The sequence below is a fragment of the Medicago sativa genome, chromosome 8 (assembly GCF_051527215.1).
Source record: "Medicago sativa cultivar Bolivia chromosome 8, Bolivia_mono, whole genome shotgun sequence".
Lineage (NCBI taxonomy): Eukaryota > Viridiplantae > Streptophyta > Magnoliopsida > Fabales > Fabaceae > Medicago > Medicago sativa.
Genome location: NC_140756.1, coordinates 12,099,645 through 12,171,733, shown reverse-complemented (window position 1 = coordinate 12,171,733; position 72,089 = coordinate 12,099,645). Strand labels below are relative to the sequence as shown.

The 72,089-nt window shown below is 32.2% G+C and overlaps 5 protein-coding genes across 11 annotated transcripts; 2 read left to right on the top strand and 3 right to left on the bottom strand.

Moving 5' to 3' along the window:
- Positions 1-20,156: 20,156 nt before the first annotated feature.
- LOC146897011 (inorganic pyrophosphatase 2-like) lies at positions 20,157-22,213 on the bottom strand. Its single transcript, XM_085732607.1, has 3 exons — positions 21,952-22,213; positions 21,459-21,782; positions 20,157-20,680 (listed from the first exon to the last, which is right to left on the bottom strand). The coding sequence occupies exons 1-3, from the start codon at positions 22,090-22,092 to the stop codon at positions 20,324-20,326; spliced, it is 822 nt and encodes a 273-aa protein (XP_085588733.1). The 5' UTR covers positions 22,093-22,213; the 3' UTR covers positions 20,157-20,323.
- A 9,857-nt stretch (positions 22,214-32,070) lies between these two features.
- LOC146897010 (serine/threonine protein phosphatase 2A 55 kDa regulatory subunit B beta isoform-like) lies at positions 32,071-40,881 on the top strand. Of its 4 annotated transcripts, none has more exons than XM_085735652.1 (14): positions 32,071-32,492; positions 34,729-34,832; positions 34,958-35,053; positions 35,144-35,263; positions 35,412-35,618; positions 36,256-36,347; positions 36,539-36,657; positions 37,788-37,911; positions 38,374-38,497; positions 39,178-39,246; positions 39,343-39,434; positions 39,513-39,590; positions 39,675-39,745; positions 40,130-40,881. In XM_085735652.1, the coding sequence occupies exons 1-14, from the start codon at positions 32,381-32,383 to the stop codon at positions 40,264-40,266; spliced, it is 1,545 nt and encodes a 514-aa protein (XP_085591778.1). In that variant the 5' UTR covers positions 32,071-32,380; the 3' UTR covers positions 40,267-40,881. The 4 variants fall into 4 exon arrangements, with proteins under 4 accessions (XP_085591778.1, XP_085591776.1, XP_085591777.1 ...); XM_085735650.1 differs by having other exon boundaries at positions 35,412-35,621; XM_085735651.1 differs by having other exon boundaries at positions 34,955-35,053.
- A 16,858-nt stretch (positions 40,882-57,739) lies between these two features.
- LOC146897009 (dof zinc finger protein DOF1.7-like) lies at positions 57,740-58,753 on the top strand. The gene has a single exon (XM_085739269.1). It carries the CDS (start codon positions 57,906-57,908, stop codon positions 58,551-58,553), a length of 648 nt encoding a protein of 215 aa, XP_085595395.1. The 5' UTR covers positions 57,740-57,905; the 3' UTR covers positions 58,554-58,753.
- Positions 58,754-62,064: 3,311 nt separating this feature from the next.
- Positions 62,065-67,291, bottom strand: LOC146897008 (FBD-associated F-box protein At4g10400-like). 4 transcript variants are annotated; one of them, XM_085739267.1, is made up of 5 exons: positions 67,158-67,291; positions 64,622-64,755; positions 63,490-64,535; positions 63,219-63,407; positions 62,065-62,584 (listed from the first exon to the last, which is right to left on the bottom strand). In XM_085739267.1, the coding sequence occupies exons 3-5, from the start codon at positions 64,528-64,530 to the stop codon at positions 62,390-62,392; spliced, it is 1,425 nt and encodes a 474-aa protein (XP_085595393.1). In that variant the 5' UTR covers positions 64,531-64,535; positions 64,622-64,755; positions 67,158-67,291; the 3' UTR covers positions 62,065-62,389. The 4 variants fall into 4 exon arrangements, with proteins under 4 accessions (XP_085595393.1, XP_085595392.1, XP_085595391.1 ...); XM_085739266.1 differs by lacking the exon at positions 67,158-67,291 and adding an exon at positions 65,021-65,188; XM_085739265.1 differs by having other exon boundaries at positions 63,490-64,755.
- LOC146897007 (uncharacterized) lies at positions 67,208-71,820 on the bottom strand. The gene is made up of 4 exons (XM_085739263.1): positions 71,716-71,820; positions 70,255-71,535; positions 69,977-70,165; positions 67,208-67,577 (listed from the first exon to the last, which is right to left on the bottom strand). Exons 2-4 carry the CDS (start codon positions 71,527-71,529, stop codon positions 67,383-67,385), a joined length of 1,659 nt encoding a protein of 552 aa, XP_085595389.1. The 5' UTR covers positions 71,530-71,535; positions 71,716-71,820; the 3' UTR covers positions 67,208-67,382.
- Between the last annotated feature and the right edge of the window lie 269 nt (positions 71,821-72,089).

Genomic DNA, 72,089 nt, shown 5'->3' with positions numbered 1-72,089 from the left:
AAAAAAAAAATTAACATTTTAAAACTTTTTCAAGATCACATAAATTGTATTATGATTCAAGCTCAATTTTTTTTTGTTTGCAAATCAATCAATTTTGTTCAATCCAATAGTGTTTATTTGTCTAAGAGGCGTTAGCTTGGTGGTTAGAGCTTACTTTGCAACCTCAAGTCTATTTGTTTAATCCACTATGGACAATTATTAATAAATTTTCCCTTCCCCGATTATATTGTTAAAAAATGGTGTTTATTTGTTCACTTAATTAAGCTATCATATGAATGTCATACTTTATTATTTTTTCCATGATATATTTTTTTTGTGGTGTATTTTTCCCATGATATATCTACTAGTAAATGGTGTTACTATTATTTTTCCTGTCCTATTAATGGTGTTTATTTGCTTTGCTTGACTAATCTCCATCGATGCATTAATGGAACACACAAGATGAATTTGCCCATCTCTACTGAATTTTGTTCATACCAAAAAGTCAATGTTTGAATCCACAACACATGCTTAAGGCAGGTCCGGTCCTAGGCATAGGCCAGGGGTGCGACGGCCTAGGGCCCTTGTCGGTAGGGTGCCCTAAAAAAAATTATGATAGGGGGTGTATATAGAAATATTTTATTTGTGGGGGTGTGTATAGTAAAGTTTACTGAAAGGCCCAAACATGTTAAAAGGCTGTGCTGATTCCTGTTAGTTTATGGCCCTTTTGTCTCAATTTGCTATATATAGCCCCTTATATACAAAGATTTCTATATACACCCTCCCTATAAATTTTTTAGTTTAAAAAATTATTATCGAATAAATTTGTGATATTTTTTTGGGTCCTTTGATTCTAATAATGTGCCTCATTAATATTAAATATATTGGTCATATTTATTATTCAAGAAATTGGGAATTTTATAATAAAACAAATTATATTTTAGTTGAAAATAAGCCTACTAGAGAAATTAATCTCAATGTTGTCTTTCAAATGTTCCAACAAATTAAATTATATCATTTTGCTAAATCATGTTAGAATAATTTAGGATCATGTGGCCCACTCATCTTTTTTTTGTTTTTTTGTTCTTTTCTGGTAATAAAAAGCGGGGAAGAAAATGAAAAGAAGACCTGATAAAATCACAACAATGAGCTAAAAAAAAATATGATGTATTATGTAAAGGGCCTCTTTTCTCATATTATGCCTAAGGCCTGTAAAACTCTAGGAACGGCCCTGGCTTAAGGAAATTAAATTTCTTACTATTTGGATTTGTCTATTGTTGATATTTGCATGTCATAATATTTATCTCTCAATCCCAAATAGATGATTGCATTAAAAATTTAATTCTTTTCAACGACTTTATAAAATTACCGTTCTATAGTATGCAAAAGAAAAATTAGAAGAGGGTAATAAATGATTATAGATATAATAGGAAAAACAAAATCAATACTTCAATAATATTGCAAAAAGACGTCAAATAAGTTTTTTTCGCTAAAATAATTTTCTTTTTTGATTCATTTCAATAATATATATACATTTAAACGGTTGATAAAACAGACATTATATTTCCTTAAAAAAAAAATAGACATTATATTGTAAAAAGACGTATTAAATTATATTTCTTAGATGTTTTTTGTCACAGTAATAAGCTGCTAGAATAATTGATCAGCATGATGATAGATTACAAATCCATCTTGGATCAATTCTAGGGTTAGCAACATTAGCAAAGGTTGATTAAAATTAATCAAAGCACAAAAGAAGTACCTCTTAAGATTAATCAAAACTAAAAATCTATGGTGCAACTGAGAGAGCTTTAGGCATGGTTTCATGCAAAGAAATTGATTGAGTTTGTAGCTTCCAATCAGAGGAAATGAATTGAGCATTTTTCTCTATGATTATCATGTTAATCAACTTCATCAAAACTTGTTCCAACTCTCCTCCATCACTCCATTCATGGATTTCAGCCTTAACAAGTGAAGGGTCTTTGCATATCAAATCCCACACTGGAAAGTTCTTCCTTGGCATCATAAAGTCAGTCTCAAGCTAGGGCAATAGGGTGGGATTTAGTATGGGAAAGGAGAGTTGTTTCCCACCATGGGAAAGTTGATTTTGACTATTGGATCAAATGAAGAACATGGTATTATCATGGACTATTAACACTAGATATTTTTCACACTCTCTCCTACCACTCTTCTTTCTCCTCCATCCCCACTCTCCTCTCCACCACCGTCTCAAATATGCCTCTTTTCACTCACTACCACCAGCAACCTTCAAGAAATTCAGCTCACGAGATTAGAAACACACTTGTATACATTTATTGGAGTTTAATTGGCCCTTTTGAGTTTTTGGAATGTAGCACTTTCTAATTCATTTATTAATAATTGAAGAAGAGTAATCGACAACTATATGATTTCTAGATCTGGGAAAAAAAGTTGGTGTTCATGGGATTCAACATAGTATTAAAGAGAAGGAAAAATATATAATATAGGAGGAAGTCCAGTTGATAATCCTTCTATTTTCTTAAGGACTGCATGCCAAACCATCCTTTTGGAGCTTTGGAATCGAAGTAAGAATCTGCCACTGCACCTCTCGACGTCGCCGCCGCACCTCTCGACGTCGGTATTTAGATCCGCACATTTCCTTTCCTTGTTTTCATTTTTGAGTGAGTGAGCAGAACATGGAGGCGAGAGAACTGTGAAATTTGATGGAGTAATAGATTATTTTGAGTGAGTGAGCAGAACATCAAGTGAGTGAACATAAAATAGATTATTAACTCGTTTGAAGGATTTTACAGTGAAATTTGATGATCTATTTTATGTTTTTTCAAGTTACTCTTCAAACATCTTGCTTAAAGCACATAGGTGAGCAAAGAGAAGTCAGTTTGAAGAGATAAGACTGCTGTCAATTTGGTAAAGTAACACAATTAAAAAAAATTCCCAAATAAAATATGTGAAGAATTTGGCTTGAAGAAATTGACATGAAGGATGTTCTTTTAATTTAATTGTGCCGAGAGAACAAAGAAGAGGTTTCCACCTGATGCATTTTGGGTGAAAATCTAGGTCTGGAAGTTCAAGAAAATGTGAAAGAGAAAGGAAAAAATATGGTGATGACAGACCATGATAAAGTCGATGTTCCTCACTAATCTAATGGTAAATATCAACTTTCCCATGGTGGGAAACAACTCTCCTTTCCCATACTAAATCCCACCGGGCAATAGTCCCCAGCACCATCACCAAGGTAGATAAACCTTTTGTTATCCACGTCAGAAATTGAATTTTGTATTCTATCTTTTAAACCCTGTAATATGCATTGTTCAAAAAAACCCTGTAATATGCAAAAACAAATAAGTTATAATTATATTTAATGTAAAATTTAAAAATTAAGAAAGAGAGACAGATATACCAAAATTCTTCTTTATATAGAAAACTGGTGGTTGTACATAAAAAATGTACTTTATTTTATATTTGGTCTCAATCTAATGATAACATTCCAGTCTTGTTCAAAAAAAAAATGATAACATTCCAGTCTTATAGGATCAGGATCACTACTGTAAACAGACTGAGAGTCTGTGGGATTTAGCATGGGAAAGAGAAGTTTTTTCCCACCATGGGAAAGTTATTCTTGACCATTAGATCAAATAGAGAACATGATTTTATTATAAACACTCAACACAAGATTTTTTTCACTCTCCTCCATGTCTCTCTCACAAACCACCTGCAGCAATCTCAGATCTGGAATTGCAGTTACTTTACCACACTCCTCGTCATCCTTCAAGGGTAGTGATTCAAATGGTATTGACTCAGAACAATGACAAAACTCTTAGAAATTGGTTTAGACATTCATGATAAAACCTTTCAAAACCTTCAACCTGCCCACATGTATAAAGCCTTTCAAAAGCTTCAACCATCCTAGTTTAAGACTTTCAGCAACCAAATCCAAATACAACACTAACCAAAAGCACTTTTCTTCTGAATCTACCTAATTTTAAATTTGCAAAAGAGTTAAATTTTGAATCCAGAAAACACAATAGTCAATGTTCACGAATTTCATGTATTTTGGAATTTTTGAAAAAGAGCTTCAATTCCTTGTATTTTATATTTTGAATTTCATGTTCTGGAAAAAAAAAAACGAAAATAAGAAATCTATAGCTGCAGATTTGCATTCTCAAGGTTGAAGATGATGTGGGGAAAATATATAGTGTTGACAGACCATCATAAAATCTGTGCACCTCTTTAATTTAATGGTCTAAGAATAACTTTCCCATGGTGGGAAAAAACTTCCCTTTCCCATACTAAATCCCACCGACTGAGTCACGTAAACATCCATCTAAATTATTATTTTTTTTTAGTAAAACATCCATCTTAATTTCAATGACACAGAAAAAAACTCACAAGGAATAGTAACTAAATTGGTTCTTGGTTTGGATTTGAAACACAGAGAGAGAAAGGTATTTATAAGGCATTTTTAGGAGTAAAAAGATAGATAAAGAAAATATATTTTTTTTGGAAGAAAGATAAAGAAAATATTTGATTCCAAAGGAATATTACGTAACTTCTAAAAACTCGAAATCTAAATTACATATGAGCCGTTGGATATATATGAAGATGGGTTAGTTACAAAATTGAAGGGTGTGACATAATTAGATCATGAGTACTAAACGGGGGGATTAAATTAAATTAAGGCTCTGTTTGGTAAGCCCACCAAATGAGCTTATAGCTTATAAGCTCGTTTGACAAAATAAGCTCTGTTTGGTAACATTTTTTTACAACGAGCTTATAGCTTATTTCACGAATTTCCACGAGCTTATAAGCTATTTTTCAGAAGCTATTCCAAGTAGCGTTTGAGCTTATAGCTTATTATCATTTATTCCATTTTTACCCTTATTATTTTAACTAAAATCCATATTTACCCTTTATAATTTATTGTTTATTATACTTTTAGCTTATAGCTCAATTTATTGTTTATTATACAAATATCTATTGTTTATTATACTTTGAAAGTATGCATGCTTTTATTTAGCACTCTTTCAATGTATTACAATGCAAATGACACCATTTCGTTTCATGTAATGACACATGCAATTTTTTATATTTCCCAACTAATAAAAAAAAGTTTAATTTTCCTGGGTATATACTGACTACCAATTTTATTTTATTTTTTTGTGTTATTCTTTTAACACTTTTTTCTTCTAATCTTATCGATGATTATTTTTAACTTTGTTTATAGGATAAAATTTTATACTTTAATCATTCATAAAGTATAAAAATTGAATGAAATAAACTTAAAATAATTTCTTAATGAAAAATATATGTTGATTATATTAATAAATTTAAATGACTAAACATCTTAAATATTAATTGGTATAGATTGTATTATAAACTCTTAAAAACATTATTATGAATAAAACATGTCCTTTTATGTCAATTTACAACTATCAGCTAGTTGAACCGCTAATTTTACCAAACACTTTAATTAGCTTATCAGCTATAAGCTATCAGCTAGCTTATCAGCTAGCTTATAAGCTATCCGCTATTTTTACCAAACAGAGCCTAAGACGAGGATGCAGGAGTGAGTTGTTTTCTGACTGTATAATCATAATGCATATATCCACCCACAAGAATAGAATATTCTTGGTGTAGTTCCAGTCCATTCGTGGTTACAAAATCGTGTTTAATTTCTCTACACTTGGTTAATAAAAACTATTTATTGGGTAAAAGACTCGTGCAACAAGTAACTTTACGATAATTATATAAAAAATAATTAGATTGTTAATATATTGTAAAATGTTTATAGATATTAAAAAAAGATTATGAGTATTAATGTAATTGTTAAATAGTTGAATGACATCAGTTATGAATTTTATATGATATGAGCCTAAATTGCCAAACTCATTGGCTACCTGTCATTAATAGTTATAGTAGTATCTAGAAGTAACATAAGATTTACTACGGGCGACTAATGTTTGAAATCAAGAAACACAACTAAAGGTAGTTATGTTCCTTCCTTTTTTTTTTGTGGTGGTTGGGATTTGAAACCCGGACCTTGCATATATATTATGCATTGTCCTTTCCTCTGATTTAGTGAAAACACATTGCAAAAGTTTACCTTATTCATCACTCGCAAATTTTTATGGTGCGTTTAGACTTTTACGGTGGATAACGATCAGACACATGTTGGATCTTGTTCACTAACAACGGCGGTCATGACTTCAAAAACAAAATCATTAATAAGGTAAGATTCCTCTGCCGACTACGATGATGCATAATCCTCAATAAAATTGTCAAGAAGGTGAGACTTTTCCGCCTACTGGGATGATTCAAAATCCACCTTTCTTTCATCTAATATCAGTAAAAGATGTCAATATTCAGGCTTGAAATGTCATAAAAGAGGAGCCATGTTATTCACAACGAAAGAAAACGTCCCGAACTATCACGAATAATTATAATAAGCGTTACATTTTGGATTAAGTGGAAAACATGGGTGGTTAAAGATTGAAGTGGCTAAATGCATGCATTGATGAACTATCATCGTGATCTTGTTGTGGTTTGAGTTTTCGGGAAAACTAGCATTTCCTCGTAAAAAGAGTTTTTGTAAAGGATTCCAATCAGAGTTTGGGTGACGATGAGACCACCATAACCGTCATTGGAGAGCACGGCCTCGCATAGTCAAGGTAACCACCGTCATCTTTGCCAACTTGGATTTTCATGCCGACCTGAACTAACGTTCAGTACAAATGATCCACTAGTAGGCATCTCCGTTTCCATCGAAAAGTGAAAACTTCATCATTAACCTTAATTATCACGAATGAAATCAAGATTGAAAGAACCAAATAATACGATCTAATTCGAATAGGGATCGCACTCCAGAATTTAGAGAGAGAAGTTAGAAAGGAAACTTAATTATTTTGTCATTCCTTCAAAGCATATGCAGACAATGCTTATATAGTCTTACGCATACTTAATAATAGTTAACTATAACAGCAACGTAAGTAACTAACTAACAAAGATAACTATAACTGCGAGATAATATCACTACTTAGTAACTAACAAATAGAGTATCCTGAAATATCTCTTCTAAAAATTAATTGACTCATTATTCTTTCTTTATTCTTATATATCCTATCTCTCAACCTAAAAGAGAATCACGCATGGTAATGTCATATGGTTTTGATCTGGGCTTGAAAGGAAAATTAATGAACACATAAAGAAACATATGTGTCCTTGTAATGCGGCATGAAGAAACACATTAGTTACATAAAAAGATGAATTTATCCTAATGAAGGTTTCACTTGGTAAGGCAAAGATATTTGTATCTTGAGATATAGAGAAATTATAAAGAACGAAATAAATTAGGGGAAAAAAAGAAAGATATGGTAGGATCAATTAACCCAAGTATTGAGTATATGGTATTTATACTTTTTTTAAGAAGCAAAAATGGTATATATATATTCACACTAGCTGAGACGCCTCTCTAGCACAAGACGTACTAAAGAGGACGCTCAAAAACAAAGACAGGCAGTCAGCCGATACCCAAACAAGCTAAGGGGTCCGATCGCCACTACTGACAACCAAAAACAAAAGGGGCATTATTAGCCTTCAACCACCAGTATGAATGAAATTTGACCTTTTCAATAAGCTCTACATTCGGAGTGGGAGAATTATCAAAAAGCCTATTATTACGCTCATTTCACACTAGCCACACAGAAAGTAACCAAAGTAACTGAAGAAATGATCGCCGCGCCCTTGAGGCACCCAAACAATTAGTGAACTGAACAAAATGATCACGAAGCCTGTAATGATCAACACCAGACACACCAATCTAAAATCGGACCTGCTGCCAAACTTTAGCAAAAATATTGCATTGCAAAAACATAGGCTAAACGCTCTCTAACTGTCCGCACTCGGCCACACAATTGCTATCCGTGGCTGAAATGATGCCACGAGTTAGTAAATTGTTTCTTGTCAACAACCTATCGCGAAGTAGACACCAAGCTAAGATGGAGACCTTCAGTGGCACCTGAGGATGGCAAATCTTGTTTTATGTATCGTCCAAGAGAGTATCATCCTGAGTGGTAAGCAACCAATAACCTGTACGCAACGTGTAACCCCCAATGATGTCAGGAAGCCACTGCCAGATATCTGTAACATTAGCCTGCAAAGTAACATTAGATAACAAATGCCTACTCTTCACTACCAAGCCTCCTCCTCCACTGCCACGTCTCACCCCCCTCCTCCCATCCTAGGGAGAACAAAGTTGCAACCGTGATCAACTTGTTCTCCGCTAAATCAAATAGTATAAATGGTATTTATACTATTAAACTCATCAAATGAATTAATGTTGGGGTTATAATAGTTATTAGGTAGATCAAAAGTTTTGGTTAAATACCCAAAAGCACCTAGACCAGTTTAAGTTAAAGCACTTAATTCTCAAAATATATTTTGTGATTACATTTAAGAAGAATCTAACATAAGTCCGACCTAAACACGTTTAACTACCGAATAAATATTTGGTTAGTTTTAATTACTTGGGAGTTATCTGTCAAATCAAACTAATGCCAAGGTTTAATTTATAGGGAAATGTTAATAGGTGCCTCCAGAGCACTGATTAAGTATATTAAAAATGAAATTATATAATAGTTAATGCATTGAAATTGTGTAATTAATTTATAAATAGTCAAAAACAGTTTTCTCTTATGATAATAATTTTCTTTTTTGGTATGTTTAACCAGTGCCCCGGGGACACCGGTTAGCATGACCCTAACTTATATAATGACACTTCCAAAGTCTACTTCAAAATATTAACTTTAAGTTGTATATACGGTAAATTCACCTTAAATATTCTCATCAACCAAATAAATTTGATATTTTTTTATTTATTCTAATTTAATTAGTCTAATTTAATCCGGGCCGTCTTAAAGAATTTAGAGAGTCCGCTCTAAACTTAAAAATTGAGCCCTTAATAGGAAAAACACGAAAAAAGTACATTTTTAAAGTAAATTTTAAATAACATTCAAAAACTTGTAAATAACGTCAAAATGAGACATGTTCTAATCAATAACATCTTAATAAAACTTCATACTATTATCATTCAGGAATACAATGGAGGCAATTATTACAGTGGAGAACCCATGCATGCTTTAGGATTTTTGCTATTTGCATCAATATTCTTACTTTTACAGCTATTTGCATACCCAGATATTTTTGTTTTACACCTCACCACTAGATTGACGTATGATATTGATTTTTAATGCTTAATTTACTTTTAATGCTTAATTTTCCCATAAAAATGACTTTAATGTTGTTATTTTACTCCCATAAAGCGACTTAACTTTGATAGACTTTTATTTTTCCATAAAAGCAACAAAAAACACAGAACACGAGTTTTCAAGGCTAATACTTCAATTACTCATCTACTACACCAAATCAAATGCACATGCTATTACTTGCAAATACTACCTTCGTCCCTAATTATAGGGTCATTTTGGAAAAATAACGGGAATTTAGAAGAAAAAAATTGAAAGTGGTAATAAAGTTTTTTTAATCGCTATTATTTTTACAATTTTATCCTTTAAGAGAGAGAGTTAGTGTATGTTTTTAATATAGTATATAGTATTTAATGTTGATTGAAGAAAAAGATATAAAATAAATAGGGGTGTATTGGTAAAGAATTAATTAATGTAATTGAAAATACCAAAAGGGTCTTATAAAAAGAGACAATTTTTTTCTTCAAAAGGGCCTTATATTTAAGGACGGAGATAGTAAATAATAATGTAAACTACTAAAAAAATATTTTAAGTCTATAATTTCTGATCATATTTTTACTCTTTTTCTTTTGTATATAGTGTAAATGATACTCTCTGATACCCTTTTTATTGCCTATATATATATATATATATATATATATATATATATATATATATATATATATATATATAATTTGAATTAATAATAATAATTAATGAAGTTAAAATTTTAGACCTCGTAATTCAGTGTCTTGAAAACGCCACTGACATATTGTTTAATTGATTATTTAATTGTTGCCTAATAATAATGATTGGTTTAAAGCCAGTTATTTCTAAAACCCAATGTAAATTCATGTGACAAGAAGTCGTTTGTTAAACAATGGTTAAGCAACCAATTTTCAAATCGTATCATATACTACTATTAGACATCTTAAGTTGGTTGCAAACTGGTTTAGAAGGTCTTTGAAAACGATTCAAAATACAGCTTTTGCACTAGTGCCAAGCTTTGTTGTGAAATATGTTTCAAGAATATCGTGTGTTATATATTTTTGCGAGTGATGAAATTATCGTATGAAGAGACTAAACATTTTCATTACACCAATCTCATCATTAGGGAAATTATGGATAAGGATATATTATCTCCATTCATAATAATTTTCGTGGTGTAACCAAAAAAAACATGGATGCGTCCCCTGATGAGAGTTCAAAGCACTACAAGTCTTTGTTGTTGTATTATTAAGTATATTTTTTTGGTAGTGTCAAGTATATGATAATAGCAATTTGATACAGTAATATACTGCTACAAATATTCTAATTATTTCAAAATTTCTAACTACGTGGGTTCTAAAGATCTCAGAATGAGTAAAAAAAATATTTGTGTTATAATGTATACATTCCAACGTATATTGTAACACCTCTAACATAATAATAAATATACATTATTTATTAATTGGAATTTATATGTCTCATTGTTCTTTATTTGGTTTTGTTTTTTACAATAAACTTTATTATTGACAACAATATAAGGGATGAATGAGTAAGTGAATGTGTTTGTGTGTTACATTGTGAAAGACACAATTAATTTATTTATAAATTTAATGTAAGTTGTAACATATGATATAAAGTTTATGTAAAAAAAACATAGAATATAAAGCCAATAAACGTCGTTGTAGTAAAATAAAAAATATAAGAAAAAAACATGAATTTACATAAAAAAAAGTGTAAGGAATGAGTAAACGAATATATTTCAAGCGTGACAAATTAAAAATATTATGACATGACAAAATCATGATTATATGTCTAAATAATGATAACGAGTCAATAATAAATCTATAACTCTATTTTAATAAATTATACAAACAAATTCTATGTTTTTTACGTTTTGCTAAAATTGAAACAAAACACGTATATATCCACCACTAAGTAGTTTTAATTATTCTTATTTTTTTTACAGAAGATTTAAGTATTCTTATATTCATCACCATTATTGTATTACACGAATACAAAAATAATCACAGTGAATTCAAATATTTACATTAACTAGCCATCAGCGTATATAATTTGCCATTTTAGAATGTATATAACTAATCTCATACTCCGCCGAAGTTTCAGGCCATCGAATACCACCGTCAAATCCACCATTGTTCACCCCTAATGGTGGAAACATCGACGCCGCCAATCAGAGGATGGAGGCCATCTTTCGTTTAGGTGTGTTTTCATTTCTCATCTTCTCGGTGAGTTTTTTGGTTCTCATGTCAAAATTAAAGAAACAACATGAATTAAAGATTGCAGAAATCAACCATGTTTTCTGCAATGTACTTTTTGTTATGTTAAATCTAGGGTGGGTTAATATGTTTCCCAGGATATGTTTCAAAAATTTCTATAAGTATCGTGTGTGGATTATGATTATCTTTATCTTCGATATGATTATCAACATGGTCGCAACTTCTTTGATTACTGGGCTCACCAGTATAACGGTGTGTATGATTTGAGTTCTAGCTTATTTGGTATTGTTGTTTGTTAGTCACAAGGACGAAGAGGAAGAAGACATGTTGAATGCCGCATGGGTAAAATTAATATTTCATATGAGCAGATTCTCTTTCCTTAGTTTCATTGCAACTTCTTCAATTCTCACAACAAAATTCAAGGAGAATTACGAAATCAAACTTAATAAAGAAAACATTTATGTACCAAAATATATGTGTTATTTAACCTCATGGTTCTTGTGTTCGTTTATCTGATGTCTGCAAAACATGTGAGTGACTTTCCATTTTAAATATTGTTCATATTGACTTCCCAAACTTAACCATAAAAATTTATACAGATCAATTAATATCAATGAAATTAAATTTGTCAAAAATTAAACTAAAATGAGATCAAGTCCAACACTCTATTGTTGAGAGGACATTTAGGCAAACTTACCAAAAAAAAATTGATAGTAACTTAAATCGAAAATAATTTCATAACAACTCATCATATGAAGTTCAATATTCTCACTCATTAAACATAACATTAAAAAAATTAACATAAAATGGGAAACTAACTTGAAAGAATAATATAATATAATTTTGTTTTAATAAGAAAACAAGTATTTATAATAAAAGGCGGTATAAATTTTTAATCATTATGTATTTTTAAAATATACAATATTTACTCTCACATTTCTTAAAAAAAATATTTAGTCTCGCATGAAATGTATGATTCAAATAATTAATGTTTTTTGTTGTTTGAAACTTTTCAATGTTGTTTGTTTATGTTTGCTCATGGAGCAAGTACTATTTGCATTTTGTTTGTTTATGTTTGCTCAAAGAGTAAGTACTATTGTTGTTATCGTTTGCGAATTAAGTAAGATTTTCGTTAAAAACAAAAAAATCATAATAATTTTTACTTATATGAAATGTTTATAATATAAATTCACCATTTTTATAATACGTAAGAAACATATCTATAATAAATGTAAATGTTTGAATGCAAATCAAGTAATTGTTGAAATATTTTTTCTAAAAAAACACTAGATAAAAACTCTTTTAAGATTTGATTCATAAAATACCACAAATTATCTTAGCCTTTAGAAATAGGGTCGTAGCCTTTCATTGACTTGGCTACCCCAAAAAATGTATTAAAAATATATTATTTTTTAATTGGTTGGGTAAATTTATATTCAGCTACCCCAAGTAGTAAACATTGAGTTACCCCAATTAAATTCAGTTGCCGAAAATTAGCATAAATAAAAAAGTGAAAATATTACTACATTATTGATAGATTTATTGATATTGGTTTGATACTTCCAGTCTCAATAACAATTACATAGAAAACGTTTTCATAGGTAAAAATTATTAAGACAATAGTCATAAACAAATTAAATCTGAAGTGCAAAATGAAGCTAAAATAACTTTGGCTTACAAAAGTCACAACAAACAGTTCTTCTTCTTCCTAGATGCTAATAAAGGTTGATGAGATAGAGTAAACAGGGAACAAACAAACAAACTTAAAATGTAAAAACAACTTAACATAGAAGTGCAAAAAAGTTCGGCTCAAGATCCGAAAGCAACATTTCATTAAACGCTTGTAGGCATTCTTCAACAAAACCCAAGTGACCAAGACCGGTCATGAACCGATTCCAAGTATCTAGATTTTTATCATGTATGGAGTGAAACAGTTTTATTGCGGAGTCTTTGTTGCCGCAAATAAACCACATTCTAATGAGTTTCTTAATTTGACTGTTCGATTATCCAAAGTCTGTTTGATCACCTCACAATGAACATTTTTTGGACATGATAAGCTAGAACCTGAATCGCAAGTAGAAATAAGTTCATTCAAGGGTGACTGGTTTGGAGTTAAACCTCTCAAACGCATAGATTTGTATAAAATCACACTTGAGTCATGATGTCCAGCTATGTTACATGAAGTCATGAAGGAGTTCATGGTGAACATATCCATGTTTTTGTTTGCAGCAAGGAGTAGTTTGGAACGTATTCATCATTCCATCTTTTGCTGATTGAAGAACTTCTTTAATCAACAAAAAATCTTCACTAGCATAGTTCAAACTCTTCTTAACAATTTCAGCCAAAATCACATACATATTTGAAAAATCCTGAGTTCTCACATATGCATACATGACACTTGGGAGAACAGCATAATCAAAAGTAAACCCTTTTTGTTTCTTGTCAACAAAAAGCTTAATTGCATGAGTGGGATTCATTGACAGAGAAAGAGAAACTAAGATTGCATTGAAATCATTGTTTGTTTGTGGTGAGGGTTTGATGGAAGTGGCGGAATGAATAGCAGCAGTGTAGTAGTTTTTTGGTATGGATGATGATGAAGCATTGGAGAGGTGTGATAAAGAGGGGGGAATGAATAGCAGCAGTGTAGTAGTTTCTTGGTATGGATGATGATGAAGCATTGGAGAGGTGTGATAAAGAGGGTTTGATGGAAGTGGCGGAATGAATAGCAGCAATGTAGTAGTTTCTTGGTCATGCGAATGTACTTCATCTACGGGGATATCGATGCAGTAATTCAGCTATTTCATTCTTTGCCGAAGAAGAATCTTGGTTCATGGAACTGGTACCTTATCGGTCTCGTTCATTCGGGTTTCGTCGCCGAATGCGAGAAGACATTCAACGATATGTTACTCGCAAATTTGAAACCAAGCAATGCGACATTTCTTGCTATTTTTATTTCTTGTTGTCATTCAGGTGAGGCTGATATTGGCTACGCTTTTATAAGTTGATGTCTGAATATGATATCACACTAACTTTGAAGCACAAGGGTGTAATTACGGACATGCTTAGTCGAGCAGGGCTCTTTGACACGACACTTGATTTCATCTACAATATGGGCTTTCTGGGTAACGACGTGATCTGGGGTTCTGTGTTTATTGGTGCCAAGTTACGTAATAACCATAAAATTGGTTTATTGGCCTTTCGCAACTTAACTCGGCGTGGAAAGGCTCGATATGAAAGGAGCTAAAAAAAATCTTACACACGCATACATAACAGATGGGAAAACACCATAATCAAAATTAAACCTTCTTTGTTTCTTATCAGAAAACAAGATAACTGCATGAATGTGATACTTTGACAGTGAAAGAGAAATTATCATAGCATTGAAATCCTTGTTTGTTGGTAGTGAGGGTGTGGATGATGAACCCATGTCGATGTGGTTGGCGAGCTATATATAACATTGACTATTTGACGTCAAAAAAAAACATTGGGTTCATCATCATCCACACCCTCACTCATAAAACATAACATTAAAAAAATTGTTAACCTAAAATGGAAAATTAACTTGAAATAATAATTTAATTTTGTTTAAATAAGAAAACAATTACTTATAATAAAAGGAGATATAAATTTTTTATCATTGTGTATTTTTAAAATATATAATATTTACTCTCACGTTTCTTAAAAAAAAAAAAATTAGTCTCGCATGAAATGTATGATTTAAATGGTCAATGTTTTTTTTTTGACGTCAAATAGTCAATGTTATATACATGGAGAATAAAGAAAATATGTATTATTTGCAAGATATATTTATTTATTGTTCGTACATTTAGTTATTGTTGTTGTTTCTAGTTCAAATGCATGACTTTAATATTCATGTATAATACATGAATAATGAGGGCGAATTATATTTTTACATGATATATTATTGTGTGTGATTGATATGTTATGACCATCGACTTATTTGATTCTCTGACATTATCTACATCTAAACTAAATCAACAACAAAACAGAAATTGTAACATTATGTTGTAATGTGTATATTACAATATATATATCATGTAGAATGTATATTATGTTTAAGAGATAGTATAATATACATTAATTGGAATGTGTACATTTCAATATATATATATATATATATATATATATATATATATATATATATATATATATATATAGGGGGCTGCTAACTTACATCAACCTAAAAACACTAAGGTGCAAGTTAGCAAGCTACACCCACTAGTTATTTACCAAAAGACCAATCTTATCCATTAAAAGTATTTTTTAAACAAAGGATTAATTGGTAAATTTCATTCTTAGACAAAACATGAGAAACATGTTTCCTTAAATTTTTCTAAACAATATTGAATGTTAATTTTTTTTCCCTGAAGCTTTCGTTTTCTTTTTTCCTAATGAGACTACTAAAGTTTTGTTTTTGCTTGAACTAGTATTGTTGCAAAATAAAACAATAACCAGTAAAAAAAATAAGCACTTCAGGCTTCTTTTTTTTTTTTTAGGAATTGAAGGTTTTTTTTTATCTAAAAAATTGGCTCAAGAAATAAAAATAAAAATTGAAAACGGAAACAAATGTTTAAGTTCAACGTCAGTGGTGGCTTTGTTTTATTAACAAAAATAAAAAAGCAAGTGTCTTGCAACGCATTGTAAAAAAACCGTAAGCAGCGAAAATATAGGAAACTGTTACATATGTTTTTTTATAAAATTAAATTTACAAAATTATCCTTCAACTTCTAGTGAACTTACAATAGTAGAATTTGGTTTTTTTGTCAAAAGCAAGTAGGTGTAGCTTGCTAAATTGCACCTTAGTGTTTTTAGGTGGGTGTAAGTTAACAACCCCCATATATATATAGGTTAATAGGTCTTTACCCCCTGTAATATAGGTCATTTCCGGTTTTCCCCCTGTAATTTTTTTTTTATTTACCCCCTGTAAAAAAATTTGTTTTGATTAACCCCCCTAATAGGCCAAACAAAAAATGAAAATTTCTTGAAAAATAAATAAAATCGGTTTTTGTTTGGCCTATTAGGGGGTAAATCAAAACAAATTTTTTTTACAAGGGGTAAATCAAAAAAAAAAATACAGGGGGAAAACCGAAAATGACCTATATTACAGGGGGTAAAGACCTATTAACCATATATATATATATATATATATATATATATGATGTTTTGATGTACACATTTTTTTCATTTGAGTTCCTTCAAGTTATAACATAAGTTATTAACTTACTTATGAGTTATAACCTAGAGCTTTATAAATTTAATGTAAGTTCTAACATAGGATATAAAGTTTATGTTAAAAAAAACGGATATAAAGTCAATAAACGTTGTTGTAGTAAATATAAAAAATATAACAAAATAAAACATGAATTACATAAAGAGAGTGTAAGGGATGAGTGAACGAATATATGTTAAGCGTGACAAATCATAAATTTTATGACATGACAAAATTATGACTATATGTCAAAATTATGATGATCTGTCAACAATAAATCTATAACTCTATTTTAATAAATTATACAAATAAATTCTATGTTTTTTACGTTTTGCTAAAATTGAAACAAAACACATATATATCCACCACTTCATAGTTTTAATTATTTTTATTTTTTTACAAATTTTTTAATTATTCTTATATTCATCATCATTACCGTAATATACGAATACAAAAAGAATCTTAATAAATTTAAATATTTACATTAACTAGTCCTCAACGTATATAATTGGTCATTTTAAAATGCAAAACAAAAAAAAAAACACCAAAAAAAGTTCCTTACTAACCCACACATTTCCGATCTCATTGAAATGGATCCTCATTACCTTACCACTGCAACTCCGGCGGAGATCCTGATCGTTGTCGGTGGATTGCTCGAATAGTACATAGTTGATGGAGCTATAGACACTGCTGCCTTTCATGTTCCCGATTATGACATGTCCGAAAAACTCGTCCCCGTGGAAAAATTTGAGTATGTTCCAAAGGCTTCACTTTAAAAATGAGTAGTTGCGCATGAATTTAATGTGAATGCCATCAAGAATGACATAGAGTACGCACATGACATTTCAGACAAGTCTGTGAAACAGTGCGCGACGCAGATTCTTAGGGTCATGCACAAGTGTGGCATGAAAACCTTATATTGGGTTAGGATTGTAGAGGTTTGTGCTCATCTTGTTAGAATTACGGAGCTTCATAATTAGGTTTTGAATCTGCAACAGCGTGCCCCGACAGAAGATGTGGTGAGAGGTCTCTTCGCCAGCGTAAATGGGAGGCTCCATACCACTTTCACCCAACTCTATGTCTTTATTGAATGAGAGACTACCTGGAGGAGGGAAGAGAGTCGCGGGTGCTGCTAATGATAAGGAGATGCTCTTTTAGGTGTTGCCACATTCGTTGTTGGTTTAGCTTTGATTTCGCTTTTGAAATTTTTCAATGTTGCTTGTTTATGTTTGTTCATGGAGCAAGTACTATTTTCATTTTGTATGTTTATGTTTGCTCATAGAGTAAGTACTATTGATGTTATCTGTAACATCCCAGACTGCTTACAAGATTGCCGACTAACCCCACAAACCAACACGAGTCTTTTCAGCATGCTTTGTCCTCACTCACATGTTTACCGGGAAACTTCCCGGTAGGTCACCCATCCGCTTACCGGGAAACTTCCCGGTAGGTCACCCATCCTAGTACTACTCCAAGCCAAGCACGCTTAACTGTGGAGTTCCTATGGATTTAGCTCCCGAAAAGAAGATGCATCTTGTTGATATGGGTAGTACCTAACAATTCTTATAAGCCTTCCTTCAACCATGTAGTCCCATACCTACACGGCCTCCGGATCCCTCTCATTCCGATGTGATTCGGTTCCTCATATCAACGTGGGGTCATCCTGTAACAGCCCGACTTCCCTGGGCTACCCGGCCTTGGCCGACTTCCACTATGGGCTACCCGGCACTGTTACTGGGCCACGTTGTGGGTGTTACATGCCCACCAGCTTCCGCCTGGTTCGTCCCCGAACCACACCGTACTAGGAGAGGTCTGCTCTGATACCAAGTGTGCTCTGATACCAAGTGTAACATCCCAGACTGCTTACAGAATTGCCGATTAACCCCACAAACCAACACGGGTCTTTTCAGCATGCTTTGTCCTCACTCACATGCTTACCGGGAAACTTCCCGGTAGGTCACCCATCCTAGTACTACTCCAAGCCAAGCACGCTTAACTGTGGAGTTCCTATGGATTGAGCTCCCGAAAAGAAGATGCATCTTGTTGATATGGGTAGTACCTAACAATTCTTATAAGCCTTACTTCAACCATGTAGTCCCATACCTACACGGCCTCCGGATCCCTCTCATTCCGATGTGATTCGGTTCCTCATATCAACGTGGGGTCATCATGTAACAGCCCGACTTCCCTGGGCTACCCGGCCTTGGCCGACTTCCACTATGGGCTACCCGGCACTGTTACTGGGCCACGTTGTGGGTGTTACATTATCGTTTGTGAATTAAGTAAGATTTTCGTTAAAAACATCAAAACAGAACTTGTAACATTATGTTATAACGTGTATATTTGAATATATATTGTGTAATATGTATATTATGTTTAAGAGATAATATAATTAATATACATTAATTGGAATGTATACATTTCAATATATATGTGTGATGTTTTGATATACATATTGATTTGCATTTGCGTTCCTTCAATTTATAACGTTAGATACTCATTTACTTATGAGTTTAACATAAGCTATACCTTAGGCTAGGATATATAATTTATGTAAAAAATAACTTAGGATATAGATTTAATTAATATTAATGTGTGAAATATAAAATCATAAGAAATAAGATATGAGTCATAATGTTTTAATACCTCATGTAGGTCTTGACAAAATCATGAAGAACGAAGTGAAGTAGAAGAAGAAACAAAGAGAGGGGAAGAGGAAATAAGATATGAGTCATAATGTTCCTTCAAGTTTTGAGTTAGTGGTATTTATCACAAAGTAAATTTAACTTTGGGGTCAAATTATTTATTACAATAGTTATTAGTCATATTCCACCAAGTTGAACCTAGCCTAGCGCCCTCCTTAAGCCTCCCCCTTGTTCCTCATAATGAGCCTTCGACAAGTTAAACTCCCTCAGGCTTCTAACACCTAACCCTCCATCCTCCTTACTCCGACAAACAGAATCTTAATTCACCCAAGATATTTTCCTGAAATTCTCGCATCCCCCCCAAAAAATATATTCTAAAAATAGTTTTGATATAAGAGATTATACATGTGGGGGCTTTGAAGAATGAAAGAAATTAAATCGTAAGAGAAGACAGGACAGACTTCAAAAGGATCAGGCAGTCACCAAATGAAAGATACTTGCTTTTCCAACTAGACAACCTCAAATTAATGCCTTCAAGGAGAGGGTTCCAGAAGCTTAAACGATGACAATCCCCGCCAATTGGAATACCCGAATACACAAAGGAAATACTACAAGTCTTGCAATATGGATAAAGGTTAAGAAGTAGGTTGTCTTTATTCATAATAATTTTTATGATGTAACCAAAAAAACATGGACGCATCCTTTGATGAGGGTTCAAAGCACCACAAGTATTTGTTGTTGTATTATCAAATACTATATGATAATAGCAATTTGATACAGTAATATATTGTTAGAAATATTTTAATTATTTTGACACAGTAATAATCTACTAGAATAATTAACCAGCACCATCAAAGGTAAATTGATATTTAGCATGTTATAATACAAATCCATATGGGACCAATTACATGATTAGCAATATTATAAAAGGTTGATTTAAATCAAACAAAACACAAGAAAAATCAGTACTTTATGATACATTTGCAATGATTGTAAACTAAAAATCTATGGCCTAACTGAAAGAGCTTTAGGCAAGGTTTCATGCACAGGAATTGATAGAGTTTGTAGCTTGCAATCACTTGAAATGAATTGAGCATTTTCCTCAATGATAATTTTGTTGATCAATTGAATCAAAATTTGTTCAAGCTCTTCTCCATCACACCAACCATGAATTTCAGCCTTAACAAGTGAAGGGTCTTTGCATATCAAATCCCACACTGGAAAATTCTTCCTTGGCATCATGAAATCTTTCTCTCTAAGCCTTAAACTAGGACAATAATCTCCAATACCATCACCAAGGTAGATAAACCTCTTGTTCTCCCCTTCAGAAAGTGTATTTTGGATTCTATCTATGATTAAACCCTGTAATATGCAAAACGAAAAAAGTTATAATTATATTTGATAGATAATATTTCAAAATGAAAAAAGAGACACATAAATCAAACTCTTTCTATTTTAAAAAACACTAGTGACTTTAGATAATAAACAAAATGTTCTTTATTTTATATTTGCACTCAATCTAGTGGCCTCAAATGATAGACAAAATACCACTAAAAATAGGTGGTTTGGCATAATATTTTAAGGCTAGACAAATTGGAGACGACAACATTCCAGCCTTATAGGATCAAGTCATTACTTGGATACAGATAATGTCATGTAATCATCTATCTTAATTTTATTATAAATATAACATCATACTACTTCTCCAGAAGATAAAGCAAGTTAAGATCAAGTTGAAAACAATTGAGTAAACATTCAAGTTCATCATTAAAATATTACTCTCTCTCTCTCTCTTATTTTATTTTGTGACAAAATACATATTACTCTCTAATTTATTTATTTTGACAAAATATTACTCTCTCTTATTTAGTCATTGAACTATAAAATATAATAAATAATCTCTAAACTGTTATTAATTTATCAAATTATTCTCTAGTACTTTTTTTAACAAAATATTAATCTCTAGTATTTCAAAAAATAGGAGAGGATGGCAATTTAGAAACTACTAACTTAATGAATTGAAAATATATTAAGAACTACTTATTAAAATTTGTAATAGTGAGCTAATTAAAAGGAAAAGAAAATAATTGATAGAACTAAGAATTAGCTCAAAATGATTTTTCATCAAAAAGAACTATACCTTGCACATATTTGGAGGGCATAGAATGCAACCATGTGAATCCTTATTGAAATCATGATAAGGTAAAATTATTAATCTTCCTTCTTGATCAACATAACCAGGATTAGTGTTAATCTCAGTGAAGTATTCACTTATTCCCAAATTCTTCAAAATTGTTTCAATGAAAAATGTATTAGCATCACTAACAATTCTCAAATCACACCCTGAAGCATGTGCTGATTTAATAGCAGGTATTATTCTGTGATGAATTGGAATCCTATGAAGAACTTTTTCAATCTCTTCAATGGTTACACCATTTGAATGAAGCTCCATCATCATCCTATCCTGTAATTCCAAAATCAAAGAACATAAACTTGAGTTATTTATTCCATTGAAACAATGCAGATTAAAAAATTGAAAAAAAATAATTAAAACAAAAAAACAAAGATACTATGATATGTGAAAAACAGAGTATTTATGAAAACAGAGCACATGAAGAGAACAAAAAACATACCATGAGGGAATTCCAAGGCATAGTGGGAAGGAGTTGATTGAAAAAATCAGTGAAACCCAATTCATCAATAACCCAATTATCACTATCACAATCAATGATGGTTTTATCAAAATCAAAAACTACAACAATATTGTTAGCCATTTTTTTCTTTGAGATATGATATGAGAAAGAGAATGTGAAAAATGGTTCACAAGAAATAGAAGGGAAATGGGTGTTTAATAGTGATTGATCTGAATTGAATAATATTTGTTGTTCTTGGCTTGGAATTGATGCAGAGAAGGAGAAAGGTATTTATAGTGAAGAAAGAAAAAGACAAGACCGAAAAAAGAAGAAGGAATCTTTGGAATATTACATAGCATCCTCGTAAAAGTGGAGGCTAAGATTAATTCAAAAGAGAAGTTACCGGTTTTTATCTTTAGATTAGAGGAATTTATCAAAACTAAAATGTTTTATTCACGTTTAATAAATTCTTATTTATCTTTAGAGTTTCTTGGTGTATCGGCATCATCTATGAAAAATTCGTCTAACGTTTGAATTTTATTTTTTAAAAATTTAATATGAAAATATGACCAAACATTGTATCATTGTATTGGCCTTAATATTTTTGTGATATCTTGATAATTACATTTTCTTTAAAATAGTTTAGTGGTTAGAATTTAACTTTTAAAATGAGTAAGTGTAGAAATTATAGATTCGAACTTAATGTGTTGTCCTTGCTAATAGAGTTATCCTTGCATGAACTGTGAAATTGTGTTTTATTTGGTTGAATAGAATATATGAAAAATTTAAATCACGTCAAAAAATAATAAAATTATATATAATCTTATAGTTTTAAAATAAAATAAAAAAATTAACCATAATTTTAAACTAGGAAAAATGTGTGCGTTTTTATATAGACGAAATGATAAAACCACGTAAACTCACACACATAAATAAAAATGTCACACTTTGAACACCACTCATGACGTTTAGTTTAACAATTTTGACATTTTTACTTATCGAATCAGGACTCGTGGACAATTCACGTGTTTTAACTAATTAGTCACTTTAGTCCCTGAATGGGGAACGATTCGTCAATTTAGTCCCTGAATGCAGATAAATTGCAAAATAGTCCCTGAATGTAGACTTTGTTAGTCAATTTAGTCCTTGAATGCAGACTCCGTTAGTCAATTTAGTCCCTGAATGTAGACTTCGTTAGTCACTTTAGTCCCTGAAATTGACCATGCAGGGACTGTTTTGCATATTATCTGCATTCAAGGACTAAATTGATGAATCGTTCCCCATTCAGGGACTAAAGTGACTAATTCCCCTATTTATTTTAAAACAAAAGAGAGTGTATCATGACATGGGATTAAAATGATATCTGAGCTGTTGGATTTGTTGAAAATTTGGTTGGCTGGAAAATCGTGGTTTGTGTGGGAAGATTAAACCATAAGATTGAGATTAAAGGGAATATTCGAGAGGTTTGGAGGATGCAATTGCAAGTATTAGGTAGCCGCCACCTGTGAGTGTGAAATGCACTAATTCCATTCTGCACCACTTCAATGGAATGGAATACTACATGCACCTCACCTCACAAGAATATTCTTGGTATAGTCCTATTCTACATATATATGTGGTATAAAATCGTGTACTTAATTTCTCATATGTTGGTAATTCACTATAGTTGTTAATGTAAGGAGTAAGGATTTTGTTGATAGAATCTTAGCTCAGGTTTTACAAGAACTTGAGTTCGAATATATCTATAAGCCTTGTAGTTTTTCTTACCTTGAGTGAATCTTAGAACCTTACACATCTATGAATTATTTTTATCACCAAAAGTAAGGTGATTTAGTGAAATTGTAAATATGCAATTGATCTCAATGTAAAATGTATTTATACTTTTATACTCACATTACATATATTTAAATCATGTTCTGTTTGTTTGATATTACGAATAGAATGTAATAATATTTTTACTCATGTTCAAATCTTATTAATGTCAATTTTTGTGGGCTAGACCATACAAACAGAGAGTGAAATTGGTCTCCTAGAGTAGTCATCGAGTAATAACAACGTATCACTCATTTTTAAAACATTTTTTGAAATCATTGAACTTTTTAAATCATTGGTTTAATGAGATTAGTCTAATTAATAATTTTCTTCTTTTTTTTTTTGGATTAATTAAATTTTCTTCTAGCTTTTATTTGCAGCATTGAATCAAAGAAATATTTTCCCATCAAACTAATATTTTTTACTTTAATTAATAATAATTTATTTTTCCTTAATTGTTTTTAACAAAGTTATTTTTTTATATTTTGTAAGATAAGTTACTTAATATTAACAAATGTCAAGCGGATCAAACTAGCGAAACCAAACACATTATCTTTTTACAATTCTTCTCTCTCAAAAATCAAACTTAAATCGATTGATTATATATGCATAAAACTATAAGGCCATATCAAACAAAAACGTGACAACATTATATAAATCTCAAATCAATATAATAAAATAAAATGAGCTCACAAAATGAGTTTGACGCTCACAACTACGAATTAAGATTTGAATTTGTGCTGAAAGATGTGTCCAAATTTAATGTTCAAAATGTGTCTAAGAAGATCAAACTAGGTGCCAGGCCCGGCCTTGGGGGAGTGCAAGGTGCTCTACCAGGCCGGGCCTCCAAATGTTACGAGCCTCAAACAAAAAATTAAGTTTAATACCCATCCCTCATTTAAATAAAAAAATATATATGTTACTTCTTTTTCTTTCTTCAGCACACGTTTGAGTTTTTTTTTAGACTCTAGTTCTCCTTTCGGTACATAAATCTGATACTATCAAACCACCTCAATTTGTAAAATCACTTAATCAGTCAATTTAGAAAGCTATTTCATTGACAAAATCACAACAATCATTTTTTCCGCATAAACCATTCGTTTTCCCTTTCCACAACGAAGGAGTGACAAATCCAAACGACACTGCTAGGTAAATTTCACCTCTCTTTCACTTAATTGTTTTTTTTTTATTTCGTTTCATGTTTAGAAGTTCTTATTCTGATTTTTTTTTTAATGAAGTTTAGCTACACAAAAAAATTACGTTTTTATTTTACTAGAGACCTATTTTAAAAAGATAGCCGAGCCTCCTATTTCATAGGAACGGTCCTGCTAGGTGCCACAACACGAATGGAAAAGGTTAATGGGAAAAGAAAGGAGTTTAGAGATCTAAATGAGTTTTAGAGATCAAGTTATTTCTTTTTAATTAATGTGGGAGACAAATTATCTCTGAAAATATTGCAATAGCACATTTTCAATATATACACAGTGAACAGACACATGGGTGAATGAATCTGCACACAAGCCAGCAAAACAAAATTTGTCTTTTACTAAACACCAATAAATAGCATCAATTTTTTATTTATTTTTTAAATCAGTCAAGCTGGGTTCTCTTAACACAGAGTCTCTTTGTTACAGTGTTTTTAGGAGAATTTTTTTTAGAAGTTTGTCTTTATTTGTTACAGATTTAGTGAGAATTGAAAGAAAAATTAATAATAACTGTTTAAAATTATATAAGCTGTTTTGAGTATCTTAAAAAAAATTACGACTAAGTTTTATCAAGAGAACAAACACAAAATAAATTATACTTTTACAAAGTCTCTAAAATATTAGATACAAATTCACCATTTTTATAACACGTAAGAAACATGTCTATAATAAATGTAAATGTTTGAGTGCAAATCAAATAATTGTTAAATATTTTTTTTCTAAAAAAACACTTGGATAAAAACTCTTTTAAGATTTGATTCATCAAATACAACAAATCATCTTAGCCTTTAGAAAAAAGTTAGTCTATCGTTTTGGGACATGACGATGAGTCCATATTATCTACTATCTAGTCGTCATTTGCCAAATTTAATAAACACTCAATAAATTTGTTAGGAGTTTTGGATTAAACGTAATGCAAAATGTCCTTTTTTTAGTTGGCTATGAATACACGTGGTGTCCATTGTCCAATACATACATTATAATATACTATATGTTTTGGCATTATTATTTCATCATGCAACATGCAACATGCAAATTAATCTTGATCGGTTGTCACAAGCATTGGGAATTACACATGGCGCCTAACATGACAATATGTTCATAACCGATTAGGAAGTTCACGAGCATTAGCAACCATTATTGCTCACTTTTCACTTTTGATTAATATTGTGGTTGTTGAATCAAACTAAGAACCATGCACGTCTCTTCCACTTTTTCTTCCACTTCTTTGGAAATTTGTATATACGTGTCTCCTAGGGTTCTTATTGAAGCCATGAATCAATCCTAATCATAAAAAATATGAAGAAAAAAAAAAACTACTTGTAGTTTGATTATATACGTACCATGCTTATAAAGATAGATGCTTATAAAAAAAATTGCGAGAAGTAGAGTATCATATATAGACTAGATTTTATTTGAGTGAAACGACATTTAATTAATCCAATTCAATTTATATGGATTGAGATAATTGAATTTTTCGTTTTTCTAAGTAGTCTAATGATTAAGAATTAACCATTTAAGATGAATGAATAGAGAGTTTGAGATTCAATCAGTAGATCTTGCTTATTGTAAATGTCTTTACCAAGCTAAATTGATAAATTGGGATATACACAATTAATCCAATATAAAAAATCACATCTATTTTTATTTTTAATTTTTTAGGGGACATCTAGTTATAATTTATTCGCAACATATATAGTTCAAAATATAAGTGATAATATCAGTTGATGATTATGTTCAAATCTCTCAAAAGAGTATTCTTAAGTGTAAGTGAATAAAAGAAATCTCTAAAAAGTTGAGTGATAATGGTGTCGTGGATGCAAATCTTCCCACAAACAAAATAAAAGTAGGCATTTGTGATTAAAAAAAATATTAAAAAAAAGCTAGTTTTCACAATACTAACTAATAATAACGTAAAAAAAACTAATAATCAAATTAAAAAATGTAATTTTTCTTTTTGAAGGAAAATTTAAAAATGTAAATTATTTTCGTGTTTGGTTATTTTAGTTTTCACCTTTACATGTGTTCGGTTGATTATAATTTGCATTAGATTATACCTCTTTATAAACATTTACTCCCATCACCTAATATTTGACACATTATATCTCAATGCGGAATGACGTATATTCACACCCCTTTATTGTTTTAAATAACATACACATGTAGTACGGTAATAGACTAATATATTCTCGTCTCTTATGGTATGTTTTTTAAACTTGTAGTCGGTTCAATGACCAACTAATTTGAATGGACAATCTCGGTAATAGACTAATATATTCTCGTCTCTTATGGTATGTTTTTTAAACTTGTAGTCGGTTCAATGACCAACTAATTTGAATGGACAATCTCGGTAATAGACTAATATATTCTCGTCTCTTATGGTATGTTTTTTAAACTTGTAGTCGGTTCAATGACCAACTAATTTGAATGGACAATCTTGAGTATGTTATTGTGCAATTGTTTTATTGTGGGTGTGTATTTATCTATATAAGCATTGTATGACCTTATAATAAATCAATGAAAATTTTGAGTATTTTCTTTAGTTTCTTAGATAAAAGAAGTTAGAGTAATTTAGTTTTGGTGATATTCATCACCTATCACCAGGTGAGTTTCTCTTTTAGTATGGTTGAATAATAAAGTCTCAAAAAATTTAATTTGGGCCTAACATTCCTTAATGATAGTATAAAAGATAATATTAAGAGAAAATATTTTTTTTAAAAAAAAATAGCTCCTCGGAAGGTGTATTTGCAAAAAAAAAAACCTTACATGAGGCGGGTCCAAAACTTGATTTTCTATCAACAAAGGATATCTGTTTCATGAAATTTTGTCATGCATCCCTACATTTGTACCGTCGCCCCCCTACAAACCATTAAAAATGTCAATTTTATTCTTCGTTTAATTTAACTTTCTACACCTTTATTTTTTCACTCTTACTTCTAACCTTTCCGATTTAAGATGAGTTCATCCCCACATAACATTTTCGGTATGTAAAAGATTTTTTGGTTTGTTATTTTTTCCCGAAAAACTTTTTCAATGTGTATTAAAAAAATCGAAAAACTCAAATTAGTAAACTAGAAAAACTAAAACGGAAAACCCTTTCAACAAAAAAATCGAAACCAAAAATGTTAGTAGGAGTTTTCAAAACAATTAACAAACTCGAAATATTAGTTATAATAAAAGCATATTTATAAGTTTTAGAGGTGAAGACACTCAAACCAATTTCACTAGCTTTCTTTATGCTTCGTTGTGTAGAAACCATGTTGGAAACCTACGTAGACTCTAGGATCGAAAAAGAAGAGGTTTGGGAAGAACTTGAAAAGGCAATTAAATAGTTTTGGTTGTTCTCATGAAACTATGCATCTTGAACATGGTATTTGAATGAACTCGTTGAAATAATGGAGTGCAACAAAATGAAGAAGACAATGTTGTTTTTATTCATGTGTTCTACCGTATAGAACCTTCAATGCAAAAGCAGACATGTAGTTACCACGCTACTCGTGCGAAACACAAGAAACATGGCAAAGATAAGATTTAAGAGCATTTTATTTGAACCATTAAGAACCATTAAGAACATTTTCGTTCATCGGAGCCAGTTTTTTACAAACCAACAACATTCTTACATAATCTCCATGACCATGTCAGGAAATAAGCACCATATTAGCAAAAAAATGATCCCAAGGAGCAATTAAAAGGGATTGGTAATTTGAAAAACTGTTTGAAAGGATAAGCATTTACAGAAAATGTTGTCCCTTAGTCAACATCAGTCTTAAACAAAAACCATTAAACACAAAAATATATATATTTTCTTTTTCAAAAGTTATTGGCTTGTATTGTCTAACTGTAACTTCATTAATTCTTTTCACGTCCATAGATTCCATTATCCATGTAATCTAAAATGTGAGAAAATAAATAACAACTCTCATCTCTTTCGTCATAATTCTTACTTTTAGAGAACTCAATGGCTTTCACTAATATTTGGTGAAACAGTCTCAAGATTAAAAAAAAAAAAAAAAAACACAAGTGTCAAATCCACTACCAATCCAAAAATAAATAGAGCATTTGAAATCATTATATTTCTCTTTATACACCTTATTGCATTACATTCCAATAATTGTATTATGCATTCAAGTTAATTATTCATGAAACAAAACCTTAAAATCTCTATTTGTATTCATTCTATGCATTCGGTGTGTCTTCGAGCAATCAATACATAAATAAACTTCATCTTTGGTTTTGCAAAAAAATATTGGTTTCGTGATTTAAAGTTCCTATTTTTTCAAGGATATTCAAATTTATGGACGTTGAAATAGTTATAAGATAAATAGTGAATGTGCATTTAAATGTGAACATTGAACTATCCATAAATTGTTGAAGAACATAAGATATAGAAAACTAGAAAAAAAAATTAGGATATAACTTCTTTAATTATAAGTTATTATTGTGTTTGCATAATTTGAACTTAGGATCAAGTTGTATACGCATTGATCTGAAACTGGCCAAATTTTAGACTAATTGTACCAAATTTAATATGTTTCCATTTACTTTGTAAAGTTTATTTTGTTTCTAAAACTTTTGTCCGGTTCAACAATTGTTGATATCTTGATTTGGAGTTTAAATTGTTGAAGAACAAAAAGATACAAAAGAATTAGATGTTTAAAGGAGAGGTTTCCAACTTTCCATGCTTACATGTTTATTTATGTATTTACCATTTTGCTTTTGATTGTTTCGTAGTTTTGATATTGTGAAAAACTTCTGGTTTAAACCCAATGTGTTTTTTTGGTTTTACATTAAACATAACAAATTGATCTTCATTCTCCAATAAATCAACTGCAAAATATATACAGACGATTTAAAACAAATTATGTGTGAGAGAATATAACATGCTGATCTACATGAATCTAAAGTAGTCACGATCCTCCCCACTCCTCCCACCCCCACAAAAAAGATTTAAACAAAGGCTCAATTTTAAAGACGGTGTGTGACAGGGCTTTGAAAAATGAGAGGAAATGCACGAACAACGAGGTTAAGACGAAATTCAAGAGAAAAAGGCGATCTCGTATAGATGAATCATGACACTTCAGAGAAGACAATCTGTCTCTTATACGATCAACCACATGATCCTAAAAGCATAATCTACAATGATTATAGCAAAGTGGCAACCCCAAGTATTTAAAGGGAGTCGAACTCACCTTACAATTCAACATTAAAGCAACCTCATTCAACCAAAAGATATGAAAGTTAACACCAAATAGTAAACTTTTAGAAAGTTCACCTTCAACCTAAAAATCAGTTCAAAAAGAAAAAAAATAAATAAAAGACCTTGATTGTGCAAATATTTCACCAACTTTTTAGGCCAATGATCAAAGTATCATATGCACACCAAAGATGCGTAAATTTGAATGCATCATCGTCCACTTTTTTTTTTTTTGAGGGCAACATCATCGTCCACTTGAAAACCACAAATTTTCTCCAATCTTATAACTTTGAAAAATAACGAGTGAAACCCTTCTAATGTAGTTAAAAACAAAAAAAAGGTGATAAAGGATCTCCATACCTTAACCCACAACCCATAATAAATCCATCAATCAGACAACCATTAACAAAATTGAGACTGCGTTGTCCTCAAACACTCTGACATCCAAGATCTCCATTTTAAAGAAAAATTCATTATGTTTCAAATAGAGTCAAGGTAAGACAAATACATCGAGTCGTAAGTTTTCTCAAAATTATCTCTGACATAATTAGTTTTCTCTTATCTTTCTTAACTTCATCCACAACCTCGCTGGCAATTAAGACATCATCATGAATTTGTCTATCTTTCACAAAAGTCGATCGAGAATCAAACATCATAATTAATTGTTGTGGTTCAAGACTCTAGTTATCATTTGTCTATTTTTTAAAAAAAAATATGTTAAAAAGTTCTTTAAAGACACTTGTTAAGGAACCTAATATAATACTTACTTTATCCCAAAATAAATATTGTTTAAATATGTTTCACATAGATTAATAAAAAAATGAATGACTAAATACATCAATTTTACAAAAATGCATCAATTACCTTTTTTAATTGCAAATTTTAGTATTTTAATGTGACATTAGTTTTTTTTCCTTGTCAAAATTCGAACCATGAACTTTTACTTCTTAACTCTTCTAATAATTTAGTTCAACCAAGTGAACTACTCATCTCCCTCCTCTAATGATTAGAAAATAATACATACAATATTAATTAGGAGTAAAGTTGGAGAATAAATTAATTAATGTTGAAATGAAAAAAATAAAACAACTCTTATTCTAAAATAAATTCTTTCGCTAATGCGATAATTATTTTGAGACGGATGATTAATATTTTATCAAAAGTTGTGCACTCGACTTTTATAAAACTCTTTTTTTATCATAAAACTTTCTTTTTTAAGTTCGCTAACAGATATCTTAAAACATGCGTTAACAAGATAGTCTCTTTAACATTCAGCATTGGAAAATCCCTTATATATAATCCAAAATCATTTGATCCCCTTCACCATGGCCCACTTTTACGTGATAGCGATAAGATCTCAGGAGTAATGGTGAAAGAATATCAAAGAGATGAAAAGGCAAGGACAAATATGTCATTCCCCATAAATCTAACCTTAACTTTTCCTTTCAACATTTTCTGTTCCTATCGCAAGTACTTTTATTTAATTGGTTAACTAATGAGAAAATTTCAATCAATCCAAATATTAACAAAGTGACACCTTCACCATAAATTCAATCAAGTAGCACTAACATACTCCTTCACCATAAAGTATTTGATAAAAGACGTGTCTAATATTCGATATGTGTCAATGTTAAACAACAACACAATTTCAACAAATATAATCACATATAACTAATCTATTTTGCTTTTGATCGGTGTCGTGTCAGCGTCGGATAAAAACAACCTCGTGTGACAGACATGTGAGTTTATCACAAGACAAGGAAATTATAGATAATTAATTTGTTTTTTATTTACGTAAGAAAAGAACAAACAGGAACCTATTATTGAGAGAGAGAGAGAAGTAGACAGAGGAGAGAGTGTGTGTTGTGTTGTGTGTTTTTTAGCATCTCCAAATCCAAAGAACCGTTTGTTTCGTCATTTTTATCACAAACAAAAAATTTCCCATTTTTCTCCTTTTAGAGAGAGAAGATTGCAAGAGAGAGAAGGAAAAAAAGGGGAAAAAAAATTGTGTTTTTTTTTTCTTCTGTGGGGTGTTGAAAATTGCAATGGTTGAAGTGGAAATCGAATTCGAAACAAGGGTATGAGAAGAAAAAATTGTATCTTTTTTTGATGGGTTTGTTTGAAATTATGATCTTGTGAAAACCCAGAAAGGAAATCTTCGATGTGTTGATAGATAGAGAGATTTTGAGGATTTTTTGTGTGGTCCGTTGATTGAAAAATGAACGGTGGCGATGAGGTTGTTGTAGCTCCGGAGGAACCAGTGCAACCGTTGGAGTGGAAATTCTCGCAGGTTTTTGGTGAACGTGCGGCTGGAGAGGAAGTTCAGGAAGGTAATTGTTTGCTTCACATGTTGTAGTGTGTTTTTTTGATGGGTACTATGTTGTTGGATCCACTTTATTGTGTTTGGATTAGGGTTTGGTTCCATTTTGCTTTGGATCCGTTTTGGATCGTGTTTGTATAAAATAATGTTTTTTTTTTTTTTTTGCATTGTTAAGTTTTACTTGGTTGGATTGATATGAGTGTGAAAGTGAAACTGAGGTTCTAATGAAGTGGTTATAGTTTTGGATTTGGATTTGGCATTGATTTTTGTGTATTTAGTTGTACTTATATTCTTAGCAGTTCTTGTTGTGGTGAATTGATTTGTTAAGTTTTCGATGTGAGTTTGAGAGTTCGGGGGTTAGATCTTATGGTGTGTAGTTCGATGAGTGGGATTGAGAATGGATATGGAGCAAATGAGTTTTTGCCAAAGGAGGACGGACTATATATATGTTCATAAGTGCATGTTTGTCGTTTTGTTTGAAGCATCGGAGTGTAGCTTTTGTCGAAATCACACCGGCACTCCGTGATTTCATCAAACTAACCGACAAGCCAATCAAAACATGCACTAAATACGTTTGAAGGAAGGGCTTTTCGCATAATGTTAGATACTCGGTGTCGTTACTGTTATACTAATGTAGCAGTTGGAATTTGTGATTCAGTGTAGTCTGTCATCCTTGGAATTTTAACTTCGATAAAATTACCCTCGGTAGTTGTATTCAATCTTAAGCATTCACAGTCGAATTCCTTTTTCCAATAATTGTTTATTTGGCAGATTTTTATCTTTATTTTTATTTGAAAAAAGATTTTCACTAAGCAAAACCAATAAATTGGTGTATTAACATGAAACATAGCTTCAGTGTAACTATTCTTGGTAGAAATTTTTTGTGGATTTAGCTTGTGCTTGTTTTCCAAGCAGTTCTTGTTGTGGTGAATTGATTTGTTAAGTTTTCGACGTGAGTTCGAGTGATCGTGGGTTAGATCTTAATGGTGTGTAGTTCGACGAGTGGGACTGAGAATTGATATGGAGCAAATGAGTTTGTGCCAAAGGAGGAAGAAATATACATATGTTCATAAGGTTTGTCATTTTGTTTGAAGCGTCAGAGTGTAGCTTTTGTCAAAATCACATTTGCCAAAATCACATTGCAACTCCGTGATTTAATCAAATTCACCACAAAGCCAATGAAAGTATGTACTAAATAAATTTGAAGGAAGGGCTTTTCCTATGATAGTTAGATACTCGGTGATACTGTTATACCAATGTAGCGGTTGGAATTTGGGATTTAGTGTAGTCCTTCATCTTGATTGCACTATTTCTCTATTATTTTCTAGTTGTTTCCGGCGAAATTAGTTTTTGATAATTCAAACAATTCAGTGTCTCAACTTTGAGTCTATATGGTCTTAAAGCATTTCCCCCCAGCCGCATACGGCATACCTGGTTTTGATCTATGTTGTTAATCTCGGATAGCGGCGTGGAGCACCGGACCCCAAAACTGCTAAAGCAGCATGATTGACGGCATAGGTTATGATGGTCGTCCTTCATTCTAATTTATAGGTCTAATGATGATTGAAGAAAATAGACCGCAAGGTGCCAAGTATCGTAGAACTTCAATTTCCCAGTCATAACCAAATATTAAAATAAAACAGGGACTTTACGAGAGTAAACAATTGTCTTGATGGTTAGTAACAGAGTGTAATTGGAATGTGAAACATATTCATTTAATAATATTTTTTGCGAGGGAGCAATGATATCTTCTATTAAAGATATTGAATCTGGATGATTTGATTCTAAGATTGTTTAGTTTTGGATAAACTTATTTGAACTCATTTACTCACCGGCATAAGCTCCAGTGAGACTGATTGTGAGAGTTTATGTAAACAACTTATGACATGTCCATAAGCTGTTTTCATCTTATTTGGATAAGCTCTTCGGATATTTTATGAAAATAACTTATAGCTTTTATTGAAACAATTTGATTTGATTTTACCTTCTGTTATAAAAATAACTTCTGCATAAGCACTTAGATGATAAGTTGTTATAACCACTTGATTGAGTTGTTTAAGGAAGTAGAGAGGATATGAATTTTGTGAATCTAGTTAATTCTTGTTGAATATTTATGTTCGGCCTATAGACACCATTAACAGAATGATAGATTCTTTCAGTACAGAACGATTGACCGATCTGGATTAGCTTTTGTTGCAGGTTAATGTGTTAGTTTCCTAATTATTTACCCAATTTTCTGTCTACAGTGGACATAATATCTGCTATTGAATTCGACAAGTCTGGTGATCATCTTGCGACCGGTGATCGTGGTGGCAGAGTAGTTCTCTTTGAGCGCACAGATTCAAAAGATGTAAGTCTGACTGTTGCTTCTCCCAATTTTTATTTCAAAGCAAACATATCTACTTAGTTTTGAATGATTCCTTGTAACAAACTTGGTATTGATAATATCTATGTATTTACTGTATAATATAGCAGCATGGATCAAGAAGTGATTTGGAGAGGATGGACTATTCGGTTAATAGGCATCCCGAGTTCCGTTACAAAACCGAGTTTCAGAGTCATGAGCCTGAGGTAATTATTCGTCACCATACACCAGTTAATGCTGCCCAAATTATCCGTGGCTCAAAAATTTTAACATATATAACATGATTGTTGTTTCAGTTTGACTATCTTAAGAGCTTGGAAATAGAAGAGAAAATTAACAAAATCAAATGGTGCCAAACAGCTAACGGGGCTGTATTCCTTCTATCTACAAACGACAAAACAATCAAGTTTTGGAAGGTATGAAATGAAGGCACACCCTTGGCATGCTGAGTCCTAGTTTTCGATATGAATTAATATGATTGATTTGTTGCCTTTTTGAAGAAAAAAAGATTGATTTGTCTCCTAGACCATTTATTCTTATTGTCTTTTTATCTGAATCGATCAGGTTCAAGAAAAAAAGGTGAAGAAAATTTCTGACATGAATATTGACTCTTCAAAAGCAATGGGAAATGGATCTATTGCTAGTTCAAGTAATTCCAGTAGCTCTAAGCCACATCTTGCAAATGGAGGACCTTCAGATAAATCATATAGCTATCTAAGCAATGATTTCTCATTTCCACCTGGAGGCCTGCCTTCGCTAAAATTACCCTCGGTAGTTGTATTCAACCTTCAGCATTTGCAGTCGAATTCCCTTTTCCTATATTTGGTTATTTGACAGATTTTTATTTTTTTTTGAAAAAATATTTTTCGCTAAGCACAGCCAGTAAATTGGCATATTAACACGAAACATAGCTTCAGTGTAATAATCTTTGGTATTAATTTTTAGCCGTCCTGTATAGATGCTTTCATAAAGAAAGTTGAAATAGAAAACAGATAGAGAATTAGTTGCATTTATTTTATTGTTCATTGTTCTGTCTTTGTAATGTTGGTTATTTGGTTATTTGCAGTTTTTTATTTTTTTTTGAAAAAAGATTTTTCGCTAAGCACAGCCAGTAAATTGGCGTATTAACACGAAACATAGCTTCAGTGTAATAATCTTTGGTATTAATTTTTAGCCGTCCTGTATAGATGCTTTGATAAAGAAAGTTGAAATAGAAAACAGATAGAGAATCAGTTGCATTTATTTTATTGTTCATTGTTCCGTCTTTGTAATGTCGGTTTTTTGTGCCTTGATTTTTATAAGAAAGAAAAGTAGTTACAGTTATATGCTTCATTTTAAACCTTGACAATTAATTGTTTGATACTTTGTAGTGCAGCTAGTGCTTACACATGTATTGTAAAATATGTAGGTAGTTAGCCATGAGACCAGTCTGCTGGCTCGATGTCGTAGAGTATATGCACATGCTCATGACTATCACATCAATTCTATTTCAAATAACAGGTGAGTTGGCTATCTTATTGTATACCATATATTTTCTGCATGTAGTATTGATTTGAAAATGTTGACTGCTTTAATTTCTTGAGTTTGTGTCTGCTCTGCATGATTTTTCGTGCATTTGATTTTTGTTGTAATGCACGTTTTTCTGAAAGCTGATCATATTATAACGATGTTATGTTCCTAATATCTTCTAGCGATGGAGAAACTTTCATATCGGCTGATGACTTGCGAATAAATCTTTGGAACTTAGAAATTAGCAGTCAAAGTTTTAATATAGTCGATGTAAAGCCTGCAAATATGGAGGATCTGACTGGTAAGCTTTCACTACTATAATTTTATGTTCTTCTGAAAATGAAACTCTGCTGGTAACTTAGTATAATTTTTCTAGTTAAAGAACTGATAAAAACATGAGTCATGGTTATCTGATAAATGTTTGTTTTGCATTTGTGAATCTTTCTAGTCTCATCTGTGACGTTGAGCAGCAGTAAGATTAGGATTCAAATCATAATCAGGGTTTTCTGGGTGAGTCGCGAGTATATAGCGTTAATGTGTGTAATGAAGGTTCATCGGGTGTATTTTTTGGTTAGGGGTATTTGCAAGCAATCCGATGGGTTTGGATAGGCTCAACTGGTATGAAGGAAAGAACGAGAATCAAAATATAGGGCAATGGATGCCCTGAATTAACGCAAGGTGAATTCAAGAGCACCTCTCCTCTCCGTAGGTTTCTGACTGAGTTCTTAACGAGCCTTATTATCTCTCCTTAAAACACCCTTCTGATTATTGGGGGCCTATCAGTTTTGTGGTCGGATCGATGACAGTTATATTGCTTCGAACATTACCTATTGAATCAGTGTTTGTGATTGGGTTTCAGGAACAATCGAAGAATGAATTAATTACGGCTTCCATGGGTTGCATTTTTTATGATCTGCACTATTATTACTTCTAGGAGTTGATTGCTACACAATCAGGCATATATCAATGTGTTGCACTATATTCATGACGAGGAATGTAATCCAAAACCCATAAGTATGAAGACTCTATTCTGCCACTAAATAATGTTGGCCGAGACGCGCTATAATTGTGCGCATAAGGCGTTGAGCTTATGTGCCAGGAATGTTCGGTGCTTCTTGCTGGTTGAGGTGTTAGTCTTGTAGTAAGTTAACTACTTTTGGAGTCTTAGGCATGCATACCTCTATGTCTGAGGCAAGGCAGCATGCCTTTAGTGATTGACAACTTGTAAGACCCTTTTCACAAAACAAAACAAAACTCGGCAAAGAAACCTGATTACTGTGATGCTAGCTAGAAAAAGTCTAGATGGTCTTTTGGATTAGAATTCTTAAATTGCACTTTTTTTTGTTTTCTTATTTCTAGTATTTTTTTTTTGGCTTCGATTGTTTTTATTAGTATTGGTAGAGTCGTTGACTGTAGATACTATTATTGCAGAGGTTATAACATCAGCAGAATTTCACCCTACACATTGTAATACATTGGCATATAGCAGCTCAAAGGGCTCAATTCGTCTTGTTGACTTGCGGCAATCAGCTTTATGCGATTCTCATGCCAAATTGTAAGATCATCCTTTGCTGATGTTTTCACTAATGTCTACTCTTATTTATGTTCCCTATGCAAAAGATTTGATTGACTCCTATAAAGTGAGCAACTATTTTTAGAGAGTAAAGTAAGTAGTATCGATTGATTTATAATTTATAATAAGTATTAACTATTAACACTTTATCTGAATGCTGGTGGCATGCTTTACACATGCAAGTCACTTTACTAACTACATACTAATGAAGTCAAATGCCTATGTACAAAAAATACATTTTCAATGCACTAACATGCATTTATGTAGCTTCTTATATATGTAGCACCGACACTTCAGATTGAAGGCGTGTCCAGTGTCCGACAATGACACGACACTGCCAAATGTGGTTACATTCAATTATTACATTTATCACATTATGTCTGTGTCAGTGCTTCATAGCTTCTTATGCCTGGTAGACTCACAGACAATTAACCTTCTTTGCAGATTTGAGGAACAGGAGGCCCCTGGGTCCAGATCCTTTTTCACTGAGATTATTGCTTCTATCTCAGATATAAAATTTGCAAAGGATGGAAGATATATACTTAGTCGCGATTACATGACTCTGAAGGTTTGAAAGCTTTACTGTTCCAAAATCAATGCTTCTATTATAAAAAATTTCATTCCGAGTATTTTGGCTGCTGAGCTACTTATAATTTAATGAATTGGATTAAATTCAATGTGACATGGGCATCTCATCTCAACAAATAGATAAAGGAGATCCCAAGTACCATTGGATTTATTGAACATTTGGTATGTGATAGAATTGGTTGTTGAGTCCAATGAGCAAACATCTCGCTATTCATTTAATATTTAATTTACAACTAAGGCCTGCTTGGATTGCCTTATTTCATTGTATCTATTGGTATAACCACTTGTGAGACTGTTATGAAGAGCTTATAGAAACAGTTTATGACATGTCCATTATCTGTTTTAGCTTATTTTCATGAGCTCTTCATGATAGCTTACAAAAACAGCTTATTACCTTATATTAAAACCGTCTTGTTACAAAGGAAGCTTTCAAATTTATTTTATCTATTGTCATAGAAGTAGTTGATACATAAGCAAAATAATTTTAAGCGCTTAATCAAACTGTTTATTAAAACTGAACATGTTTGTTCCTTGGACTTTTAAGTTGTTGGTCCGGCAAAGTATGCTTTGCCATTTATTTTTATGCTATGTTTGCTTACCTTCTTGTTATGCTCTAAATATCTCGTTACACCTCATCTTACTTCTTTCCTTGTTTGACAGTTATGGGACATAAATATGGATTCTGGCCCAGTTGCAACTTACCGTGTTCACGAGCATTTAAGGCCAAGGGTTAGGTTCCTTTGGTTTGATTAGTGACAAGTCATTAATTTCTGCTGCTTTAACGAGTTATACTAACTGTTTTCTATTTGGATTGTAAATGTGCAGCTATGTGATTTATACGAAAACGATTCAATTTTTGATAAGTTTGAATGTTGTCTCAGTGGTGATGGATCGCGTGTTTCAACCGGTTCTTACAGGTCTGGTTCAACTTCACCCATTAGTGATTTTGTTATCTTTGAGCCTGCATCTTACTATTTTGTTTCATTTGATGCCAGCAATCTATTCCGTGTGTTTGGTTGCGCCCCTGGAAGTACTGAGGCCACAACTTTGGAAGCCAGTAAAAATCCAATGAGGTAATCATATATTGCAAACTCCACAACACGAATTGTGCTTTAATAGGCACTGTGGCATTTATATTAACTTTTTCATTTCCGCAGACGACAAGTTCCAACGCCTTCAAGGCCTTCTAGATCGATCGGGAACAGCATCACAAGAGTTGTAAGACGCGGTTAGTTTTTCCCCCCTATTTAACTACATTGTCAGACTCTTGAGTATTCATAATGTGTTGTTAGGACCTGTTTGGATTTGTTTATTTGATCTTATCTACTTGCATAAGCACTTATGAGACTGTTTGGAAGAGTATGTAGAAACAACTTATGACATGTCCACAAGTTGTTTTCAGCTTATTTCCAGAAGCTCTCCTGGATAGTTTAGGAAAACAGCTAACAACTTATATGAAAAAACAAGACCTGATTTTATCTTTTGTTATTGAAATTGTTTATACATAAACACTTGCATGATAAACGTTTATGTTATAAACACTTGGTTAAGTTGTTTATCCAATCAGGGAGTATAATAACAATACTTAAAATGCTTTGCTAATCTTGAACAGGAGCTGAGAACACCAGTGTCGACGCAAATGGAAATTCTTTTGATTTCACAACAAAGTTACTACACTTAGCATGGCACCCAAGTGAAAACTCAATTGCTTGTGCTGCTGCAAATAGCTTATACATGTACTATGCATGAAAGAAAGATGGTTGAAAGACATACATTTGCTTGGTTAACCTGTTTCCGTGGTTGCTATGAAGAAGTCTTCTTACCAACCATTAAGTTGGAGGCTACATTAACTCACACACTACAAAGTGCCCTTCAAAATATTTAGCAGGAGTTCATAGAAAAAACGATCCAGAAGTGGCATATTTTTTTTCTTTTCAAATTTCATCCTTCTTCTGACCCTAATATTCTTTCCCCTCCTTTTTGTGTATCTTTTTGTGAAAAGAAGGTGCAGTCAATGGTTCATACTGTATTTGGCTTGCAAATGAAGAAGAAAAATGTGATTGTAGCTCTCCTACAACAGATAAAGATAAAAGATAAAAATTGTAGTTTATTTTCTTTCTGCCTTAGATAAGATAGATATGTCTTGTGGGATGGAGCAGTGGAAACAATGCAGTGCATCATTTTTTCATTGATTATTTTTGTGTTGGGAATTTTATTTTGACAATGTTTCAATGTCTAGTGGTTTTGTTAAACAGATCAATTTTATGTATAATGTTAAAAGGAAGTAATAATTTGATGTATAGTGTTGAAGGAAGTAATACTTGAAAGATTATGAAATAAATATAATGCTGTGTCCTGCTTCAATGTTTTATAGTTTCAATTGAAGTTTTAGACTCTTGTTATGTTTGAAAACATTCATGTTAAACCAGGACTGGTAGTAGTCCTCACATCATGCTTCAATTAAATGCTTAATATATATGAGCCGTCCGATCAAAGATTTGTGGCTGAGATCAAACTGTTTGAAAACTAGCTGAACAAATCTAAACCGTTGGATCATTTTTGACCGCTGTGTGAAACAGTTACAGCAGGGAATCCAGGTCCAAAATGTATGTGATTGCCACATGGTTCAAATAGTGAGGACAATCATGGAATCTAATTATTCTCAGTAGATTTTATGTGTCAGACAATCATCGAATCTAATAATCCTCAGTAGATTTTGTGTTGGAGAGAGCAGAGTTTGTGATCGTCATGATGGTTATGCATAAATATATTGATACATATGTGATCGAAAAAAGTTGTTAAAGAAAGTACACCGTATATAGACTATGTTATTCGATGATTTTCTTGAATGCTTATACAATTTAGGGGCACGTATTAATTTGGGAATTGATTTCATAAACTAATGAAACTGTGCAGCCTAAAAACCCTTGGTTCCTCTTACTTTCATTGAGTTGTTGTTATTCATGTTTAGGTGAAACTGGTTTTATAATAATAATAGGAAATTATGCTTAAATTTATTTTATTCTAATGGCTTCATATTTTTTTATCCTTTCAGCCATTCAACTGGTCACCGTCTTCACAGTTTTAAATTAGTTTTTTTTAAGGAAGTTTTAAAATAGTTATTAGTTCATTTTATTATATAATACTATCATTTTATCAAATAATAGTTTCTCTTCTTAATTTTTAAAAGAAATTTGGGAATATATATTTTTTTTTGTAAAAGTAATAAAATATCTAGAGTCTATAATAGCCCATTTAAAGTTCCTATTATGATATCTCATAAATACATCTAAGATGGTAAAAAAATGTTGGACATTTAACATGTTAGTGTGAGTTCGAAATCATAATTTTCCATTTCTAAAATTAGTGAGTTTTGTTATTAAACTCTTTTGAAAAAAAAAAAAAATTCACGTGCAATGTATGTCTCAAATAAACTTGAATATTATTATGAATGAGGGAAAAATGATTCTTATTATTCAATATTAGTGAGTACAAACATATATATACATGAAATGCTAGTGTAGAATAGCTATGGTGATCTAGCTCATATAGGATACAAACTGTAAACTAAGCTTAACTAGATAACTTGCTGCGCAAGTTATCTTCTATCCTTGTATCATCCAATATCCCCCCACAAGATGGAGGTTGGTAGAGATCTATCAAACCCATCTTGGACAATAAAACACCAAAAGGTTGAGGGAGAAGTGATTTGGTGAAGAAATCTGCAAGCTGTTCTTTGGAGGAAACTGGGAGAAGTTTCAAAATGCCTGCATGGAGCTTCTCTCTTACAATATGGCAGTCAATGTCCAAATGTTTTGTTCTTTCATGGAACATAGGATTGGAAGCTATGTGAATAGCACTCTGATTGTCACAGAAGAGAACAGGAAGCTTAGGGCATTGAATGTGAAGATCTCTGAGCAAGTAAAGAAGCTGTTGAAGCTCACATGTAGCAGAAGCAAGAGCCCTTTACTCAGCTTCAGATGAAGATCTAGAAACAGTTAACTGTTTCTTAGTTCTCCAAGAGATCAATGAGTTTCCTAGAAAGAAACATTGGCCACTGATAGATCTTCTGGTATCAAAACACCCTGCCCAATCAGCATCAGAAAATCCTTGTAACTGTAATGATGAGCTTCTGGGAAAGGGCAGACCCTTGCCAGGACAACCCTTGAGGTACTTGAGCACCCTCAAAGCAGCTTGGTGATGAATTTGAGTTGGTTTAGAAAGAAACTGACTCAGCTGCTGTGTAATAAATGTAATATCAGGCCTTGTAGTGGTAAGATAAAGTAACCTTCCAATCAACCTTCTATAGGATGAAATTTCTTCATAAAGAGGTGAAGTATCAGCATATAGCTTGATAGAAGGGTCTGAGGGTGTGGAAATAGGTTTGGAATCAATAAAGCCTGAATGTGAAAGCAAATCTAGGCAGTATTTTCTCTGGCATAGGGATATACCCTTGTGGGAATGAGCAACCTTAAGACCAAGAAAATACTTAAGCTGACCTAGATTCTTAATTTTGAAGGATGCATGCAGAATGGATTTAATGTGATCAAATTCAGCTAAAGAGTCACCAGCCAAGATAATATCATCCACATATACAAGAAGAAGAGTGAAGGATGAAGCAGTTTGTTTGATGAATAAAGAGTGGTCAGAAGTTGCTTGAATGAAATGATGTTGCAGTAAGATAGAAGTCAACTTCTCATACCATTTTCTGCTTGCTTGCTTAAGACCATATAAAGATTTCATCAGTTTACAAACTTGATTTGGCTTGGAGGATGAAACACCAGGTGGAAGAGTCATATAAACATCTTCCTGCAGATCTCCATGAAGAAAAGCATTGTTCACATCCAACTGATGTAAATGCCAATGCTTAATGGATGCCAAAGCAAGAACTAATCTGACAGTTGTCATCTTGGCCACTGGAGAGTATGTTTCAAAGAAATCAAGACCTTCAATTTGATTGTAACCCTTGGCTACCAATTTGGCCTTATATCTTTCAATAGTTCCATCTGCATTGTGTTTCACTTTATAGATCCATCTGCATCCAATAGGTTTTACATGATCTGGCAAATCAACAATTTTCCATGTACCAGTTGACTCCAGAGCAGAAATTTCAGCTTGCATAGCTTGCCTCCAACACTCAAATTTAGTTGCCTCAGTATATGATTTTGGTTCAGGGTTGGAGTGTAAAGAGAGGATATAAGAAGAATGATGGTTAGACAATTTATTATGAGAAATATAATCAGAAATAGGATATGCAGAAGTATGAAAACTATTACAAACATAGTCTTGAAGATAGGAAGGAGTATTAATTTGTCTGGAGGAATGTCTAACATGAATAGGTAAAGGAGGAGATGGAGGAGGACTAGGGGTGGAGGTCACAATAGGGAGGTCATCAATGATAATAGGTGGAGGAATAATGGTATCTTCAGAACTGGGAGAAGATAATTGTGAAGAAACAGTTGAGAAGTATTCCCAAGTGGAAGAAATGGACTCTGAATTACTTGGGTAAGGTAAGATATGCTCATGAAATATGACATGTCTGGATACAAAGATCTCTCTAGTATGCATATCTAAGAGATTGAATCCTTTGTATCCTGATTGATAACCTAGAAAGACAGATTTTCTTGATCTGGATTGAAGTTTAGTTCTATGAGCTTGCAAGGATGAAGCATAGCATAAACAACCAAACACCTTAAAGGTAGTAACATCAGGAAGTTTATTGTATAAAACCTAAAATGGGGATTGATTTTTAAGGACAGGAGTGGTTATTCTATTGATGAGGAAAACAGCATGCAAGATAGCATAAGACCAATATGAGGAAGGTAATTTGGATTGGAAAAGAAGAGCCCTACCAACATTAAGGATGTGTTGATGTTTTCTCTCCACTCTAGCATTTTGTTAGGGAGTCTCAACACAAGATTTTTGATGGATTATACCATGAGAGGCATAAAAAGTGGAGAGCATAAACTCAGGACCATTGTCAGACCTAACAAACTTAGGGGTGACATGAAATTGGTTTTGGATCATGGTGATAAAAGATTGAACATGAAGAGCAACTTCAGCTTTAGTTTTGAGTAAAATGACCCAAAGGAACCTACTATGGTCATCAACAATAGTTAAGAAGTATCTATGACCATGTATAGAAGAAACAGATAAGGGTCCCCAAATATCAAGATGAAGAAGTTCAAAATTAGAAGATGCATGAGATAAACTAGTATGAAAAGGTATATGTTTTTGTTTAGCAAAATGACAAATGTCACAGATAACTTTATTATCATTGGTAATAGCAGGATACAAAGATGACATTTTATTTAATCTTTGATGGGATAAATGACCCAATCTAAAGTGCCATAAGGCTTGAACAGGAATAGAAATACTTGAATTACAAGTAACAGAAGAAATAGAAGTACAAGGTACATTTATTTTGCTAGAAACTGAATCAAAAGAAGCTAAATTGGAAACATGAAACTTGTATAGTCCATCTTGTTGACTAGCCAAACCAATCATCTTCAATGATTTCATGTCCTGTATAAGACACTGATTATCAGAGAAATGAAAAACACAAGATAAACTTTGACACACTTTAGCAACAGACATGAGATTCAATTTGAATGTGGGAGAATAAAGCACATTGGTCAAGTAAAATTGAGGACTAAAAACAATAGTACCAGCTTGATTAAACAGAAGAACCATTAGGTAAATTGACATAAACAGGTGGAATGGAATGTATAGAAGTAAACAAAGATAAAGTAGTGCATATATGTTCATTTGCACCAGAGTCAAGAATCCAAAAGGAATTGGAAACTGAAGAACATGAATTAACAATGGTTATACCTGCAGATGAAGATGAAGCAGAATAACCAGAAGTGATATTGGGAGAGACACTTATATGGTTAGTAGTGGGGCCAGGGGAAGGGTTAGATACTGAGGAAACCAAATTTGCTTGTTGAAGAAGCAACACAAGCTGATCAATCTTCTCCTGAGCCAAACCAATACTACCAGATACATTGCTTGCATCAGAAGATTCAGCTGAAGAAGCATTAGCTTGAGAATTCATAGAAGCCTGAGAATTCATATTGACTTGTGGATTAGGTTTGTTAGGAAAACCATGCTTCAGATAGCAATACTCAATAGTATGATTATATCTATTGCATAAGCTGCAATATCTGCCAGAAGATTTGTTAGAAGATCCCCTTCCACGCCCTTGGGGTCTTCTAGTATCTGAAGCATTCACAAGTACAAAACCTTCTTCTAGAGAAGGAAGAGAAGGAGTATACACATTGTTACTCTCCTCCTGAACAACAAGAGAAAATACCTTGTTCAGTGAAGGTAAAGGATCAAGTAGGAGCACTTGAGTTTTCACAACTGAAAACTGATCATTGAGACTAGTTAGAAACTGAATTATTTGATCTTCAATCCTATATTCTTTGTTAACTCTCATAGCAGCACATCTGCACTGATGAGGACAAGTGCAAGTTGGAATTGGACGGTGAGAATGAAGTTCTTCCCATAATGCATTCAATTCAGTGAAATATTCCAACACAGATTTGGAACCTTGCTTAAGATTGTTAATGGAGGAACGTAGATTTGCAATGCGAATACGATCAACCTTTGAAAATCTCTCCTTGAGATCTTGCCAGACATCAAAAGCAGTGTTGTGAAAAACAACTGTTTGTGCAATTGGATCAGAGAGTGAAGCTATGAGCCAAGATTGCACTAGGTGATTACACCTTTCCCAAGCATTTTTGTTGAGATCATCATCATCAGGAACAGGGAGAGATCCATTGATGAATGAAAGTTTATTCTTCGCGCCAAGAGCACGTTGCATTGATCTACTCCATGCAAGGTAATTGGAACCATTGAACTTTGGAGAAATCACCACAGAATGAGGACCTTCGCTAGGGTGAACATAGAAAGGAGATTCAATATCTTGATTGGATTGTTGAGAACGAACCATGGTGAATCAAGCAGAAATGAATCAAAAACAGAGGATTGAAGAATAACGCAAAAATCAAGAAGAAAGAGTCTCAATGAAGAAATTGAGATCAAGAAGCAAGAATAATCGGTGAAACAAAGAAGAATCACACGAAAAACGATGAGAAATCAGAGAAAGAAGAAGCTTGAGCTTCAAGCTTCCATGGCGGAAACGGTTAAAGAAAAGGATCGTAACAAACTTCTCTCTCTTGAGAGAGTCTCGTGATACCATATTATGAATGAGGGAAAAATTATTCTTATTATTCAATATTAGTGAGTACAAGCATATATATACATGAAATGCTAGTGTAGAATAGCTATGGTGATCTAGCTCATATAGGATACAAACTGTAAACTAAGCTTAACTAGATAACTTGCTGCGCAAGTTATCTTCTATCCTTGTATCATCCAATAAATATTGCTGAAATGCTTTTACCCTATTGGTTTGGTGATAATGGTCGACAAAGTGGTGTTTAAGTATGTTCCTATAATTCCTCAAAAAAAAAAAGTATGTTCCTATAATCCTTTCGAAAAAAGAGTATTTTCCTATTATAATGGAAAATGATTGCCTTTATTAGCATGAACGAAATTGTGGGATTTAAGATAAATGATAGTGGTCACCAATGTTCGAAGAGAGTTACCATATTTTAGTCCTTTAGTAATAAAAATCAGGACAAGTTATAGTGTGTTTGAAACATCGATGGATTTTCCACAAACACACGTCTAGTGAGATCTACAATTTTTGACTTCTTTAAATTCGCATTAAACTTGCATAGGGACGCGAGAATATATCGTCAAACGCCAATCCAAACACTACATTGCATTGGTGTCTAGTTGAACCACCATAAGAAAATTGACAATTCCGTCGTTACTAATAATAAAAAAATTGATAACCTGACACTTCACAACGATTTTAAAAAGAAACAATTTGAACCCTACAAATGAAAATGTCCTAAATAATAATTTCTTCAATAAACCATTCATCTTTCTTCTTTAAAATTCAAACAACTAGTTATTATTAATGAAATGCTATAAGCAACCTTTCCTTCAAAAAAAATTCAAACAACTAGTCTACGTAGACATATCGTTGTAGCTATGAACACATAACATATATTTTGTTTTTAGTGCACCGTTGGTAATAAAAAAATTGATATACTGTTGTTCTTTTTTAGAGTTGCTAAATATTGCTAATATTTAGCTGAATAACTATTGTCATTGGATGACCTTAATCCGCTTAAAATTGAACAACATTATCTGTTAGCTAAAAAGAAGAAAAAGAAATAAAATGCATAATTTATAGAAGATTTTTTAGAATAGTGTTCATTTAATACAATTTTGGTGACAACTTCATTTTTCTTTCTTTTTATAGATAAAAAATAATAGAGAGAAAACAAGAAAAGAGAGAATAAGAACATAATGTACATACTGGAGAGAGTTGCTAAAAAGTTGACGTAAAGTGGTTGTATAATAATGGGAAATGCTAACTTGTGTTTAAGAACCTAAAGTGGAAATTTTATCTAAGAAATTGTCCCAATTTATTCTTATGGAGATTGAAAATTAATGTTTTGTAATAAATACTTACCATTTTAAAATCTTTAACATGTGTCATAAGAGCACAAGTTAACATGACTCAAATATAATTAATTTTTACTTTTTCTTAATTATTGTTGAAGACTTTTTTTTAAGAATTATTGTTGAAGACTTAATTGTCATTTTTTACAATGATTCACATAGGAATTAAGCCTAATGTTTGATTTGCACGTTTAGAGCTGCTATAATTGATGATGAACGTGTAATTAATTTGGATGTATTTGATTACACTTAAATAGAGTTGATTTTGTCTTTAAAATTGATTTTAACGGAATTTTCTTCTACATTTATCTATTAAAAGCACACTTTCGGGTAGTATTTAGGTGACATTGTGGTTGATGACATTGATGATATTGACCAACTACAATGTCACAAGTGTAAAAAAAACAAAACATCCTTGCGAGAGAGAAGAAAACCACTTGTGACATTGTGGTTGGCCAATGTCACCAACCACAATACCGCCCAAGTATTTTCCCACACTTTCACATCCTTTTCTACCGTGAACACAAGAAACTACATTATTTTTAAGAAAACGCACATATGCAATCTTCTCACCGATAAAACAAACACGTTAAAAATGAAAAAAAAAAGTATATTATCCACTAATAATTTTGTGGATAGAATGAGTTTTAGTTTTACTCTCTCCGATTTTATTTTGTTAAAAAAAATTCTCTCCGATTTTATTTATAAGAAATATTTAATTTTTTAGATCCATTATTTAATAGAACTAGGGACTACATTATTAGGGATGAGAATAGGTCAGGCCGGCCTACAGCCTAGCCTACGACAGATCAGGTCAGGCCAGACTTTTTTCTTAAATAGAGAAGGCTTATGCTTTTTTAGAAGCCTATTTAGCTTAAAAAGTCAGGCCGCATGTCATTCAAAAAGCATCTTAGGCTTATTAGGTCGGCCTATATAGAGAAGGCTTATGCTTTTTTAGAAGCCTATTTAGCTTAAAAAGTCAGGCCGCATGTCATTCAAAAAGCATCTTAGGCTTATTAGGTCGGCCTATTTAAGTAAATATGAATAATATTATTTATTATTATATTATATTTTGTGCTTTAAATTAAAATAAAAATTTGTTAACTTTTTTAGTAATTTAAGCTTATTAGTATACATTAATTTTTTGCATATTTAAATGTATTATTATAAATTGGAATTGGAATTGAAATATGATACAATATAGTCAAATTCCCTAAAGACTCATGTTGATTATCAAAAGAGAGTTTAATCTAATTGATATGTTAGTTTGCTAGTCAATTTAAACTTAGATCACATTTCTTATTTAAAGATGTTCATATGAAATAAACTTTTAAACAGGCTAGCGAACGTATTAGGTTTTCAAATGGTTATGATCAGGCAAAAAGTAAGTCTATGACAGGCCACATGTCAGATTTAGGCCTTCATAAAATTTGGAAGACCAAACTCAAACTTTACAAAGCTTAGCTCGACGCAGCTTATTTCCACCATGTACATTATTATACTAGAAATGGATACAAACGATTAAACGTGCATACATAGGCTCTGTTTGGTAAAATTAGATGATAGCTGATAAGCTAGCTGATAGCTTTTAGCTGATAAGATAGCTGATAGCTTTTAGCTGATAAGCTAGTTGAAGTGTTTGGTAAAATTAGCTGATAGCTTTTGCTTTGAATAATAAGGGTAAATATGGAAAAAAATGAGAAGCTAAAAGCTATAAGCTCAAAAGCTACTTGAAGTAGCTTCTGAAAAATAGCTTATAAGCTCCTGAAATAAAGCTTATAAGCTCCTGAAATAAGCTATAAGCTCGTTGTACCAAACAGAGCTAAAGTGTTACCAAACAGAGTTTTTTTTGTCAAATGAGCTTATAAGCTAAAAGTTAAGAGCTAAAAGCTCTTTTTTTAGGTTTACCAAATAGTAGATTCTAGGACTAGAGGTAAAGGTATAGGATAGTGTTAGTGAAATAGTGGCGTGTTTGACGGGGAGAAGACATGGATAAGACACTGGCTTCACGCTGCTACTCTCACTTCAAACACACGTTGCACGCACACGCACCCTTCCTTCCTACATCAGATCAGATCAGATCATAACCGTGTCTTGTGTTTTTTGACTTTCTTGCTATCTTGTTTTTCACTGTACATTTACACTGTCTGTACAATTTTTACCTTAGCCTTCATTATCATTCAATAGGGGCCAGGTGATCCATCACTCTCACTCTCTTTTCATTTAAAATTAAAACCAGCTGAGGTGCCAAATTATAATAATAATCCTAAAGAAATTGACAAATTAATCATTTTCAAATTTATCTTTTAGCACGCAATCAAAGTATCAAACATGTAACTCATCTTTTTTAAACATGTTTGTTAAAGAGTTTGTTAAAGAATATATGTGTCACCATACCAGCATTAATGTGTAACCAAAAGAATACCGGCATTAATGTATTGTATCTCATCCAAACTCTAAAGCTAAGCATAGTTGAGCGATAGCACTGAAATGTTTGATCTTCGAAGCAGGGGTGGCCCTGAGGCGGGCGCGGGGGCGGCAGCCCAGTGCACCATTGGTTTAGGGGCACCAAAATTATTATTTTTACTTAGTAGTTAGTGCTATATAAATATGTTTCTTTTTAATTCGCTTTGATTAATTTTATTGAAAATATATTTTTAAATAACTTGGATTATAAATAAATATTTTGCAACAAAAAAGCAAGAAGAAAAATGTTTGAATAATTAAAATGGCACAATTTATTGTTTCGCCAAGAGCACCAAAAATCTTAGGGCCGACCCTGCTTCGAAGAAGTTTTTGTGTTGCATCTTTTTTAAAAGTTGACATCACTTAATGGAAAAATGTTTGATTGTTTTTGTTGTTAAAGAATATGTTGTATTGGTTGGATAATTCAACTTGTTTGAGCTAATGGTTTAAAAGTTGAAGGTTTCTTATTTATATATGAGAAATGAGTAAATATTAATATAATAACTAATTGTTAATACTTGTCATTAAAATTTAATAATTTGTTGTTGTAATTATTCTTTTTGAAGAGTCTTGGCATGAAATTCAGATGAATCTCATCTAATTAAAATATTAATATACTTTTAATTTACTTGTTTTTATCAATTAAAATTCAGATGAATATGTTGCATGAAAAATGATGAGTCTATAGAGATTTCAAATCACCTTTGCGTAATAGGGACCAAATTGTAGTAACTTTTCTTTCATTCACAAGATTAAGTTTGGTTCAACTTTGAAAAGAATTGATTCGAAAAGAATTGATTCTGATAGAATTGATTCTAACATAATTAATTCAAAAAAACGTTAAATTTTAGTCCCTTAACTTATTTAATTAGTATTAGTTTGGTCCCTTCACTTATTTAATTAGTATTAATTTGGTCCCTAAACTTAACGTTTTTTTAATTAAATTAACAGAAAGGACAAAACCGATACTTTAAATAAAGTTAAGGGACCTAAACGGATGTTTTATTACTTATGGGACCAAACCCATACTTGAAATCAAGTTAAGGGACCAATTGAGCATTTAAGCCTATAAAATTTAATGGAGAATTGATTCTTGTAAACTCAAAAGCTAGGAATTGTAACTTCAACCAGAATTGCTTTTGGAGATGAGAATTGATTTTGAAAAGCTGAACCAAACATGTTGGAATTGCTAGTTTTCACTTTTGAAACTATCAGAATTTCTTTTGAAGGATGTAGAAGCTGAATCAAACGGATACTAAAATTACCCTCCTTCTATTGACTATGAAGCTTCTTCTCACATCCTCGTGCAAACACATGGATTAGAGGGTTTTCAAACCATGACTCGATCCTTTAAATGGCAAATGTGTCACCTTGCTAATCCTTTTTCTTTTGTTGGGATATTTTTTTTTTCTGCTGAGACTAACCTGCATGATATCTATTGACAAGGTACATACGAACCTTCTTAAATAGATTTATTAGATTATGTATATTTTCAAAAATGTCTATTCAAATTTTTTTTTTGAAAGAAAAATGTCTATTCTATTTAATTTTGTTTATATTAGTCATTTTGAAAGGATATCAGAGACAAAATTGATAGTAAATGATTAAACAATAAAATATAAAAATTAAAATGCATAGCAAGTCATTAAAATTTATCAATCTATTTTTTTTACAATAAATGTAAAAATTAATTGATAGTTGGAGATTAAATATATTGATCTATTGACAAAAAATTGTTAAGTAGAATTAATTTGATCTTGAAAATTGATTCTACTTGAAGCTAATTGATTTTCACACATGTATTTATAATTGAATTCACTTTTATTTTAGAGTTTAATGATAGTGGATTAACGGTTTAAAATACTCCCTCCGTCCCGGAATAACTGACCTATTTTCTAAAAAAAAGTGTCCCAAAATAACTGACTCATTTCAATTTTCAATACAACTTTCATCATTCCCAATACAATATAACACTAAATAATACTACTTTTATCATTCTCAATACAATATATTCCACTTTCCCCTTTATTTATACACTTTTCTTAATCTGTGTGAAAAACCAAAGTAGGTCAATTAAACCGGGACGGAGGGAGTAACCATTATTAAACTCTTTATTAACGGTTTACACACAACCATTATTAAACTCTTTATATTAATGTATTTAAACACAAATTACTTTTGGTTAGAATCGCTTCTAACCATGTTTAGTAGATCATAGAATGTAAAAAATGTTGATATGAAAGTTAGTCTTACTTGAACACAAACACAAATGAAAAATATTTAGACACACTCACATAAATGGAGAAAAATAAATGAAAAAGAATTTAATCACTTTATTCAATTACTTTCTCTTTTAATTTTTTTAATTTATGTATATGTTTAACTATATTTTATTTGTGTTTGTGACCAAAGAAGTATTTCTCGCTGATATCGCACATATATGAAAATTGTATATGAAGAAAATTGTGCAGCACGTCAAATATGTCCCGGAGAAGAATGAGTCAAACAAAAGGAAGTGAACACAAGTAGCAAATGAGAAATGTGCACGAGAGAGAGAGGAATGAATAGCAGAAAAACACGTCATCAATCACAATAATGATGATTACAAAATGACAAATACAATTTCCACGAAAACACTGTCACTGTGTTGTAGCTGTCTGTGTCAGTCATACTTACCCACTCACTGTTTGTGTTCTTTCCTTTCCCTCGCCGGGTTCCGCCACGTATTAGAGTAACGGTAACTCAACGCAAAGAGAGAATTTGGATCAACGTTTCAGATTCGATTTTGTTATTACAACTCAATGGTTGTGATCTTTGTTTAAAAACATGTACAAATGATTCTACCTCTTTGCTTTGTTCGCACGCGAGGCTACAGCGTGCACTTTACTATGGCCCACCACCTTATCCACGAGTCAGATATAGCTGACTCAAACTTAGACATATGTCGGTCAAGTATATGTCAGTACCAACCAATAATAATAGAGTATTTATTTATTTTTTATTTTATCAATTAAATTAAGGGTTATAAATTTATCATAACATATGTATATGTATGAGATTCAAACTAGGGTCCATTTAGTTTGGATCAGTATATGTTTTGGTTCAATTTAGACCACTTAAATGACTTAGTATTGTAGGTTGTCTTTCAGTCAAAACATACCCTACATTCTATTGTCTAAAAACACACTAGCAGTCCCCTTTCCTCATTTAATTTACAAAGTTTTTTTTTTTTCCCTTCAGATCTAACAAACCCCAACACTGTATTGAAGGAGTAGAGAAATTTCTTCTTCAATTCTGAATGTTAAATCCAAGATGATTTTTCCTAAAAAAAAAAATCCAAGATGATTTCAAATTTAACACACTCGCTTGCTAAAATTGATTTAAGAATAACATTACAAGCAACACCTTTAACACACTTATATTGATTTATGGAATTAATTTCAGTTTCAGTTAAAACTTACCTTCAAATTTATATATCGAAATTCAAAAGTCAATGGTCAACAATTCTGGTATCGCAAACGAGTAATCAAAGATGGATTTGATTTCAATTTTATTTTTCTGTTCTGGTTTTATTTTTATTAAATTTATTTTTTTGAAAGTTTTTATTAAATTTATTGAAAAATTGCTTCTGGAACCAAAAATGATCCAGAAACCAAATCGAACCAGTGCAGAAGGTTCACAAAACGAAAATATCAGTGATAAAGGGTTTGTCTGGAAGCCAGGAAGTGGTCCTTTGAGAAATCAAATTGATGGAAAAAATTGGGGATTGGGATTTGATGGAAAGAAGAAGGAGGTGAGGGAGGTGATGGAAAGAAGATGAAATTGGAGGTGTGGATTGCTCGTAGGATAAGAGAGGAAGAGAAAGAAATATTGGTTTTTAGTTTAGTTCAAGGGTATTTTAGGTATTTCAATTAATGACAAAAATGATAAGGTGTGGCTAGTCTTACATAAGACTTGGGTGTCATACAACTTGTACAACAGGTACTGAACTATTAATCCTAACCGTTTATATAAAATATTATTATATCAAAAGTTAGATTTCAATTGGTCCAAGTTGGGCCCCAACTTTCACTGGTCCAAGTTAAATTTTACCATTATGTGATATCTTTAACAATCGAGTTAAATTCACAAAAAATAGTAACAAATAAATTTAAAGATATCTTACATATGAAATTTTAATCTTACATATGTTACATATTTGTGATGATGTAATTATTTATTTTGATCATAATAACGCTTATTAGACCTATTTAATCCCTCGTAAAAACTTACAATAAAATGAGACAAGGGATCAAAACTTAAAAAGTTAAATACAAGATCAAAAACTTGGTATTTAAAGTGCATTTAAACTTAGTTTTGAATAACAATTTGATCTTCACCTTATTCATATTATTTTAGTATCTCTATGTTTTGCATATGTATTATTATATGAATCAAATTTATGATTTTTCTTTTGACGTCTAATATATACACCCTCCGGTCACTTTTATAAGCAAAAATCCATTTTCTAGGTTCATTCATTAAATGTTGCATGTGGTCTATATTTAGGTTACATACAACATTTAATGAATGAATCTAAAAAATGGATTTTTGCTTATAATAGTGACCGGAGGGTGTATTTAAGATAAGAGTTCAAATCAAAAACGATAAATTTAAAGTTAGAAAACATTATCAAAACATGGATGAATGTTCAAAATGACGTGAAAAAAAATAAAGAAATAAATACTTGCATAAAATTGATAATCCCTCCGAATTATTACTAGTAGTGTATTTATTTATTTTTCCTTTTGAAAAAGAAAACATTATTATGATGATGTTGGATCATAAGATTTTTAAATTATTATAATATTTTATATTTTTTTGTCGAAATTAAATTACTATAGTTGTCCTTCGTGGTTGGTGGATTAATTGAGAAGATTAATTTGACAGAGACATTCCTAGTATGATCACAATCTAAAAAATTATTATTATACATTGTTTATTGCAATAGAAAAGTGTTGATTTGTTTATTGCAATAGAAATTTTTGTTCTTACTGTACCCTACGAGGTATTCTTACATAGACACAAACACAAATATATAGTGTTTGATAATATATACATCACAACTCTTTTCTTTAAACTATTAAATCACTTTATTATCAATTTATTTTTTATTATTAGAAAACATATTTTAATATGTGTGCGCCCAAAGTCCATTGTAGAATTTCCACGTACCCTACTACTTCCATACCTTTATTTTATTGCAACATAATATAATTTTGCACGTACACTTATGAATCACAATCAGCACTTTTATGATATTGAGGTGTTTTTATTATGTGACATTGATCAACCATAATGTAAAAGGTCTACTCCTTAACCAAAAAGGGAAACAAAAAAAGAAATATTTGCATTTATACTATATTTGGTTTCCTTAACCAGTGCTTCGAGAGCACTAATTAACATTTTACTAATGTAAAAAGTGTATAGAAAAACAAAAAAAATCTTGTGAGAGAGAAGAAAGCCACTCATAATATTGAAGTCAGGTGGTAATCACATGACATTGACACTTCAATGTCATTTAAGTGCTACCCCATGAATAAATAACAGAAAATGAATGAACACTTTTGTTAAGAAAATAATTATTTGTCAACTTTTTTTTTTCTTCTAAATAATTTAGTGGTTAAAATTTCATATGAGTGTCTCTGAAAACTTAATTAAGTTGGTAGAGACGTTATATAATATATATAAAAATAGAAATTCAAACCCCAAACATTAAAAGATGAATTTTTAACCTCCATATCACTTAACCAAAAAAAAATCATTTATGCAATGTCCCTTGCCACTAACTTAGTAAACCTTTATTTACTAAGGATCTTCCTAACAAGTGTCCTATGTGCATTGTTTAAGGAACCCACAAGAGGAAATTATGTCTTGAAAATACAAGTCAAAACACTTGTTAAAGTCATAACGTACAATTTTCAATGCAAAAGTTGTTACTTTTAGATGCTTAAACAATACCTTTAGGACACTTGTTAACATTTTCCATTTACTAATAGATTAAACAATCTTATTTTCATACCCTTTTCTCCTCGTAATCAAAAGGTTATTGATAAAATGCAGTAGAAGATAGAAGATGGGTTTTGAGCTCTATTGGCAGGGTTGAATTTGCCGTGTTAGGAGTATTTGCGACTAAAGATCACATTTAACAAATTAACAAAATTTAATATTTTCCAATTTTTTAAACCTTCGCTAAAATAAACTCAAACATAAATTAAACAAAAATGTCCCATGAGCTTAGCTCACTTGGTAAGGGATAATGCATAATTTATGTAGGGGATGAAGTTCGAACCTGGACACCCTACTTATTCACCTTCAAGGTGAATTTCTTTAACCGATAGACTAATTGACAAAAAAAAATTAGTGTCATTTAATTTAAATTTTTTATAACTTTTTAGTGTCATTTTCATATTAATATACAAAAATATTAAATAGTGTCATTAGAATATCAATTAGGGGTCCTCGGGAGTTGGTATAAACAATACATAATATACACAAGGTTCGGTGTTCGAACCTCGATCATCACAAAAAAAAATATCAATTAAGGAACGAAAATAAAAAAATTATGAATTCAACTTGTAAATTTTTTAAAATTGGTGTTTTCAACGGAAAATTGTTAATTTTGGTTTCTTTAACAAATGATTAATCATCCTTTGTTTTATTTTTAAAATATATTTTAAAAACACATTCTTTATTTTAAATGAATTTAAGTGTATAATGAGAGTATGGGACCATGCACTTGTGTGAAATTATTTTGTCCAATTAAAATTGAAGAAACACAGAAACCAGTCAAATCCTTCTGGTGTGAATACTGAATAGTGATCAGAGAGAAAGTGCAGTATTGTGATTCTCTTTGAAGACTCATCTTGTGGTTATACTTAACCCATCTTCCTCCTCTTCAAAATATCATATTTCATTCATACATCTCTCCCATCTTCTCTTAAATGTTACTACATCTTTTGCACTTATCCTTAGACCTTGCAACACTTGGTGAGAAATTGCTTCTTGATTCTGAAATTTTCATCTGATTTTTCTTTTTTGCTACTGAGCTATATAAGTCCAAAACCTATTTCAACTTCTCTTAGAAAAAACATAACCCAACTTTTTGTCTTCTTTTTACTTTTTCTCTTCACTTGTTCTTTTTTTTGTCACATCTTCAAAACCCAACATAAATAACAACCCATTTTCACCAAAAGTTCATTTTGGATCCTACTAAGCTCAAAGCTTTGAACTTTATTGAAATATCAAACAAAATTTCAAAACCCTAATTTCCTTGTTTCTACATAACAATTTTCAAAAGCTAGTTCTTCAAGTTGCTACCTTTTAGTGACATAAAGATGCAAAACCAAACAACATTTCAACCCATGAAACCAAATTTTCCAGAACAAGAACAACTCAAATGTCCACGTTGTGAATCAAGCAACACAAAATTCTGCTACTACAACAACTACAATCTCTCACAACCACGCCATTTTTGCAAAAACTGCAAAAGATATTGGACTAAAGGTGGCGCTTTAAGGAACATACCAGTTGGTGGTGGAACAAGAAAAGTTACAAAACGTTCTTCAAATTCTAAACGTTCAACAACACCATCTTCATCTTCTCCATCAGCATCAACAACCAGTTCTTCAGCAGCAAAAGTTTCACCTTCAGTTTCAGAAACTGACCCGACCCAGATTCATGTTGACCCGGGTGAGAGGAATTTTGGTGGAGGGAGTTTTAGTTCACTTCTTGCATCAACTGAGCGATTTGGGAACCTTTTTGAAGGTCTGAATTCAAATGGGTCGGGTTTGAAAATGGGTGAATTTGGTGAGAATTTGAACTGTGACCCGGTTGTGAATACGGATTTGGGTCATAACCCGGGTGGTAGAAATGGGGAATCAGAGATCTTTCTTGGTTTGCAAAATGGTGGTTCAAATTGTTGGAATGATAATCATGGTTGGTCTGATCTTGCTATATACACTCCTAGCTCAACTTATCAGTAGAAGAGATTTAAAAAAAATTGAGCCTTTTTTATGGCTTAATTTAGTTTCTTAATCATGCAATAATTTGCTTAATATTTATACTCATAATATTTATACTATGGTTTTGTAAAGAGTTATCTAATTTGTACAAGTTTATGGATTTGTATGCCATGGAGGATCATACATTGACAAGGTCACTAAAGAAGTATCCTCTAGGTAAATGTTTTTTTTTTCTTTTATATATTTATTATATGATTTATATCTGCATGCTTGTGAATGGTGTTGTTTACCATGGTGGTAATGAAAAAAAAATGATTTTTTTCTTTTGGGTAAGGGTGTGATTTGAATGCTACATTGATGATTAGGATGATCATGTAAATTGGTGTGTTTTAGCCTAGTCATTTGAAGCATCCATGGATATTTGGAAGCTTGCATGAGAATTTGTTGATCATTATATCTAGATGTTTGGGAATGGAAGGGATGATATATTGGAAAGTTCAGAGAGTGACGTATAGTTGAGCCTTATTTGTATGTACCTTGTCAATGGAGGGCATGACAACTGATACCTTGTTTGTTTCTTTTACCAAGTTTCCATCTTGGTGATTGTTATTTTACTGATCAGTATGTACTAATCAACTCTTTTGAGATTCAATTTATGGCTTTATATTTCCTTTTCCATTCTTTGTTGTTTAGCTTTAATCAAATGGATTTTGGCCAACATATATATGGGAACTCATTTTTCATTCTATTTCGAATTGAATGTAAATCCCTTAAGCAAAGTTTCGAATTCAAGTAGATAATGGATATGGCAAAAGGAGCGAGTTTTAGGAGTTCAACGTTGAATAGATATTTTCTTAGATAAGAGTTGAATAGATAAACTTGAATCAAGGATGCTCGTGATTAATAAACTTTTTTTCTTACAAATTAATACTCCCTAATCATATTTATAAGCAAAAAATTATTTTTAGATTCATCGAAAACCTAATGTATTTAATTAACTTAAAAAGTAGATATTTCACACCTATGACATTTTATTATATGTTCCATTATGAACCATTTTACGTAAGTGAATTACCAAGATCTGGAAAAGAACAACCAAATTCTACCGTAATGTGCTCCCACAACCAAATTCTAGTTCTAGTTGAATTGATTGGGTGGTTTTGGGATGGAGAAGTGTCTTCTTCTTTAATGTGTGCTGAGTTCTCAAGTGGTCTCCACATGCCATGATGTGTTAAAGATGGGTTGCAAGGTTGTCCTCCAAGTTACCATTTCATTTACGACCCTCCACATGTGTGGGGTTGATTTAACACAGATTGGCCAAGATTTTTGTGTATGGGATGCAGAAGTTTCTGCACTACCTTAAGTAGATTAAAAGAAAATAGTACAAAAACTGAGGATATATAAAAACTTAACCCAGTGTAACAAAAAACAATCAACCCATAAGGTGATATACAATAACCTTAAAAAGTATAAAGCCAACAATCCTAATCTAGAGTACACAACCGTACACCACTTGTAGTACAATCTAGTAGACTCGCGTATGTGTCCGGAACTAAATTGCAAACTAAATGTATGAGCTGAAAAGCGTCATAATCGAATTTTTTGATAACATGGCTTGAACCCAATCGCAAGCACATTAACGAGTCAGTACACCTACAATTCACTATTAAACAAACTCATAATTACAAATCTAACTTGTAAGGTGAATGATGTCACTATTTATAAACTTATTTTATGCTCTATCTTTATTCTATGCGAAACTTAGATTTTTCCTAGAGATATAAGTACATAATAATATTGCATTTTTCCATTCTATTTTATTTGAATTCATTTCGTTTAAGTGTTCATTAATTGGTCAAATATTAGTGTCAACGTGAGTAGAAAATTGTCTTGAGTCATCCCTCACCACAAAGGAAAACGTGTTTAGGAATCAAATGGATGGACATTAGATGTCAACTCAAAGGTGTTGTTGACTTCTGCCCAACGTTGAATGGAAGGGATGAATGAGAGATTTCGTAATGAATTTCATTCAAACTTTGCTATTTTGAGAAGATAATAGACATACAAGCTTTGATTCTTTGACTATATGGCCATAAATGAGCAGGAAAGAAGGGATGGTTTTGCTTGCTTGCTTCCACTATTCAAATGGTCTTCACATCAATTAACTTGAAGATGAGTTAGGTTTGGGTGGCTTTTTTAGCATGCCCTAGTTGTCTTATCCGTCCATTTTCGACCCCATTTTGACTTGGAGCTACTTAATGTCTGTTTGATTTTAGTATTCTTAAATGACTCACTTGTCAATGTTGTTTGCCTAAATTTCTATACATAGTTGTTGAAAAAAAATTACACCACAATCATAAGTGAGATCATTAATAATATTTGACTTTAATTATAGACACCTTGAATATCTTTGGTCATTTAAGCTTAAGAAAGAAAGCTTTCAATTTAGGCCCTGAATATTTTTGGTCATTTAAACTCACAAGAAAATTAAACTAAAATCTCGAATCATATAATTACATCTTGGTTGTATTGTATTATTTGTTACACCGTCTTTCAGAAGCTTCGCTTACATGTATTTGTTAAAAACTACTGGTATCGGTTAAAAGGGTAAAGTTAAAAGACCAAAGTGACACTTTTTAAAATTTAGGGACCAATTTAGTGGATCATGTGAAAGCTTCAAAATGTAGCTCGCAAAATCACGTTGGCTCATTATAATTTTGTCAAACTCACATGGAACCCAAGCATACCCTCAAACCTCAAATAAACTGATTGTAACTGACTCTATGTCCTTGTTCAGTATACTCAAAATTTTCCATTTATTTAGTTATGATATGACAATTTTTGTTAAAGTAACTCATCTACTATCTTCCTAGTGTAACCTTATAATCAATAAAGATTGCAGAAGATTGTGTACCTCGCATCCTTTGCAAGGCCAGTACATGCTGTAATTGTCATCGATGGGAATTAGAGCAAAATGAGAGTACTAACTCTGTATCATCCCTAATTCCCCCCCATCAACACCAACTCATTAAGTGATTTAACTTCAATTACACCCTTCGGTAAGACATAGCATTCACCGCCACCTTCTTCATCCTGGTCAGGACCATCAGGCAAACAAAGCTCTAGTACTTCAACACCACTTTCACTTGCTAACTTCAACCAATGATCAACATCTTTTGACATGTAATGAAGCTCAAAATTGTTCACGCTAAGAAATTTTTCACCTTATCAATCATTGGAAGATAATAAAGAACTACAACTAAGTAAAGGCAGTAGTTCATCCAAGAGAAGGAATGGAGATGAACTTCATTAGGTTCCAGTGGCACTGACATTTTGGTATTTGCCGGATCGCAACTCGAGTGTTGAACACCACTTAAGCGTAATCAAAGGTCTTCCTCATAAACCAAAATCAGCAAGTAAGCCATCAACCATGATATTCAAGTCAATACAAGAAGAAAGGAAACTTTTGTGACTAGTTCATATGAAAATAGATAACCCTCGCATACTTGTTCCTATTTGTAAATATTTCACAAGAAAAATAAAATACACACATTGATTGAGCGATTATACATATACATCAATTTTTTTCAAAGTAACTCATCGGCTAACTTCCTAATTTGAAATTACTCAATAAAGATTGCAGCTAGGCCTGAACATGTTGTAATTGTCATTGATGGGAATTAGAACAGATTTAGAGTACTAACTCTATAATACTGTTCAACATTTTCCATAATGTATATCAAAACAAATGGCATGTCATTATGCAATAATAAAAGGAAGAGCTGCACTTAAAATGCATTAAGAGGTAAAATCAAACTTCAAAGTAAAAACATGTCTATGAGTTGATGACAGCAACATTAAAATTCTAACATAAAGTTAATTTTTTCATAAGTTGGCAACAGTTCTAGCATGGTCTTGAAATCAATATTCTCATCAATCTTCACCGAGCTCATGACTTTCACATTCTTCAAGCCATGCCACCAACACTTAGTATCACTAGAACTGCAAAAGCAGTCATCCCCCTTTCTTTCCATTAGCGTCTCATATAAAAACTGCATATTTAGATTATTAACAAATAGAGTTAGAAGCTCCACAAAACAATTATGTTTTATATATTGATAAAAAGCAAGATCTTTTAAGCATAAGTGCATGTGTCTAACATAAAATGGAAACATGGCAATACAATTTTTACCGGTTCTATTAAATAATACAATCGCCAATTGTTGGAAGCATGGTCTAATACTATATGAACATGGGAGACAATGACATACGGTACCTCAATGAATGCTCTGTTGAAGATATTAAACTCAAAATTGAACAAAATAGTTGAAGGAAAATTGGAGCAAGAAGACAAGTTGGATGTAGAATCATAGGGTAATTAATATAAACATAGATTGCAATGGCGTGAGTATATAAACATAGATTGCAATGGCATGAGTATAGGCGACGTCAGAAAAGGAAGATACTGACCAATCTTTTGTTTACTCAATCTTGTCCTGTTTTTAGCAATTCATTCTTACTCAAAGAACCGATATGTGTTTGACATAAAAGGAAAACATAGATGACAAGCTTTTTTTTTAACCTTTTGTCATATTGTACAATCACAGATTCACAATATAATATGTAAGAATTTCACTGCTGGAAGCACAACATGAAATTAAAGAAACATGGGAGAGAATGACATACCTCAATGAATGCTTTGCTGCAAAGAAAAGGAAGTGGGCTCAAAGATATAAATGCAGGGCAGCAACTTGAAAGTAAGATATTTACAATAGATGAAAACAAAGTTTTATCTTTTGGAACAATGTGAAGGTGCAAGTGTTTGATACTTGGTGGAGGGGATGGCACTTGAAATACCATCGGGTGAAGTACATCCTACATAATCCAGACACAAATACATTAAGTAGTTATGAAGATTGAACTAACGAATTAAGTAGCTAATTAATATATTACTCACCACAATTTGCTGAGAGATGAATAGGGATAGAGATGACAAAACATTTTGAGGTTTGATGTTTTGCAAAAATCCCCTCAAGTTACAAAGATGATGATAATGAATGGGAATCTCCATATGGACTTTTAGTTGACTAGAACTTCTTAGAAAAGATATAATAGGCACCAAATCACCATCACTGTGATATACACACGATAATAGATTTGGAGCATCAATGTTGACCTCCTTCAAGTTAGAACAATTAGATAACTCCAACACCTTAAGTTGAACACTTGAAATATTAATCGTCTCGAACATTCTGCAATTGTTCAACTTCAAACTCTCAAGGAAAGGGAATTTCGAAAACAGTTCAAGAAACCATTTGTCTGTGATAATACCACTCTTCAAAGACAACAAGTCTAAATATTTCAAATTTTGGCACCTATCAAAATCAATCTTAAATGGTGCGTCAAAATCACCAGGACAATAACAGAATTTCTCAAGACACGGGGCATCAATATAAACCTCTTGTATTCCTCGAACATCAACCGTCTTCAACTTAAGTAGACCATCCATACTCAAAGACTTTAAAGTTGCGCCATTAGGAATCAATACAGAATAACACTTCAAAGTTATATGTTCAATCAAAGGACAACAAGAAATGAGATGTTCAATTGCATGTTCGTCTGTCGAAATGACATGCCACAATGACAATACTCTCAGTGAGAAAAATTTAACTGAATGATTCATGAATGCCGTATCAACTCTGATTCCCCCCATCAACTCTAACTCAGTAAGCGATTTGACTTCAATTACACCCTTGGGTAGGACATAGCATTCATCCTGATCGAGACCATAAGGCAAATAAAGATGTATTCCTTCAACACCACTTTCAGTTGCTAACTTCAACCAAAGATCAATATCCTTTAACATGTAACTACATATCTCAACATTGTTCCCATCAAGCTTAAATATTTTGATAGCCAATCCATTATCGTAGAATCTCAACAACCTTCTCTTCACATAATAAATGAAATTTTCTATCTTTCTAACAAAATCATCCATTGATTCTGGAAACAACATTCTCCCTATATCAGATGGAGGAAACATCCCAGTGATTTGAGTATCAGAAAAATACAATATAGGAAAAGTATACCATGTTTCTAACCAAGCATTGGACAAAACACTTGTCCTAGCAGCATCTTTCTTTGGCAATCTCGACAGGATGTTATGAAGAATGAGTTTTGGTAGATTCGACAATCGGTCCTCATCGTGCTCCATATTTTTGTTCTGCAAGCATAAGAGTAAGAATAAGAGTAAGAGTGAGATTAATAACAAAATTTAATCAACAATTTTCAGTAGATATAGCTAGGGTTTAGGGTTTAAATAAATTATTCATGTTTGGATTGAATAATTTCTCTACTGCATACACAAAAATGGAAGTAAGTTAGAATCAGATTCTTGAAAACAAAAAATCAATGATGCTTCTTCATTGTTTGTTCATCACCGATGATATCAACAAAAGAGAGAGAAAAGATGCAAAAGTGAAACTTACAAAAGTGATTTCGAAGAAGCAAACACTGAAGCGGTGAGGCGAGAGTGAAAAGCTAGAAGGAAAATGGAGAGAGTGAAGACACAAGAAACTCTTTTGAAAACCCTAAATAAACCCTTTTGTAATCGAAATCAAAATCACTTTCCTTCTTTTTGCGTAAAGAGGGAAAATCAAAATGTGAACAGTCATCGCGGCCGTCGAAAGGAAATTTTCATTTTGTTTCTTTTCTTCTTTTTGTTTCTTTTCTTCTCAAATATCAAAATTTGAAAATATTTTCTGATTTAAAAAGGACAAAAATGTCAATAATTAAGTACTTGTAAGGATTGATACGATAATAAGTGAATATATTGAAAGACTGATATGACAATATTAATGAAACATTTTAATATCAAAGACTATTTTAACTAATAAAATACATAATTAGAGACTATTTTAAAATTTCGATACATTGAAGGAATGTTGTGGCTATTGGTTACACATTCAAGGACTAACATGATTTATAGTTTAAAATTAGTTTAATTCATTTGAACCGGTTTTTCGTAAATTGATTTTTATAAAATGATTTAAAAATCGGATTTAGTTATTTTTCTTAAAATTACTATGGTTACTAATGCTTGAAAAATAAATTATATTTTTTTAATAATAAGAAGAATGTTAAATTAAGCATGAGATCTGGTAAAAAAATTAAATTAAGCTTGAGATATACGCATTTGCTTCTAGATAAGAATGAAAATCTTATAGCAAAATCTATTAATACTCTTGCGATGCACTAATAATACATTTGAAGAAAATGTGGAGATTTTTAAAACTTTTTTCTTTTGAAATGTAGGGGCTATTCTTTGAAGCCCCTCAAGATGTAAGGACCAAAAACATATTAATCCTTAAATTAATTGCAAATATACGACGTAGTTTTGAGTTTCGACCAGGCAAGAGATCTTCCTCAGAAATGCATGGTGATACAAGAATGATGTCAATACAAGATCTCTCTCGCTTTCTCATCCAGGTAATATGACTCTCTCAATTTGGGGGATATAAAAGATTTTAATTGTTTTGCTGAGAGATTGCCTAGCTGCACTGTTTTTTTTTGCTGAGCTGAGTGGTATGAGGAGATCCATAAAGATTGCTTATCTTAATCAGTGGCCTAACCTTCGGATGGAAACTGATTCTGCTTTGGTGGTTTTAGTTCACATCAATTAACTTGGAGATGAATTAGGTTTGGGTGGCTTTTTTTAGGATGCCCTAGTTGTCTTATCCATCCATTTTTTCGACCCCATTTTGACTCGGAGCTACTTAATGTCTGTTTGATTTTAGTACTCTTCATTGACTCACTTGTCAATGTTGTATGCCTAAATTTCTATACATAGTTGTTGTAAAAAAATTACTACACTACAATCAAAACAGGGAGGACATTAATAATATTTGACTTTAATTATAAATATTTCTAAAATAAAAAAAAAATAAAAAAAATCATACATATGATTGATTGTAATTTGCTGACAACGTAATATTTTTATTCGGTGTATAAAAATTTAAATTTTTGACCAAAATAATGAATAAAGTTACTTGATACGATAATTTTTAACTTTCAACGGTTTATAGTTGTCAGCATTAACTACCATAGGGCGCAAACTTAAGTTTAGCCCTATTTATGCCTTGAATATTTTTGGTCATTTAAACTTACAAGAAAATTAAACTAAAATCTCGAATCATTTAATTACATCTTGGTTGTACTGTATTATTTGTTACACCGTCTTTCAGAAGCTTCGTTTACATGTATTTGTGAAAAATTACCGGTATCGGTTAAAAGGGTAAAGTTAAAAAAAAAAAAAAAAAAAAGTGACACTTTTTAAAATTTAGGGACCAATTTAGTGGATCATGTGAAAGCTTCAAAATGTAGCTCGTAAAATCACGGTGGCTCATTATAATTTTGTCAAACTCATATGGAATCCAAGCATACACTCAAACCTCAAATAAACTTAGCCTTAAATAAACTGATTGTAACCGACTCTAGGTCCTTGTTCATAATACTCAAAATTTTCCATTTATTCAGTTATGATATGACAATTTTTGTTAAAGTAACTCATCTACTATCTTCCTAATGTAACCTTATAATCAATAAAGATTGCAGAAGATTGTGTACCTCGCATCCTTTGCTAGGCCAGAACAAGCTGTAATTATCATCGATGGGAATTAGAGCAAAATGAGAGTACTAACTCTGATACTGTTCAGAATTTTTCAGTGTATATCAAAACAAAGTGGTGTGTCATTATGCAGCAGAATAGGGAAGATGTGGACTTAGAATGCAATACTAAAAGGTAACATCAAACTTCAAAGTAAACATGTCTATCAGTTGATGAAAACAACCTTAAAATTCTAAGGTAAAGCTAATTTCTTCTCCAAATCTCAACAATTCTAACATGGTCTTGAAATCAACATTCTCATCAATCTTCATTGAGCTCGTGACTTTTACATCCTTCAAGCCATGCCACCAACACTTAGTATCACTGGAACCGCAAAAACAGCCATCCTCCTTTCTTTCCATTAGCGTCTCATATAAAAACTGCAGTTTTAGATAATTAATAGATAGTGAAGAGTTAGAAGCTCCACTCAACAATTATATTTTATATATTGATGAAAAGTAAACATTTTTTAGGCATATATAAAACGAAAACACGGCAATACAATTTTTTCTTTTTCCATGAAATAGAATAGGAGAGGGGTAACCTTGGCGCAACTGGTAAAGTTGTTGTCATGTGACCGTAAGGTCACGGGTTCAAGTCCTGGAAACAGCCTCTTGTGTAAAAACAGGGTAAGGCTGCGTACAATACACCAAATGGTGGGACCCCTTCCCGGACCCTGCATATGCGGGAGCTTCAGTGCACCGGGTTGCCCTTTTTCATGAAATAGAATAGGACGATCACCATATCTAGGAAAAATGTTCTGAAATTATATAATTATGGGAGACAGCGACATATCAAAATGAATGCTCTTGCTGAAGATATATAACTCAATTGAACAAAATTGTTGAAGGAAGGAAAGATGGGCTAGAAGAAAAGTTTGATCTAGAATCAGAGGGTAGTATAGGCATGGATATTATGTGAGTAACCGCTTCCAAATAGAAGTGGTGTCAGAGTAACCACGTCCAAATAGAAGTGGTGTCAGAAAAGGTAGAAATGGCAACAAAATCAGTGAAGCTGAACAGGAAACAGGGAACGATCTTAGAAGAAAAAAGAAGCAGCGACCAAATTGTTGTCAAAACGAAGAACGCCTGTCACCCTTGTTCAAAATGGGTCAAAGTATGGTGGTGGAGAGACCAGAACTTGGTCTCAGAAGATTTCAGTCAACCCTATGCCTTCGTCAGGATTGTGGAAGAACCTATGGTGGTAAAGAGACCACAAATGATATTGTATTCTAAAAAACTCTTAGACTGACAAATTTCAAGAGGCCAAATATTCAACAGAAATGTAGAAGAACTTATGTTTCGACTAATATGAAAAATACAACAGACATATGTTCTGTTGTTGTCTACGCTGTGCTCCTCTTTGCGTACTCTTCTGTCGATGTCTTTGAAGCAGAGCAAGGAAAATATTGCTTGGTATTCTGGGACGCCGAGTTTACCGAAGGAGTTGGCTTTCAAGCTATCTTGAGTATAGATCCTTCATCCCTTAATGCAAGGTCCTTCATTATCAAGGTCATCCACAAAGGAATTAGCTTCCAAGCTATTTGAAACAGGTTACAAAACAACACCCTAATGCTTCAATCCCCTATAGAACTCCCAAACCATAATAACCAAGAAAACACATGAATCAAAATTTGATACCCCGCAATTACTGAGACAGTAGCTGATAAATTCCCCCACAACACCTCCTTTTTCAACCTGAAGTTCTCCACCATCCCATTCAATACAACAAAACACACATGTCCCCCTAACATGACTCTAGTTGCAGTAATAATGAAGCCAAACCAGAAAATACAACTAGGGGATACTATAGGAGACTGTCAACATAGCAATCGAACTCTGCAGAAGTAAATTGATCACTTGCACCCTTGCACCAAGACAGACACCTACACAAGACTAGAACTATTGTCATCTCAATCTCAAAAACAAGCTTAAGTCCAGACTTGCGAAACAACAATCAATACACCCAGTTTGCATAGTCAATGGTTCCTTCAACAATATAATCCATGCGCCAAAAGCTCCATCATCTTGTCACACAGGACATCATTACTACTACTTCACAATTTTGCCCAGAGGGAGGCAATTTTCAGTGACACTAAACACTTGCAAAGAAGTCCATCCATCCCTATTTTCTGGAAAACAACATTGTGCCCAAGCATATGTTTTGTGTCAGTACAATCAACCCTTCAACAACAATAACAACAACCAAGTCTTATCCCACTAAGTGGGGTCACCTACATTTATTTATCAATACCATTTAACCCATCTACCTTCCATTCTCGAACCTTCATTAGAGTTTGCTTCTGAATACATGAACACCGGAAACAACCTTCATTACCAGCAACATATTATTCAGTTTCTTACTGTATAAACGCAGGTATCCCCATTGGCAGCCGTTCTTTTCAATTACCAATTTGAGTGCATTTCAAGAGTCTGACTCAATAGACGTAGTTAAGAGTTGTTAGAGAAGTTTGTTAGTTCATTAGAGTTTAGCCTCTAAAGCAGGGTACTTTTTCATTGGAGAGGATTATGGCGGTTGATATGTTGTGAACAAAAGAATGATTCTAGAATAAAGATTGATCAACATAATTGAAAAAAAAAAAAAAAATCTTTGAATATCTTCCTAGTACGATCAAGTGTTCGCCACATAAGGAAAACATGGCAAGCCAAGCATATTTTTTTTTTTTAACCTTCTGTCATATAGTACAATCACAATATAATATGTAAGAATTTCATGGCTGAAATTTGAAATTAAAGGAACGTGGGAGACGATGACATACCTCAATGAATGCTTTGCTGCAAAAAAAAGGATTAAAGCTCAAGGATATAGTTGCAGGGCAGCAGCTTGAAAGTATGATATTTACAACAGACGAAAACAAAATCTCATTTTTTGGAACAGAGCGAAGGTGCAAGTGTTTGATACTTGGTGGTGGGGATGAAACTTGAAAGACCAATGGGTTCAGTGCATCCTACATAATCCAAAGTAAGTACACACAAATACAATAAATAAATATTATGTAGAATGAATGAACGAATTAAGCAGCTAATTCATACTCACCTCAGTTGGCTGAAAGATGAATATAGACAGAGATGACAAAACATTTTGAGGTTTAATGTTTTGAAGAGATTCCCTCAAGTTACAAAGACCCAGATAATCAATGGGGATTTGCAAATCGACTTCTAGTTGACTAGAACTTCTAAGAAAAGATATAATAGGCTCTGAACCACCACCACCGTAAAATACACACGATAATAGATTTGGAGCGTCAATGTTGACCTCCTTCAAGTTAGAACAATTAGATAACTCCAACACCTTAAGTTGAACACTTGAAATATTAATCCTCTCAAACATTCTGCAATTGTTCAACTTCAAACTCTCAAGGAAAGGGAATTTTGAAAACAGTTCAAGAAACCATTTGTCTGTGATAATACTACTCTTCAAAGACAGCAAGTCTAAATATTTCAAATTTTGGCACCTATCAAAATCAATCATAAACGGTGCATCAAAATCACCAGGACAATAACAAAATTTCTCAAGACACGGGGCATCAATATAAACCTCCTGTATTCCTTGAACATCAACTGTTTTCAACTTAAGTAGACCATGCATACTCAAAGACTTCATGACCCCAGAGGTGTCAGATTCAAGTAGAAAATTTGTTGCGACATTAGGGATCAATACTGAACAACACTTCAAAGTTATATGTTCAATCAAAGGACAACAAGAAATGAGATGCTCAATTGCATGTTCATCTCTCGAAAGGACAGCCCACAATGACAATACTCGTAATGAGAAAAATTGAATTGAATGATTCATGAACGCTGTATCAACTCTAATTCCCCCCAACAACACCAACTCAGTAAGCGACTTGATTTCAATTACACCCTTCGGTAAGACATAACATTGACCCCGACCTTCTTCATCCTGGTCGGGACCATCAGGCAAACAAAGCTCCAGTAATTCAACACCACATTCACTTGCCAACTTCAACCAATGATCAACATCTTTTGACATGTAATGAAGCTCAAAATTGTTGACGCTAAGCTTAAATTGTTTGATAGCCAATCCATTATCATAGAACCTCAACAATGTTCTCTTGACATAATCAATGAAATTCTTTCTTTTCCTCAAAAAACCTTCCCTTGGTTGGGGAAATGTCCCTATGAACATACCATCAGAAAAATACAAAATAGGAAAAGTATACCATGTGTCTTCCCAAGATTTGGACAAAACACTTGTCCTAGCAGCATCTTTCTTTGGCAGCTTTGACAGAATGTTATGAAGAATGATTTTCGGTAGATTCGATAATCGGTCCTCCTCCTCCTGCTCCATTTTTACCTGCAAGCATATGATACAAAAGGATCACATCACATGAGCTGTAATTGGATACATTTACAACACAATTTTAACCTAATAGCTTATGTTACACCGCATCATATCACAAAACAGATGATTAAACGAGAAAGATGCATTCATTGAAGAGGGTTTAGAGAGAGAGAGAGAGAGAGAGAGAGTTGCCTGGTTGTTGATGAAGGATCGTGGGAATCGCAGAGACGATAACTTCCTTCACTCATTCTACCATTGGTGCAGCGGTGGTGAGGTTTCGATCCCAAATTCCTGCTTGTTTTGTTGTAGAGTTCTTACATTTATTTATTTATTTATTTTGTGAAAACATTTTGACTTTTTGGTCAAAGAAATGTTTTTAAGTTACTAGTGTCATTTTGTTTTTAGTTTTTAAATGTTCATTTTAATTTGCAAATAAATGTATGAGTGATTTTTTAAGTGTGTTTTTTTAACAAGCAAAAATGAAGATTTTTTTTAAGTGTGTTATTGTGATGGAGATAAAATAAAATACTAATTAATTAGAAAAAATGTAATTGAAACATAAAATT

Excerpts from the sequence above, each read along its gene's own strand:
- LOC146897010 (XM_085735649.1), top strand. The coding sequence starts at position 32,381 with ATGAACGGTGGCGATGAGGTTGTTGTAGCTCCGGAGGAACCAGTGCAA. Across the intron at positions 36,658-37,787 it reads AAATATGGAGGATCTGACTG|AGGTTATAACATCAGCAGAA; the intron begins GTAAGCTTTCAC and ends CTATTATTGCAG. Across the intron at positions 38,498-39,177 it reads GCGATTACATGACTCTGAAG|TTATGGGACATAAATATGGA; the intron begins GTTTGAAAGCTT and ends CTTGTTTGACAG.
- LOC146897007 (XM_085739263.1), bottom strand. The coding sequence starts at position 71,529 with ATGGAGCAGGAGGAGGAGGACCGATTATCGAATCTACCGAAAATCATT. Across the intron at positions 70,166-70,254 it reads TCATCTTTCAGCCAACTGAG|GATGCACTGAACCCATTGGT; the intron begins GTGAGTATGAAT and ends TGGATTATGTAG. Across the intron at positions 67,578-69,976 it reads GCAGCAAAGCATTCATTGAG|TTTTTATATGAGACGCTAAT; the intron begins GTATGTCATCGT and ends CTAAAACTGCAG.
- LOC146897008 (XM_085739265.1), bottom strand. The coding sequence starts at position 64,746 with ATGGAGCACGATGAGGACCGATTGTCGAATCTACCAAAACTCATTCTT. Across the intron at positions 63,408-63,489 it reads TCATCTCTCAGCAAATTGTG|GATGTACTTCACCCGATGGT; the intron begins GTGAGTAATATA and ends TGGATTATGTAG. Across the intron at positions 62,585-63,218 it reads GCAGCAAAGCATTCATTGAG|TTTTTATATGAGACGCTAAT; the intron begins GTATGTCATTCT and ends CTAAATATGCAG.
- LOC146897011 (XM_085732607.1), bottom strand. The coding sequence starts at position 22,092 with ATGGCTAACAATATTGTTGTAGTTTTTGATTTTGATAAAACCATCATT. Across the intron at positions 21,783-21,951 it reads TGCCTTGGAATTCCCTCATG|GATAGGATGATGATGGAGCT; the intron begins GTATGTTTTTTG and ends TTGGAATTACAG. Across the intron at positions 20,681-21,458 it reads GCCCTCCAAATATGTGCAAG|GGTTTAATCATAGATAGAAT; the intron begins GTATAGTTCTTT and ends TGCATATTACAG.
- LOC146897009 (XM_085739269.1), top strand. The coding sequence starts at position 57,906 with ATGCAAAACCAAACAACATTTCAACCCATGAAACCAAATTTTCCAGAA.